This window comes from Choristoneura fumiferana, chromosome 14 (assembly GCF_025370935.1).
Source record: "Choristoneura fumiferana chromosome 14, NRCan_CFum_1, whole genome shotgun sequence".
NCBI lineage: Eukaryota > Metazoa > Arthropoda > Insecta > Lepidoptera > Tortricidae > Choristoneura > Choristoneura fumiferana.
The window spans coordinates 17,899,986-17,968,614 of record NC_133485.1 but is presented as its reverse complement, the minus strand read 5'-3'; the positions used below and the strand labels follow the sequence as shown (position 1 = coordinate 17,968,614).

Sequence of the window (68,629 nt, the reverse complement as noted above, 5' to 3'; positions counted from 1 at the left end):
ATATCCTGGCTGCAGCATCAGCTCGTCGTGTTGCCACCATTGCATTGTATGTAGAATCAATTACTGATCAAAACGAATCCAAACACGACATATCTGCTATTATTTTTTCAAGAGTATACTGGTGTGCTGGATATCCTGGCTGTAGCATCAAGCTCGTCGTGTTGCCACCACTGCATTGTATGTAGAATCAATTACTGATCAAAACGATTCCAAAACACGACATATGTGCTATTATTTTTTTATAGAGTGTACTAGTGTGCTGGATATCCTGGCTGCAGCATCAGCTCATCGTGTTGCCACCATTGCATTGTATGTAGAATCAAATACTGATCAAAAGGAATTAAACACGACATATCTGCTATTATTTTTTTCAAGAGTATACTGGTGTGCTGAATATCCTGGCTGCAGCATCAGCTCGTCGTGTTGCCACCATTGCATTGTATGTAGAATCAATTACTGATCAAAACGAATCCAAACACGACATATCTGCTATTATTTTTTCAAGAGTATACTGGTGTGCTGGATATCCTGGCTGCAGCATCAGCTCGTCGTGTTGCCACCACTGCATTGTATGTAGAATCAATGACTGAACAAAACGAATCCAAACACGACATATGTGCTATTTTTTTTTTAGAGTGTACTTTTGTGCTGGATATCCTGGCTGCAGCATCAGCTCATCCTGTTGCCACCATTGCATTGTTTGTAAAATCAAATACTGATCAAAACGAACCCAAACACGATATATCTGCTATAGTTTTATTAAGAGTGTACCTACTAGTGTTCTGGATATCCTGGCTGCAGCATCAGGCCGAGAACTCTATAATCTTGCATAGCTATATTGTATTCATGGGTGTTTCAAATTTTAGGTCCCAAATATGTTTGAAAGTAAAGTAAATATCCATTATGCGTCTAAGATTCCTACCGCAGCGAACAAAAGAGCTGATGATCTTGAAATGGCTGAACCGATTTTGATAAATCATGTCTAAGATCCATCGCTAGAAAACCAGCTTTCAAATAAAAAAAACCGCATTCAAATCGGTCCACCCGTTTAAGCGCTACGGTGCCACAGACAGACACACAGACACACAGACACACAGACACACAGACACACAGACACACAGACACACAGACACACACACATAGCGGTCAAACTTATAACACCCCTCTTTTTCGTCGGGGGTTAAAAAGAGACCAGCGCTGGGAATCGAACCTAGGTCCTCAGCAATCCGTACTGCGTACTATAACCCCTACACCACCGTTGGACAGGAGTCAAGATGCAAATTTCTCCTATGCACACATATCTCAGGTTGCCTTTTTCTACTACGCTACTTAAGCAGCAAAAATATCTAAATTAATCCATATTTTAACAGACCCTTTCAATTCTAAAATACTCCATCATAAACCTTGGGGAAAATATACGTCAAAAAATATAAGTGGATATACATGTTTCACCATTTTAAAAAATTCTACCTTAAAGGGGTATAAAGGGGAGTGTAAGTTTGTATGGAAAAAACGTTAGGTATATATATTTGAAGATATACCTAATTCTAAAACTTTGTGAAAATGCTATTAAAAATTTTAAGTTAAAAGGGACATTGAAACATTGTGAATGACTCTTGAACAGGACTAAGAGAATACGTGATTCGCCATTTTTAAAAATTAAACTTAGGGAAAACATTAAATAATGAAATATGAGTAAATTCAAAATAATTATTTACTGCTGATTGAAGTATCTTAAAGAGCTTTCACATCACTAGAGCCAACGTCAGTCAGTCAGTCAGCCAGTCGTCAGTCAAGTGTCAATGTCAGTCACCACATTTGTTTACACAATTGTTTTTTTCCATTGAATAGTACCATACTACCATCCTGATTTTTTTTCAAATTTTACCATTTTGTCGGCGTACTTTACATATAATATATTCGTGAAAATTACAGCTTTCTAGCATTAATAGTCTCTGAGCAAAGCCACGGACGGACAGACAGACAGACATGGCGAAACTATAACGTTCCGTTTTTGACATTTTGGCTACGGAACCCTAAAAACGGATGTAATAATCTCCATACAATGCAAGAAAATGCCATTAACACGTTGACTACCGTAATGCCCGGTTCACATTATTCCAGTACCTACCCTTAGTGCAAGTTTTCGGTTACAAAATACGTCTCGATCGCGTTCACGTTATAATCTCAATTTATATGGCAACACGAACAGCGCCCCTAGCGGATCGTTTGCGACGTTCGTATTTCCATTCAAATTGAGATTTCAACGCGATTATTTTGTAACCGAAAACTTACACTAAGGGCTCACCGTTCCAGTAGCATGACACTGCGGTGCTCGATCGATCTTGTGACCCGCAATGTATTGCTACTGGCACGATTTTACTGGAATAATGTGAACAACTCAATTTAGGGTTCCGGGGCCAAAATAGCAAAACGGAACCCTTATAGTTTCATCAAGTCCGTCTGTCTGTCTGTCCGTCCGTCCGTATGTTTGTATGTTTTGTATTGAAAAAAAAAATTGCCAAGTTCCTTGCGGCGCATTCTTCTCGACAATAGATGGTATTTCCACAAGTTGTTGGTAGAAAAAAGTGGTATGTAAAAAGAGCCCTATGCCCCCTATTTACAGAGTAAACATTTTGATTATTGAACTTCTGTTTTTATTGTTGTAGGTACTGCCTTTTTGGCGAAATATGTTTCGCCAAATTTCACTTAACAACCAATCTTTCGCCGATTTTTATGGGTTCCTGGCCCAAAATGGCATAAACGGAACTCTTATAGTTTCTTCAAGTCCGTCTGTCTGTCTGTCTTTCCGTCCTTCCGTATGTCACAGGCATTTTACTCGAAAACTACTAGATGGTATATCAATGAAATTTGGAGAACAAATGTCTTGTCAAAGCCGCTATTTAGTTTTGTAGTTAAATTACAAAAATAAATATGTATAGGGGGGAGGGGGCACTCCATACACGTAACAGAAATTGAAAAAAAAATATTCTTCACTCGCATCAACGTGTGGTACATAGTTTGACAGCTCTTTTGAAAAGATTCACAAAAACTTTTTTGATTAAGTGAAAATTTCCGGAAATAATCGCTCCCAAAGTAGCAAAAATTGTCCCCCCCGCCCTCTATCTTGTAAACTATTTGTCCAAACAATATGCAAAAACTATGGAAAGGTAACGCTTAATAAATACTTTCAACGAAAATTGGTTTCAACATGATCGGATATACCGTTTTTGAGTTATTGCCGAAAAACTGCGCATCTCAACAAAAGGACGTAAGTGCCGTGAAGATACGCTCTTTTTCTGGTAATATGTTTTAAGACTGTAGTAAGTGTTTTAATTGTGTTATAACGCACATAATATTCGCCCATCAGTCACCTCACCGGTAAAATCAAAAAAATTGTATGGGCATGCGAGCAACACTTGAAATAAAGAAAGAATGGATAAAGACAATAGGGAATATTACTGGAGTTTTCTCCTGTCAGAGGGCAACACTAGCACAAAACCGTAAACAGTTTTTTGAGTATCTTAAATGCCATAATTTTTATCGTAGTATTTCAATTAAATTTTTGGAAATAAATAAACAAATATCATGGGACACTTGACACCAATTGACCTAGTCCCAAACTAAGCAAAGCTTATAGTATGGATATTAGGCAACGGATAAACATACTTATATAGATAAATACATACTTAAATACATATTAAACATCCATGACCCGAGAACAAACAAAACATACCAAATTTTGAAAAATCCTGGTAAAATCGTAAAGCACGTAACGAAAAGTGGTAAAAACAACATAATACAGAGTTGCCAAGGTTGTTATTACGACATGTGCCAGGACGGTCTATACGAGTAATCAAAAACCAGTCAGACAGAGGTCACCAGTAAACTGCCTGCCTTAAACCAGCTTTTTCCTCGTTCTAGGGTTGCGTAGACAACAACCTAAGAAAAGCATCGCGAGGAAACCTGCTCTATTAAGTACCTAGCTGAGAAAAGGTTCAGATTCACAATGTTTAGCCATATTGGCATGCTAATATAGTACAAGCTTTGCTTAGATTGGGACTAGGTCAATTGGTGTCAAGTGTCCCATGATATTTATTTATTTTAATGTTTACTTAAAATCATCATCATCATCATCATCATCAGCCCGAAGACGTCCACTGCTGGACAAAGGCCTCCCCCTTAGAACGCCACAATGAACGACAACTTGCCACTTGCATCCACGCGGTTTCCCGCCACTTCACGATGTCGTCAGTCCACCTGGTGGGAGGCCTGCAACGCTTCGTCTTCCGGTTTCGTGGTCGCCACTCGAGGACTTTTCTCCCCCAACGGTTATCTGTTCTTCGAGCGATGTGGCCTGCCCATTGCCACTTCAATTTGCATATTTTTCCAGCTGTTACTTAAAATGTAATGTCCAATTACGACGACCGGATGGCCAAGTGGTTAGAGAACCTGACTACGAAGCTTGAGGTCCCAGGTTCGATTCCCAGCCGGGGCAGATACTTGTATGAATAATACGAATGTTTGTCCTCGGGTCTTGAATGTTTAGTATGTATTTAAGTATGTATTTATCTATATAAGTATGTTTACCCGTTGCCTAGTATCAGTAGTACAAGCTTTGCTTAGTTTGAGACTAGGTCAATTGGTGTCAAATGTCCCAGGATGTTTATTTTTTTATTTTTTATTAATTAATTACATATTGCGAACCAAAAATAAGGTTAGTTTATAATTATAAACTACATACGGTAACGATTATACAAATTAATTTTGGATTATTATTATTGCACATCAGTAGGTAATATAGAGCGATGCTTGAGCATCACCGTTAGGATACAAGTGATTGTATGGGGCGTGAGAGCAACATTATTTTGAATGAATTTATTATTATTATATTATTCATACATCCTAGAACACTGTTTGCAGAGCGGTACAACAACTCTCAAAGGGCCGGCAACGCACCTGTGATACCTACCCCTCGTGTTGACAGGTGTCCATGGGCGGTATATATATATAAGAGGGGCAAACGGCGGGTCACCTGATGGGAAGCAACCACCATCGCCCATGGACACCTTATATATATAAGGGAATATATCTTATTATGTGTCTAGTAGGTTTTGCCGTTGTACGGTAAAAATTCTAGAAAACGAAATATGAGATGTAATGGTGGATGAACGATGACAGCGCGAATTCTATTTCTGTTTTTATTATTATTATTCTTATCCATGTCACTTCACGTCATGTAATGTCACGAATAAATGTTTTCTTTCTTTCTTTCTTTCTTTATAATATATTTAGGATAAAAAATAGGAGGTTATTGTGGGCAGTCAACGTGTTAAGCGCTTGGTAATTCCGTCAACTATTGTTCCCCTATTGTTTTATTTTTATTTTTTTGACCTATAACCTTCTTTAGGCTGCGTTTCCACCTGAGATGAGAATGTGATGCGAGGATTGTGTTTTTCATGAACCTATAGAAACGCTTCATTTACCTATCTTCGCTTAGCACAGCTCTGGTGGAAACGGGTGAGTGGAACGAGGTGTATATATAATATACAAAACAAGAGAAGGATGTGTGCGAGGGATATGTTGCGAGCAATGTGTTGCGAGGAAAATATTGCGAAGAAAGTATTGCGAGGAATGTGTTGCGAGGAATGTGTTGCGAGGAAAGTATTGCGAAGAAAGTATTGCGAGGAATGTTTTGCGAAGAACTGCGAGGAATGTGTCGCATCTTGCTCGCTAATCCTGCCGTGAAGCAGCAGTGCTTGCACTGTTGTGTTTTGGCGTGGAGAGTAAGACAGCCGGTGAAATTACTGGCACTTGAGGTATCCCATCTTAGGCCTCTAGGTTGGCAACGCATCTGCAATACCCCTGGTGTTGCAGGTGTTTATGGGCGGTGTTGATCTCTTACCATCAGGAGATCCACTTGCTCGTTTGTCATCCAGTCGAATAAAAAAAAAGAGGAAAGTATTGCGAGGAATGTGTTGCGAGCAATGTGTTGCGAGAATCGTGTTGCGAGAAAAGTATTGCGAGGAATGTGTTGCGAAGAAAGTATTGCGAGGAATGTGTTGCGAACAATGTGTTGCGAGGAAAGTATTGCGAGGAATGTGTTGCGAGGGAAGTATTGCGAGGAATGTGTTGCGAGGGAAGTGTTGCGAGGAATGTGTTGCGAGGGATGTGTTGCGAGGAATGTGTTGCGAGGAATGTGTTGCGAGGAATGTGTTGCGAGGGATGTGTTGCGAGGAATGTGTTGCGAGGAATGTGTTGCGAGGAATGTGTTGCGAGGGATGTGTTGCGAGGAATGTGTTGCGAGGAATGTGTTGCGAGGAATGTGTTGCGAGGGATGTATTGCGAGGAATGTGTTGCGAGGGAAGTATTGCGAGGAATGTGTTGCGAGGAAAGTATTGCGAGGAATGTGTTGCGAGGAAAGTGTTGCGAGAAAAGTATTGCGAGCAATGTGTTGCGAGAATCGTGTTGCGAGAAAAGTATTGCGAGGAATGTGTTGCGAAGAAAGTATTGCGAGGAATGTGTTGCGAACAATGTGTTGCGAGGAAAGTATTGCGAGGAATGTGTTGCGAGGAAAGTATTGCGAGGAATGTGTTGCGAGGGAAGTGTTGCGAGGAATGTGTTGCGAGGAATGTGTTGCGAGGAAAGTATTGCGAGGAATGTGTTGCGAGGAAAGTATTGCGAGGAATGTGTTGCGAGGGAAGTATTGCGAGGAATGTGTTGCGAGGAATGTGTTGCGAGGAATGTGTTGCGAGGAAAGTATTGCGAGGAATGTGTTGCGAGGAATGTGTTGCGAGGGAAGTGTTGCGAGGAATGTGTTGCGAGGAATGTGTTGCGAGGAATGTGTTGCGAGGAAAGTATTGCGAGGAATGTGTTGCGAACAATGTGTTGCGAGGAAAGTATTGCGAGGAATGTGTTGCGAAGAAAGTATTGCGAGGAATGTGTTGCGAAGAAAGTATTGCGAGGAATGTGTTGCGAGGGAAGTATTGCGAGGAATGTGTTGCGAGCAATGTGTTGCTAAGTACTCAGTCACTAGTAGCGGCCAGTAACCCACGCGCTCCGCTCCCCCCTCACTGCAACCCGCTCGCTTACTTGAAAAGATCCTACACATCCTCGCACCGGTCGCACCTCGCAATCTCTGGTGGTAGCGCGGCCTTAACGTCGTCGTCAACTAATTTAAACTTCGTCGTCATCATCGTCGTGAACCTATACCCCTGGCAGAGTCATCGTGCCAGCTACAATACCCTGGTGATTGACCTTTTGACAGCTAACGACGTAAAGATAAACTTACGGTCGTTCTTTAAAATTGCTTTGCGTTTTGCTTTAACAGTTTAACTATCGGTAAAATATTGTTTTTTTTTGTTTGCATGCATTTGTTAGCTTCACCTTGGCAACGTAACTTTTCTATTTATGTAAAGTCCTACCCGTGTCGTGTAATGTCTGTACGCTGTGTAGAGGTGCAGGCTGAAAATCAGCGCGGCGACGCATAGTCCTCACCGCACATGCTGAGCCTGAACCTTTTGCCACATATGTAGCTGAGCATGTATGTACCTTCTCACAAATATGTATTTTCTATGGGCAATAAATGTTTATTATTATTATTATTATGTTCTTTATTTTTCTTTCATTCTTAGGTTTAGGTTTTTATAATAGCTCTAAAAAGTAAAATACAGAAAAGTACATACAAAATAAAAATATTATAAAAACCTATCCTAGTTTGCCGCCGGTAACGGGGTAGGGCCCAAGCTACCGGTGGTCAGGGCCGCAGAGTGAGGAACCTCCGGACGATGCGTGCCGTGTCCAGAAGTACCGCCTTCTGTATCTGGCCCTTGATCCAGCCATCTAGCGAGAGTCTCTTGAGATGTTGGTCGAGACTCTTCGCTATTAGACCGTTTGCAGAAACGACTATCGGGACAATGATCGTCGAGTCAACATCCCACATAGCAGTCACCTCGTGAGCCAAGTCAAGGTACTTGCTGAGTTTGTCCTTCTCGGCCTTCACGAGGTTCTCGTCATGTGGGATGGTGACGTCGACGTCGATTATTATTATTATTAAAATTGTTATGCATTGTTGGAGAGCTAAGAAAACGATTATGTTTTTAAAATAATCTGCCAAGCCAAGTTTCATAAAGTTTTTTTTTGTTTTTAAGGCATCAAAAAAAGCTCCGTCTGAGCAATGTAATAGTGCCTACTGGAAAGTTTAGAGCAATGTGCCGTTTGGATAACTTACCAAAAAATAAAAACCGGCCAAGAGCGTGTTGGACACGCCCAAAATAGGGTTCCGTAGCCATTACGAAATAATTAAGTAATATTTCGTATTTTGTACGGAATATTCCAAGTTTAGGTAAATTATATAGCTTAGGCTGCTATTTACTGTTAAATTACTAATAATGCCCAAGAAAACTTAACCGTTATAGTTTTCTTTGTAAGTTTGATATACTTACTACCATCCTAATTTTTTTTTTTATTTTTGCACCCACTGGTTTAGATTTTTTCTGGCTGATTTCGTTATTTCACTAAGATTTCACTAAACAGATCCAGGGCTTTGATCCAGTAACTTTTTTTCTAGGCTATTTTATTTAACAAATTTTGGTCATATCATAATCCCTTAGAGATTTTTCAAATCACTGTTTTGGCCATATTTCTGCATTCATTTATCTGTGGCCGGAAACCTCACATTCGATGAGCGACAGCTGCAACGCCTAATTAGCTATAGCCAACGCGAACAAAGTAGTGTAAATGCCACATTAATTGAAGTTTTTGAATGCATTTCTCTTTACGGCTATAGGTACAAATAATAAACATAGTATATAAAAGACCGTCAGATTTCAAATTGTTTATTTCCTCTTAAAAAAACCGCTTAAATATCTACTTAACTTACACTATCAATATTAACGTATATAAGCTGATATCCATCAGGTTCTAACTCCACCAGACAGCGGAGATGTGTTATCTAAGAGTCTTTCCTACATCTGTCGATGCGGAATCGCCAATAGACGATAAGAAAAAGCTTTTTCACCTCTCATGCTCGTAAAGTTCGTGTTGATGCTGTATCTAGGCGACATAAAATGACTTTTTATGCTCTAGTGCATAAAAGAAAATCTTCGTCTAAGACCAAGGTAATCAGGTGTCAACAGCCACAAACAAAAAAAAACTACATATTTTTTTTATAATTTTTTAATTAAACTCAATTAAAATAAAATTTTAAAAATTGATGGGTTGTTTTTTTTAGTATTAGGTATTGATTTATTTTAATTTGTACTGACTGTGTTATGTTGTATTTCTAAATAAAAAATGGACGTGGTCAACGAGTGGAAGTCGCGTAGTCCACGAATTTCTATTCTGTCCGTCTATTATATAATGAGACAATGTTCGAATGATCACGTGAGGCAAGCGTACATACGAGCAGCGAGCTATCACCGAGTAGTCTACTCACCGATCGCGCGTGGACAATGAAAGTCGGTACTGTGTTTGGACTTCTTATAATGAACTATTTTGCTCCTACTATACAATTCTCAAGCAACCAAAAATTAACATCAAATAAATACATTCTAAAGCGACCTAACGTTAGCATGTTTTAAATGAGTACAGCACCATCTACCGAGACAATAAAAAACTAAATTACTTTAAACTTAAATACGAATTATATCTGAAAATAAGTAAAATCAAGAGTCAATAAATTTTATCTTGAAAACGGTACAAATTAAATGTAAATATTTTTTTTAAACCAAAACTGTTGCGCTCTTGGATTCAATAATTATTTTTTAAAAAGAGAGTTAACATGCTTTTGTCTCAAATATTATATTGGTACATTTAAGAAATATACTTTGAAACATTTTATATCTTACTCCGAGTATTTTCTATTTTCCTTATATAGGAAACAGGAAATTTCTTGACTGAAGTAAGTTTACTTGACTAGATAACTTTTTGATTTCTGTGTAGTGCCATCAGACGCGTTATTTTGTCAAAATTAGCCATTAATGACATTGTAATAAGAACCACGTCACGCGTCATCGTGAATGACTACCTATAGACAGTGTGGGGTGTCAAGTCTGCCTAGCAGTGCGAGAATATTTTACTCGTGTGCGTTAGCATGATAAGTCCTTTGTGGTATTTTGACATCGTCGTATCGCACCTTCAAAATTAAACTGAAATAATTCGAAATGTTCTCATTTTAAAATTCAACCAGATTGTGTTTTATTTAAAGTTCATTTGGACAAACTAATCGGCGTCTCTGGCGACCAAAGAGCAGGCTTTTTCTTCGCCCAAAGACTGAGCCTCGCAGTGCAACGAGGCAACGCCGCCAGCGTCTTGGGTACAATGGCTAAGTGACTATGACGACCGGATGGCTAAGTGGTTAGAGAACCTGACTACGAAGTTTGAGGTCCTGGGTTCGAATCCCGGCCGGGGCAGATATTTGTGTGAATAACACGAATGTTTGTTCTCGGGTCTTGGATGTTTAATATGTATTTAAGTATGTATTTATCTATATATGTATGTTTATCCGTTGCCTAGTATCCATAGTACAAGCTTTGCTTAGTTTGGGACTAGGTCAATTGGTGTCAAATGTCCCATGATATTTATTTTTATTTATTATTTTAATGCCCCGCGCTGGGCTGCCTTTGGAAGAGGAAGCCCGTTTTAGTTAATTTTATGTGTTTTTATTTTTATTTTATGTAAAAATTCATTGTTTAAATAATAGTTCATTTCGTAAATGTGAATATTTTGAGTCGTTTCACTTTAATTTTAAAGGTGCGGTATATTGACAGTTGCAGTTATCTTCCCGCTGGAATGGAGTACTCCTATAATGGACCTAAGGATATATCGTTACTATACTATAGTTTTTATTACAATTGTTTGTACCATTACAATAATGTATGTTGTTCTTGAATATCAAGAAAGCAAGGAATCTAGCTAAAACCATACGGCTAGCAGTCTACGGGATAAAAATACTTAATACTCTGGTAACAGTGAAATAAAACGAATCACTCACGCTTTAAATCGAGTTTAGCTCGACAAGTTTTAGACTAGGACGCGCGTCTTGCAGCAGCTGCCGTGGCGTGTGCTCCTAGAGGAAGGACTACGAATTAGTCCGAAACATTTCGAGTTAAACTCGGGTGAAGACGTGAGTTAACCATTTTATTTCACTACGTCAGAACATATCAAATGTTTTTAGTACTTTGTAGAAATATACATTTTACTTGTGACTACGCAGGGCACGTATATTTATTTCGACACTTATATTAGTTATATTTGGATAGATAGGTGTACAAATTCATACAAAAACAAAACCGTTAACCTAGTACGTACGCACATAATTGAACATCTCTTAGTCTGCTAACTCCCTTCGTAAGTGCCTCTGTCGTCAAACTAACTCCCTTCTGGCCAGCGCAGGGCTACTACGAAACTCGAAACTCGAAGTTCGTGTCGTGCGGTCCCTCTGACACTTGTACTATTTAATACGAGAGCGAGAGGGACGGTACGATGCGAACTTCGAGTTTCGAGTTTCGTAGTAGCCCTGCAGGGCTTAAAACTGGTACCAAAAATACCGGTGTACACAGCTTAAGATCAGATTTTTACCGATTTTTTTTATTTCAGCGAGGCAGGTAAAGTATGTGGTAAAACTTGCAGTACGTTATATTTTAACATTATATTTCATTTTGCACACTATCCCGAAACCTATAACACTGTATAAGGTAGGTACAAATAAATTTTTCAAGAACTATAGTAATATTATTAATCTATCAAAATTAATTTTATTCCATATATCGCTTTTTATGATTCATTTTATGTAGGTTCTTTTGGGTCCTATACTTCAAACGATTTAGTTGAGCGAATTGTATGGGCGAAGCTAGCATTGGCATATGTTTGGGTGTTTCGTTCTAAAACCGGTATAATTTCGGTTTAGTTTCCAGCACAAAATTTCGATACTAAAGCGGTATACACTGGAAATTTTGGCATCGGTTTCTATCTCTCCTGCCAAAATTTTTTAGTGGGGTTGGCGTTTCATGGGCTTAAAGCTTCCTTGGCATACTGTGGGTCAATTCCAGGGATAGGCAGCTGCTAGTTTGCGCCTGTATCAGCGCGCCAGCACACCGCAGGGGGCAGCACTAGCGCTGTCTACCCTCAATGCAGGCCTCGTGGTGAGCCTATACTTTAGTAGTGACATCGTCTTGCTCAGGTTCCTTCTCCCTGGGTTTCCTCCTGGGAGGAGACAGGAGCACCTTGGTGACGCTGGCCAATGGTGACTCGATGGTCAGCCACATCAACGCCCCCAAACAGAAACTCAACATGACGGTGGCTGCCAGGATGATTAACTGTTGAAAATTCATTTTATTACAGGCTTTTATGTAACTTAACTTACCGTATTAATAGGCAAAGGATATTATATTGGTTAGTATAAGACAATTCCAGCGGTTGAGTTTACTTGAAATTTGGTATACGTTTGTTAGTTAAATGACAATGCAAGTCAGACAACAAATAGCAAACTAATTTGCTAAATTAGGCGTTACTTTGTGGAAGTCCTTGTCAATAAACTACAGGCCCTTTACTTATATATAAAAAATTACTTTGTTTATATAAGTAGTTCATTAAGTACAATAATACCTACTAAAGTATAATGGTACCTTAATCCTTATAATTACTACATACTTGTTAATGCTTCAAACAATTTGAATTTTTATCTTCATTTTAAGGTGTAGGTATGCTCTGATATTCAATCTAGATCATCAAATTTAAAATCAAACGACATTTTCTTAACAAAGTGCGATGATTGAAAAAAGGGCGAAATCAGTGCGAGCTGGGAGCGGTGATCTTGCCCGCTTATACTCAGGACACTGGGAATTATTTCCACTATTAAGATGCAATACTTACAATATAGAACTCAGACATTTGTGAGGGCTGTCGCTGGAAGCCAACCAGTCCTCGTTGGAAGGTAGAGTGTAGCAGGAAGGCACTGTACGAAACACGTCCGGACCAGGTAAACCCGCGCCACTCCACTATACCGCGGTACACGTCTGGAGAAAAAAACATGAGGAGCAAATATAATGACCGTCAAAAATACATTGTGATTCAGGAGACGTGAGCAGGACCAACTTTACAACCTCAGTAATTGATAACGGATCTTTGATCTTTCACAATCTAGACACGCGGCCGGCAGCTTGTCTAGTCAAGTTCGAAGAAAAATGAATTAGCGACGCAGCCGTGTGTAAACGTGAAATGAACGTGAAACGACGAAATACATAAAAGTATTACGTAAGTAGTTTATGTATTATTTTATATTAATGTATTATTATTTTAAAAAAATGAGGTCCCAAATCTTAATATGTAAAAATGAATCTCTATTTCCCTTGGTCACGGTATCGCGCGTGAACGGCTGGACCGCTTTCGCTAATTCTTTTTTTGTTGTGTTTGCTACTGTCTGGAAAAGGTTCTCATAAAATAATATTTAGAAAATTAAAAAAAAAACTAAGCCGCGGGCACCAGCTAGTGTCTTTATAAATTTTTGGTAAAAATTTCATTTTGAATACAAGACTTTTTACTCACTGTACTTTTAGTTGACTTTACTTGCATTGTCACGCAAATTACATTTTGCATACCAAATTTCAAGTCAATCCTATTAACCGTTGAAGAATTAAATTCCGTTCTGCGGAGAGAATCCTCACTGGACTACCAGGATGTCACTACCAGATTATTGTATTGTCACGCAATTTACATAAGTATGCCAAATTACAAGTCAATCCGACTGTCTACTGGAAGTTGGTCGAATTTAACTTGCAGGATTTGACTACAGACAGCCAGATAGATAAACAACGGAACAGGTGAAACTAAATAAAAGCTTATAAAATAGTAAAATTTTCGCGTTTTTTATATATTTTTGATATAACAGCAATTAATTACGTAACTACGAAGCTTGAGGTCCCGCGCTCGAGTCCTCATTGTATGAATAATACGAATGTTTGTTCGCGCGTCTTGGATGTTTAATATGTACCTATTTAAGTATGTATTTATCTATATAAGTATCTTTATCCATTGCCTAGTACCCATAGTACAAGCTTTGCTTAGTTTGGGAATAGGTCAATTGGTGTTAAGTGGCCCATGATATTTATTTATTATTAGTAATTTTACGTATAAACTAATATTCTATGTTCAGGCTCATGCCGAAGCCTTCTGTGCGCGTCCGAAATTACACACTATGTGGAAACATTGCTCGTGAACTTTAACAGGCGTTTGCTTGTGCCGTGAGCTTCTACGCCTACCGTGTCTCTTAAAAACAGACTTACAGTAACCTTCGCACGATTAGCACATACTCTGTTAAATATTAGTAATTTTTGAGTAAAGCATTATTTCGAGAATTACGAGCTTCACTGAGGCTCCTTTATGTCCGCGAAGACATTCTTTAACATAATATTTTCAAAAACATTCACTTTCACTAGAAAAAAAAGTAAATTTTGAAATGAAACTAACTTTCAACCCTGAAGATGCAGCTCATCATGATAACACACACGCACAGCTGGAAGATGGGCTTATGGATCATGGAGTACACCACTTTGACCAGCATAGAGGGCTCCCAGCCGTCCATGTAGAACAGCCCCCCTGTGAGTATCACTCCCACGCCAGCCGGGAAAGTAACCCAGACAATCCATTTGTATTTCTAGAAAAAAAGATGTCTTAAGGTTGCGTTTCCACCAGAGATGTGCGAAGTGTTTCTATTGGTTCATTCTCGCACATCTGTGGTAGAAACGCAGCTTAATGGTTGGGTGAATCGCCTACATCTAACAACTGTGAATCAGAAACACAACAACAACAACAAAAAGATTCTTTATAATTGGGTACCTATAGTTTTCTAGGGTTGTCCAGATTATATTTTTATCGATAGTAGAATGTAGAATGTAGCTCACTCCTGTAGATAGTTTTTTTCCACTCCTTTTTTTTGTAAAAATAAATTAAAACTTTATTGCGGCAAACCACACGTTTCGTCGGATTACTGTTTTATGCCATGGTCTGTTTGATTTAAAAAAAACCGGCCAAGAGCGTGTCGGACACGCCCAAAATAGGGTTCCGTAGCCATTACGAAAAAAATAAGTAATATTTTTTTAAGGATTTCGTATTTTATACGGAATCTTCCAAGTTTAGGTATATTTTTATACCTTAGTCTGCTATTTACTCTTAAACTACTGATAATTCGCAAGAAAACTTAACCGTTATAGTTTTCCTCGTAAGTTTGATATACTTACCTTGAATTTTTTCAAATTTTTCCACCATCCAGTTTAGCGCTCAATCAAATCACTGATTCGAAAAATCGTTTAAGCAACCCCCTAATGGTTTTGAAATACCTATCCAACGATACTCCACGAAATACAAAGGTTGGATGAGAAAAAAAAATCACCCCCACTTTACGTCTACAGAGGTACAAGAAAAATTTTTATATCTCAATTGGCCGCCCCTAATATCTGACCACCCTATGCCCGGTTCTACTGGGCCGTAGGACAAATCTGTCACTGCCCCTTAGAGTATACCCGGATAACCCGCGTCTGAAATCTTAGCTATCATAGCATGTAGATCTAAACTCGATTTAAGACGTTAGTTAACCGGGTATATTCCACTAAATTTCCAGATAAGGACATAGTTTCTATCAATGACCTGAGCCCTTTGTCGAAGTTATCGGAATCGGGAAAGAAAAACATGGTGTATAAAAAAATCTTGGTGTATAAATAAACAAGAATCTGGTGTATAAATCAAAAATGGTGTGTACCTGGAGCCGCTGTGACATGGCTTGCTCATCCTTCATCCAGTGGAAGGCGAGCAGACCGAAGGCGATGCCCAGCGCGTACGTCGACATGTTGGTGTGTCCGGCCACGAACACAATTCGGAAAGTTTCGTCGTACTTATACAGTGTCCGGTATGTCCTGGAGACAATAAAACACCATGAAGCGTCAAAGTTGGTTGTTAAATTTCATGGTGAAACGTTTCACAATGTTCTTTTTCGCACTGTAAATGGCGGGAATTAAAGAAAAAACTTAAACCATTCTCGAAAATACAAACTGAGACATGGATGCACAGAAAAACCAGAAAAAGAGACCAGCGCTGGGAATCGAACCCAGGTCCTCAGCAATCCGTGCTGCGTGCTATAACCCCTACACCACCGCTGGACAGGAATCTAGACACGAATTTTTCCTATGCATACATATCTCAGGTTGCTAGTCGTAGTTGGTAGTCGCGCGAGCAGATTGGCGGCGCGCAGTGCGCGTGTTGCAGCAGCCGCTGAGTCGCGTTGCTCCGAAGACGAAGGGCTACGGATTAGCCCGAAACATGTCGAGCTAAACTCGATTTAAGACGTGAGTTATCCGGGTCAATAAATTTAATATGAGTAATTTGTTACCTTTAAAATCGACAAATTCATTTATTTTCCGTTATGTAAGTATTAATTATTTATTAATTGTTTATATTTGAGCTCGTAGAAAAAGTAATGTATGCAATTATTCATAATCAGCCATTGAGACACTCATGCTCATGCGTATCTATTATGATATTCGGCTTCGCTTCATGTCATAAACTCGCACTCGTTTCTCAATGGCCCTTATTATGATACAGTTGCATAAAATACTATTATGTAAGTGGGTCTCCGTGCACGCTGCGAGGCCAGACACACAGAGGTTTGTAGCGCCGCAGGAAGAGAGAGAGAGAGAGAGAGAGAGAGAGAGAGAGAGAGAGAGATATATTAATAGTAGATTGTACAACAAGAGCATAAAATGAGCCATTTGATACAAGACGTTCATATAGCCACTTGAGCCGGTACGGCGAGGGTGGATAGACACGTCAAGGGGAAAATGGGTTTAATGCTCGAGTTTTACACACTGCTTTTCACCTCTATTGAGAAGACATTAAATAGCAACAGTGGAAAAGGTTGTTTACTTACTTACCTTTTATTTTTCATGCATTGCTATAATAATTATATTTTTTTAGTTTTATTGATTTATTTCGATTGATTTGATTGATTTTTAGTTTTATATAAATTAAAACTTATAAATAAAAAATAGAGAAACTTTTTTGTTTGTGGCTGTTGACACCTGATTGCCTTAGTCTTAGACGAAGATTTTACTGTATGCACTAGAGCATAAAAAGTCATTTTATGTCGCCTAGATCCAGCATGAATAGGAAGTTAACGAGCATGAGAAGTGAAAAAACTTACTCTGGTGACTGGTGCACCACAGCACTCAGATCTTGGAAGTAGGTGTACGACCCGGCGATGACGAAAGACACGAGCAGCATGAAGCTGAGCGTGATCAGCTGCGTCCTTGGACGGCGCGCGATTATGCAGATCAGCAGGCCGAGCCCGAAGAGTTGCGTGTCAGCTGCCAGGTACCTGCAGAGAAGAACGTTAAGAATAGAATACATACATACGAGTACATACATAAAATCACGCCTCTTTCCCAACGGGGTAGGCAGACACTACATCCTTCCACTTGCTACGATCCTGGCACAACACTCGCTTACTCTACATTCATCAATCTTTTCAAGCATGCACGGCTTAGAGTACTCCTGACCCGACCTTTCTTCAGAACGTCCCCGATTTGATCGTGGTACGTTCGTCTAGGCCTTCCTCTTCCAACGTTCCCATTCACGCTCGTCTTATAGATCTGCTTAGTCAATCTGTTTTCTTTTATTCTCTCAACATGCCCAAAACCATCCAAGCATCCCTTTCTCAATCCGTGTGACTAAATATACCTTTATTAACACCACTATTTCTAGTTCTGTCACTCAATTTCACACCTAACATACTTTTTAACACTCTAATTTCTACCGCATTTATTCTACTCTGATGTCTTTCCTGCCACACCCAACTTTCACTTCCGTACATGAGTGTTGTTACTAGCACCCCTATGCGCAGCCAGACGAGCTCTTTTGGAGATTTTCTGGCTATTCATAAAGGTGTGCAACGCTCCATTCACTATGTTACCAGCCTTTACTCTCCTTTCAATATCACTTTCACCCTTTCCATCCCTAGTAAACATCGATCCCAGGTACAAAAATTCATTCACTTGTTCCAAGTTTTCGTCACCAATCCGCACACACACTTCCGTTACGTTCTCTTCATTTTCAAATACCATAACTTTCGTCTTTTTTACGTTCACTTTCATTCCCTGTCACTCCAAAGCATCATTCATAATTCTTATAGTTACGCATCCCTTGCCAATCATCAGCCGACGATGCAAGTTATAAGTACTTGGTTATCGGCGTAAAGAAGGCAAAAACCCATCCATAATCGTATAAATTTGAAAAACTAAGAGCTAATTAAGGAAAAAAACGCGCTTTAAAAAGTATGAAACAAGAAAATGTTTAAGAACTATGTATAACAATTTGCTCCTCCGTGACCACAAATATGAACCTCCGCAAAGTAATGCCTGTTTCAATCAAGCAAGAAAATATTGTTGTGTGAAATTCGTATGTACACAGACTTCAGAAGAAAACCTTGGTTGCATGTCACCTTGCCCTAACGGTTGCTTACTTAACAATTCATTGTATGTTGGCCTGGTACTTTCATTTTGGCTTTGCCGTAGTCGAGTAAAAAGAAAAATAAAAATTCAAACTAGCCAAGTGAAATCTTAAAGTAGCATTACATTCCAAGCAAAATAACTTGATACCTATTCGAGTATATTTATATCTCAATTCTTTTGTCGGCGAAGTCAACAACAACACGCATATTCACATTTATGTTTTGATGGGATATCAAATAAACAAGGAAAACTATGACGGCTAAGTTTGCTTGAGAATTATTAGTAGGTAGTTGCGAAATTCCGTACAAAATACCAAATCCTTACAAAAATCTTACGTGATGGAACATGCTAAAATAAGATATGCACGGATTTTTTTTCGTAACGGCTACGGAATCCTATCCTGGGCATGCCCGAGACGCTCTTGGCCCGTTTTTAAACCAGTAGTTACCAAGTTTGCGGCAGGCAGTCGGTGTCTTGATAGAGATAGTTGTTGATGTACAGCAGATGCGACCACCAATATTGGTAGCAGGCGTCGGCCTCGGGGGTGACCACATGCTGCCACAGCGGCCCGTCACCCAGGTGACGCATCAACGTCATTATAAAGAACATTAGTAGTGCGTAGGCCGGGGTCAACCTGTGAAGAAACATTTGGTATAGCAGGCGAATCATCTATAGAATCAGTTTTGGGGGTATATGACAGTAGACGTAGCGGATCATTTGGATTTGGGGCATTTGCAGATAGTCACATCTTTAGAATTCGCTTTCGTATTTGCATTCGCAACAAATAAGTAGTGCGAGTATTTTGCGATTATTTTGGTAAGAAAAGGTAGAAATATTTTATAAAAGCGTAATATTAAGCTATTAAGTGGCTGCGACCACCCCGGTGGATGCAAGTAGGGAGTTGTCGTTCATTATGGCGTTCTAAGGGAAGCCTTTATTCAACAGTGGCCGTCTTCCGCTTCCGGCTGATGATGATTATAATGACAAAGTTTAAGGAAGAAAAAGTAACTTAGGGACTAGAGTAGAAACAAATGCTTAGTTAGAAATTGTCTCCCGTTGGATTGAAAACTTAACTCAAAACACTTTAAAGGGACGTCTTACCTGAGCCACCGCATAACCATCCCCTTGGGCCACTCCCAAAGGGTGATTTTGTGCTTCTCGGCATGCAGCTCGAAGTTGAAAGCGAGTAGGAAACCAGACATCACGAAGAAAGTGTACGTCACCAACGTTCCGTTGTACAAGATTTGTTTGGAAGGATCCTCGTATGTCTGGAAATCAATACAATAAGAAGTGGTTTATTTAAACATAGAGCTGGTGCAGCATTTTCATCACCATCCTGATCCATAATATGGTCCTAGTGGTTTGAGGTTTTTTAAAGTTGCAAAGAAGCTAGTTGATGTTATAATTAGGGAACCGAAAAGCTGGCAGCTTCCTCGGCTTAAGAATTAGCTCATCATCAGTTATTTAAAAAGTAACGCGAGATACTGTCTTCGAAACTATGTTTAAAGAGTCCCTCAATCCAAAAAAAAAGTGTTATAAGTTTGACACCAATATCTGTTTGTCCATCTGCCTATGGCATCGTAGCTCGCAAACGGATGGACCGATTTCAATGCTGTTTCTTTACAGCGAGTTTCCTTGCAGTGGTTTTAGCTATGTATCGTTAAAATTAGATCAGCCGTTTTTGAGATAATGAACTTCATATTTTTAGGTTTCATTATAGGCATAAAGTCAGTGCTATATAATAAGAATTTGTTCCGTCCACTTCACTGTCATATTAATTATCACCTTAAGTGTTGATAGTTAGCTTTAAAGAAGAACTTGAGCCTTGGTGACGCTTCTAAATGGAGATTTCTGAATAGAAACTTAGGGTATTTGCAACTTACGGACTCGATGAAGTGAGGGTTGTTGAGATACGAATATGACATAACCAACGCTGTGTGAGAGAAGATCACGCAAACCATCGTAATGGTCCTGAAAAGAACAAAACTATTGAAGAAACAACTAAAAGAAGCTTGTCCAATCTACAGGTGACCATTATGTCTAGTTTGAATCTGAAAGAAAAATAAAATTGCGCATGTTGCATTACATCGTGAGACCGTAAAGCAAGTTGGGGTGGTCAATCGAGCGCAGCAATGTAATACAACTTGTAAAATTTTTGTTGCATATGTAAACTGGACTGGGTTGGCTCTTTCCTCGGTGAACGTATTGGCAACCAAGAAACGAGGAAACGCAGCCAGACTTATGGCACCGTGCTCAATAGCAGCGATCTGGGCGATATTTTGTATATTATGGTTTTAAATATATCCATAATTATTCACTACATTTCTAAACAGCTGTGACTGAGACAGAGAATTAGGAGAAGCAGCGTGAAAATGGAGAGCACTGCCAATGTATACTGATTTAATCGATTGATGGTATATGTACCTAAACCCGTTGAACAGTTTCAGTCTGCCGAGCCTTGGCTCAGGACCCACGCCGGCTGGGGCTATCAGCTTCTTCCAATTGCGACGAATCGAGAACGCCATCAAATAAGAGTTTCCTGCAATAAGAAAATAATCCTGCTAAAATATAAATGGAATACTAGTGTCTTGAAGAACGTGCAAGTTAAAGTGTAGGTCTATGGGGGTAGGTTATATCAAACAGTCAACGTCCCAGGGCTGATATGGTGATATTGGTGATGATGATGATGATTATTTTTTAAAATAAGATAAATACTTTACTGACCTGGCCCTTCGCCGCGTATAAAGTCATAAGACGTTCCAAGGCCGTTAAGTATGATCAGGATCAGAACAATTAAAGCCATGACGTAATCCGCAGCGTCGAAGGGTATCTTATCTCCTGGCGTCCTGCAGTACAGAACATTGCTCAACGTAGCTTCCAGCTTGTAGTTGTTCCACATGGAGCTGTTCACGCAATCTTGGATGACGGAGTTCCGCTCTTTCGTGTCAGCCAGGGACCTATTCTGGATGAATGCTTGACAAGTCCTCTGGACACAGAGGGCGCGGTGGATTTGAGTGTGGTTGAAGTGTTTTATCTTGTACTCGGAGTATTCCTGGAAATAAAATTAGGTAAGGTTTTCTTCATCAATAATTCTTTTTTTCCCTATTCTTCCTCTCCCTACGTTTGCCATGTGCTTATATGATAGACACCACCGATGCTACAGCTACAAGCTACAACCAGGGTCGTCTCCTTTGAGGGAACAACTCAATGGGTGAGAGCACAAATACCTATACTTAACTTTAATGTACACTCGAACCAACTGAATTGTGACCCACTGAGGAGCCTTTTCGTAGAAAAAGTTATAGTACATCGCATTGCTTGACAAGGGAATTTATTATGACACTGTGAAAACGTTCTAGGGTAGGTCAGGAATCAAACTATGGTTCGACTATTCGTTCAGTTTTGATGATACATTTATGATGAAAGACTAAAATATATAACTAAAAAACCGGCTAAGAGCGTGTCGGACACGCCAAGATAGGGTTTAGTAGCCATTGCGAAATAATCAAGTAATATTTTTCTAAGGATTTCGTATTGAAAGAAAGAAAACAAAGAAAGAAAGAAAAACATTTATTCGTGACATTTTTTACAAATAAAAGAAAAAGAAAAAAGGAAATAAATTTTGTCACGAAATGGTCCCAACTCAGCATGACACATATACAGGGTATTGTGTACAGAATCTTTCAAATTTAGGTATATTATACCTTAGGCTGCTATTTACTCTTAAACTACTAATAAGCCTCAAGCAATATTAACCGTTATAATTTTCCTTGTAAATTTGATATACTTACTACCTATATTTATCCGTTGTTTAGTACCCATAACACAAGCTTTGCTAAGCTTACTTTGGCACTAGGTCTTAAGCTTACTTTGGCACTAGGTCAATTGGTGTGAATTGTCCCTCAACTTGATATTTATTATTTATTTATCCTGATTTTTTTTTAAATTTCCACCTAACAGTTTGATTTTAGAGGGGGGGGGGCGCTCGATTTTAATGAAATTTTTTACTTTAAAGTTGAATATTTCTCAAACAGATCACTGAGTCGAAAAATCGACAGACATGGCGAAACTATAAAAGGATTCCTAGTTGACTACGGAACCCTAAAAATAAGAAATTGTTTATAAAAATGTTTATTTACTTTTATTTTTGTAATTTGTTCACAGTTAAAATCCTCAGACTCGCATCGATTTTTACATGTTTCATATTTTTGTATTTTTTATTGATTTGTTCTACGTTCAAATCCCTAATCTCACAGCTTTTTGCATATTTCACTTTTTTGTATTCTTTACTAATTGTTCTGCAATCGAATCCCCGACGGGGAATCCTTTTTTTATCTCTTTCTTTTATATTGTTTAAAGATTTTGATTTCAACAATGAAAGAACAAAATTGTTACTTGACTTCGCAACTTCATCCAATAATAAGAAGTTGGTTATAAAAAATTCCGATAGATGCCGCTGTTTCGTCAGGCAATAATTCTAAATCGCGCTGTTGAGATTTTTCTTAGAACAATAACTCTCATTGAGCGTGGTTAGCAATTACAACATACGAGTACGTGTGAAGTGAACAACGTACAGTTCCACATCGCAATGTGTCACTAATGGTGATAGAGACGGTATACGTCACCTACACTATTGTTATCATCATTGAGATATTGTGAAACTGTACGTTGTTTTGACATTACACATCACTCAGGCTTGTGCCCTGCAGTGGGGATTATAGGCTGAGCTGATGATAATGCTGATCACGATAATCAGCATTATCAACATCACGACCTATAATATCCCACTAATATTATAAACTAGCTTTTGCACGCGACTTTGTCTGCGTAGATTTTTTTTAGATGCGTTGCTTAGTACCCATAACACAAGCTTTGCTAAGCTTACTTTGGGACTAGGTCAATTGGTGTGAATTGTCCCGTGATATTTATTTATTTTATTTATTTTTATATTTACACAATACTCCATAGGAATGAGGTTAATATCCCGCATTGCCCGTTTCCGTGGGATTTTCGAAAATCCCTTCAAGCTACGGCTAAATAATCAAATCACCAAGCTTGACATCTATTATGCTCAAGGTATAAGACTTTAAATCCTCCCTTACTATTTTATTAGATCGATGATCTCAAAGATTGCGTACGATGTCTTTGGGATCGCAACCCAGACTCGCGCTGGCTTACCGTTTCAGCCGAAAGCGAAGCGGCCTGCCTGGCTAAGAGCGCCACTGAGTCTCTCGCCGTGGTCTTCTTCAGACTCCTGAGCCTGAGACCGTGCCCCTTGTAGCCTCAATGCGATGTGAGACATCGCCAAAATTTCGTTTTTTTCGAGAAGGCATGGTTGTTGTTGTTTTTTTTAAATATGGCTCTGTCCATTGGAGGACAATTTTGCCAGTGTCTAGTAGGTTTTGCCGTAGTACGGTAAATAAAAATCTAGAAAACGAAATATGAGAGGTTTTTATTTTATTTATTTTTTATTCAACTGGATGGCAAACGAGCAAGTGGGTCTCCTGATGGTAAGAGATCACCACCGCCCATAAACATCTGCAACACCAGGGGTATTGCAGATGCGTTGCCAACCTGGAGGCCGAAGATGGCATACCTCAAGTGCCAGTAATTTCACCGGTATGGTGGATGAACGATGGCAGCGCGAAGGAAGGAAGGAAGACATGGTAACGCGTGTAAAATGCGAGTCTCAGTTAGTGTTGTTGCGATAGCGGTAGTATCGTGATATTATCGTGACCTTGAAAATCATTCATATTAAATGCTTAAAGGAGGCGATACACACGTATGAATATGGATACAGTCTGATTAATTCGAGTTAACACTTGACAGATGGGCGTGCCTTCAGTCAATTTTCAACTTTGACGTCATTTAAATAAAGCCATTTTTAGTATACCGCTACCCACGTTTACAGATTTGTAAAAACTATTTTATTTGTATGACCTCAAAGTTGAAAATTTACTGAAGGGACGCCCATCTGTCAAGTGTTAACTCCAAGTAATCGTACTGTACGATATAATTACGATTAGGAATTTATTCATGACAGAGTAAATTAATATATTTCTATTAAATCGTAGTATATTAAATAATTATCCAATTATACGCGTGTTGATGCGTGTCCATTTTACCATTATGTAACTATTTAAACTGCTTGATTGCATGCTTGCTTGCATGCTTGAATGCAACCTTGAATAAATACTTGCCTGCACTATTTTTGCATAATTATGCTTGAATGCAATTTGAAACTTGCTTGCACTATTTTTTGCATAATTACGTGCTTGCTTGCATGCTTGCTCGCATGCTTGAATGCAGCCTTAAATGCATGCTTGCTCGCACTATTTCTTGCATAATTACATGCTTGCTTGCATGTTTGAATGCATGCTTGCCTGCATGCTTCCTCGCATGCTTGCTTGATTGATTGCTTGCTTCTTTAAAATGTTTATGGTTCACGTGAGCGATGCCGCGGGTAAAAGCTAGTACTTATTATTAATAATAATCAGCATCATCAACATCTCGGCCTATATACGTCCCAAGGCAGGGCAGGACTTCGGCTGTAGTTCCTACGCGGGCCCAGTGTGGATCAGGAACTTCACACGCACCGTTCAATTTCTTCGCCGGTGTGTTCATTCACCGTAAAGCTCTTGAACGTAATTTCGCACATAAATTAGGAAAAACGAAGTCTTATTTTACTTAATGTACATCTTGTGAATTCGCACAGGTATTAGGTAGGTTTTGCAGGTGGTAGGACCTTGTGCAAGGTCCGCCCGGATTGCTACCACCATCTTGCTCGCTAATCCTGCCGTGAAGCAGCAGTGCTTGCACTGTTGTGTTTCGGCGTGGAGAGTAAGACAGCCGGTGAAATTACTGGCACGTGAGGTATCCCATCTTAGGCCTCTAGGTTGGCAACGCGTCTGCAGTACCCCTGGTGTTGCAGATGTTTATGGGCGGTGGTGATCTCTTACCATCAGGAGACCCATTTGCTCGTTTTCCATCCAGTCAAATAAAAAAAAAAAAAGGTATAAAGTGTTTTGTGAAATAAATAATTACTATTATATATTATTAACATACAGGCTACTTTTTGTCCCGAAATAATGTATGGTTGCTGTGGGATAAAAAACTACATACTAATTATTCGCGAGCGAAGCCAGCAAAAGCTAGTTTTACATAACACTGCAGGTTAATAGGCCTGTATATAAACAATGTTATCATACTTAATTACACTGCTGAACTACAGGTCAAATGTATATGCATGTCTAGGTCGTAACATAAAACCCAGTTGCCGTAACGAGGCATAATCTATCAACACATAATTGTCATAGCATGATGCAAGGATGGAAATCCCCAAATATATATTTTTTCGTTATTATTACTTGTAATTATTTTGTATTGTTATTTTCTTTTGTCAAAATACCACAAGACTTATCACGTTAAAACACACGAGTAATATTTACCTCGACGTTTCGACCACATTACAACAACAATAAACAATACAATAACAATACCACCACCAGACGACCAGATGGCCTAGGTTAGAGAACCTGACTACGAAGCTTGAGGTCCCGAGTTCGATTCCCGTGTCGGGGCAGATATTTGTATGAAAAATACGAATGTTTGCTCTCGGGTCTTGGGTGTTTAACATGTATGTATGTATCTATATAGTTATATTTATCCGTTGCTTAGTATCCATAACACTAGCTTTGCTAAGCTTACTTTGAGACTAGGTCAATTGGTTGTCCCGTGATATTTTTTAGGGTCAAGGAACATATTGCAGCTGTTAAAAATCGCCAAGTGAACAAGTCAGCCATAGCCGAAAATTTATTAGAGTCAGAACCAAACCACTGGATTGAGCTTCACAATCCCAAAATTCTCTCCATGGAACGTCATTTCTACTCAAGAAGGTGCGTGAAGCGGTTGAAATAAAAAACCCCCGACACACAAAAAAAAACGCCGACAAAAAACGCCATCAAAAAAGACAACTAAAAAGTAAAAAATAATTATGCACTACCTAGCTGTTGCCCGCGTCTTCATCTGCGAAGAATTCGTTTATCCCTATCCCACGGGGACTATGCTGATTTCCTGCAAAATTAGCCTAAGTTAATTTAGTATAAGTACCTAGAAATATTTTTTTATCTAAGCGTCGTCGGTGTCGGGGAACCGCTAAGGTTAATACTTTAAAAAATACATACTTTAGTTTCCTGTTAACCTTAGCGTAGCAACTGTAATATTGTAAATCTTCCTTGGTTTATAAATAAACTAGATTTTGCCCGCGTCTTCGCTCGCGTTAAATTTGGGGTAACACAGATTTACTTTCCACGATGTTTATTTTCGTGTTTAATTGATTTTTCATTTACATTTTGCAAATTTTCGAATTTAAAAATCAAATTTGAAGCCCTGTTTCACATATTCAGGTCAGGGGTGTAATTTTAAGAAAACCTACTTGTTTTTTTTCCCCGCAACTTCGTACCTACGCGACATAGGATCCCGTGGGATAGGAATAAGCGAGTTCAATAGAAAAACACACTGTCCGCGATTGAATTAAAACAGGCTTCTATTATTAAGGTATCGATTTTTTACAAAATCTTTCGTTTTTTTTTAAATCAGCTCAGTTGTTTCAAAGATTACCCCAATAAACAATGAAACAGACCAAGTTTAAAAAGACAAAAAATCCTTACTCAGTGCACTTCTATGATAATTTATCCACTTACTTACATGTGTGCCAAATTCAGGTCTGTAAAATCTGTAGTTTAAGCTACGCGTTGTCTGTCAGTCAGTCAGCCAGTCACGATATTTCGTAGCACGGTATACTGTTTTATAGGTCTGTATAAATTTTGTTACGTAATGAGTTGATTGGTTTGGCGTAGGTACTTAATGTGTCCTAACCGTTAAGGAGTTATACCTTTCAGCATCAGCTAACCTGAATAACCAGAAAGAATACAACTAAAGGTCTACGTGCATATTATGATACTAAAAGAAACTTCCTCTAACTCCTAACCGTTAAGGAGTTTAACCTTCCGTCATCAGCTCGCCTGGATAACCTGAACAAAAAAAAACTATCGGTCTATATATATTACTTGTTTTTTTTTCGTAATAGCTACGGAACCCTATCTTGGGCGTGTCCGACACGCTCTTGGCTGGTTTTTTCCTTTTCCCGTGGGAATTTCATGAAACCCTGAAATTAATGTTTTAATTAATAAAATACCTACTTGTGTATCAAATTTGAAGAGTCTATTTAATAAAGTTACTGAGATAGGGTTACTCGGGATCGAATATATAAATAAATTTAATTTCGGGAAATCCTTTTATAGTGAGTCCTCCACCTCCACACTGTAAGAACACACACAAATCACACAAACCCATCTATCAACCACCACCACACTACACTGACGCGTTCGAACTCAACCATGAGCTCATCTTCAGAGTGACACACCGTACGGACCATGCCATGAGCACGGTTGATGCTCCAATGCATGGGTTACGGTTGGTGTCACTCTGAAGATTAGCTCTGGTTGAGTTCGAAACGCCGTCAGTTGTAGTGTGGTGGTGGTGATAGATGGGTTTGTGTGATTTGTGTGTGTTCTTACAGTGTGGAGGTGGAGGAACTGATGAACACGCCATATTTTTGCATAAGCTTAGCTATCGTAAGTCGCGGGTGAGCAAGGAAATATTAGTTCATTGAATGGACCTCCGCAAAGTAACGCCTGATTCAATAAATTACCTACTGTGTATCAAATTTGAAGAGTCTATTTATTAAAGTTACTGAGATAGGGTTACTCGGGATCGAATATATAAATTAAATTTAATTTCGGGAAATCCTTTTATAGTGCTCCCCTACACTCTCCAAGTAACCTAAATGCCAAATGTCAGCTTTCTTTTAATATATTTTTTTCGACTGGATGGCAAACGAGCAAGTGGGTATCCTGATGGTAGGAGATCACCACCGCCCATAGACACATGAACACCAGGGGGATTGCAGATGCGTTGCCAACCTAGAGGCCTAAGATGGGATACCTCAAGTGCCAGTAATTTCACCGGCTGTCTTACTCTCCAGGCCGAAACACAACAGTGCAAGCACTGCTATTTCACGGCAGGATTAGCGAGCAAGATGGTGGTAGCAATCTGGGCGGAACTTGTACAAGATCCTACCACCTGCAAAAATCCTCCTACATCTAAGTTATAAAACTAGTTTATTTTATTGGCATACGAAACTTGTATATCTACATAAAATCGGAATGGGAGATTATTAGTTCGTGACTAAATAGAAGTTTAAAAAATTATTGAAGCTGAATTAATTGCATTTTAATACGACGCTTTTTTTTATAAAAATACTTGAGTGAAACAAATTTTATATTCAGACTATCTTTTTCCCGCGACTTCGGCTGCCAAGAATTTGTTTATTACCGCAGGAACTATGCAATTTTCCGAGAAAAATTTATCCCATCTCTTTTCCAGAGTCTTAAACTATATTATCATTGTGTATTATCCATACCCAATGTCATCTATATTATTTGTTATTTAGGTTGAGCGGTTTATGCATGAAGAACGAAGAAGACACACTTTCGCGTTTAAACACTATGATATGTATGCGAAAGTAACATTGTCTGTTTGACTAACTGTCTTCAGTTACCCTCTTCACGCTTAAACCGCTGAACCGAATTAGATGAAATTTGATATGAAGATAGTTTAAAACCCTGGAAAGGACATGATAATTTTTATCCCAGAAAATTGCAATTTCCGCGGGATAGCGCTAATTCAATTATTTGCAGACAAAGTCACTAACAACAACTAGTATTCATCGTTTAAATACATCTAATTTCGTGTAAACTACGTGTGGACGGCTGGACGCTTGAAGAATCGGCTGATCCTTTGGAGGAAGTACTGCCCTTGCTGTATCTTAGTACTGCTGGTTAACGGTAACCTTGTCGGAGGTAAGTTCGGACCTGCCAAAGATTGAGGGAGCCTGCGCCAGCTACTACGGCTAAAATCTGCACCACCATCTGCAGACGTCTCGGTGAGGGTTATCTATTGTTTGCCCGAAAGTTATATGCTATAATTTCATTTGTTCGAAGTTCATATGCCCGCTTTGCTCCCACCTTAGCCTTCTGAACCTAACTTATCCGCGTCGCTTCCGCTCCGAACCGTCTTGCTCGCTCGCCTCGCTCGCTCGCACAAATCAAATGTCGCAATTCTAACATAACCTAACCTGTGTGGGTAAAATTTACCTAATTCAAAGGTTTGTTTGACGTGACGTCGAATAATCACCATTTACATGGATGCCAAATGACATTATGGCATGTGATACTTATGGATTACAATGATTATGAAAAATGAAATTATATAAATTAATGTTATGGAAAACAAAGATTCTGTCATTTGATTAATATGGTAAACAATGAGTAGTGCAAATGAATTTATAAGAAACAATATTATGGCGGTTGAATATTATAGCATATGAAATTCGGGCAAGTAAAGGTATACCCTCGGTGAGTGCTTCAACTGCAGGTCTCGCCTTTTGTCCAGTTATTTGCCACACTGTAGTTCGTAGGTATTTCTCGTCCTACAGTCCACTTAATTAAACCCCAAACATTTTGGTAGGTTGGTATTAAGTATGGTCTTACTTGTATCATCCTCATCAGATCGGAATTGTCGCTGGAAGAGAGGTCCGCGTCGATGACGCAGTAAGTCCCCCCGGGCTCGCTGAGACACGAGTCGTAATCGTCCATCTTGTACAGCTCCGGCATTTTGTTGTATTCCGTCACTGAAATAAATGGGATATTAACTTACTATATTATGATCGCACGTTAATGCTACTTATGCCTATTACTATTATAAAGTAGCTTCTACACGCAGTTTCGCCCGCACGGAAAATTAAAATATATTGTATGTTTGTTCATTTTTTAACACAAACATGAATACACAAGCAGACCTTACACTGAACTAAAAGAATTTCCTTGCTCACCCGCGACCTTACGATAGCTAAGCTTATGCAAAATATGCGTGTTCATGCAGTTCTTCCACCTCCACACTGTAAGAACACACACAAATCACACAAACCCATCTATCACCACCACCAAACTACACTGACGCGTTTCGAACTCAACCACAGCTCATCTTCAGAGTGACACAACCGTACACCATGCTACCAGTTGTTAGACTAACGAACCACAACCACCGTTTTAACTTGTCACTGTAACTCCTCAAGTACCCACATACGTTTTATGAAACAAAACAAAACTACCCACAAATTATTAATAAATTTTTTAACCATCCTTCAAAACTACCTGGATTTTTATTTATTTACTGTCAAGGCCTGTTTTATTAACTACCATTGCTGAAAGTATGGTACTATTCAATGGAAAAAATCAATTGTGTAAACAAATGTGGTGACTGACATTGACACTTGACTGACGACTGGCTGACTGACTGACTGACGTTGGCTCTAGTGATGTGAAAGCTCTTTAAGATACTTCAATCAGCAGTAAATAATTATTTTGAATTTACTCATATTTCATTATTTAATGTTTTCCCTAAGTTTAATTTTTAAAAATGGCGAATCACGTATTCTCTTAGTCCTGTTCAAGAGTCATTCACAATGTTTCCATGTCCCTTTTAACTTAAAATGTTTAATAGCATTTTCACGAAGTTTTAGAATTAGGTATATCTTCAAATATATATACCTAACGTTTTTTCCATACAAACTTACACTCCCCTTTAAGGGTAGAATTTTTAAAATGGTGAAACATGTATATCCACATATTTTTTGACGTATATTTTCCCCAAGGTTTATGATGGAGTATTTTAGAATTGAAAGGGTCAGTTAAAATATGGATTAATTTAGATTTTTTTGCTGCTTAAGTAGCGTAGTAGAAAAAGGCAACCTGAGATATGTGTGCATAGGAGAAATTTGTATCTTGACTCCTGTCCAACGGTGGTGTAGGGGTACGCAGTACGGATTGCTGAGGACCTAGGTTCGATTCACAGCGCTGGTCTCTTTTTCTGGTTTTTCTGTGCATCCATGTCTCAGTTTGTATTTTCGATATAATTTAGAAGAGGCATTTTTAAATTTACATAAGACAGGAAAATGAGAGTAGACACAGGGAAGTGATTCAAAATGATTTTTTGGTCCAACAATGGACTCCACAGTAAATATGATACTAGTAAATAGAAATCTACATAATTTCTACTATAATACTCTTTTATCGTCCAACTAGTGTTTACCCACGAGTTCGCACACTTAAATCATTAGGTCCAGCAGCTGAAATACCGGGATTTTTAAAAATTGCCGTGGGAATTCCCGAAAATTAAATCGTTGTTTTAAAAAACAATCATGGTCAAATTTCATGACTCTAAGCCCAGCGGTTATTAGTTCGAAATTTTATCCCTATCTCGTGGAATATCGAAATAAAAAGTAGGCTGTTTTATTCCAGATGTCAAACTATCTACATACCAATTTTCATGACTAAGCTCAGCGGTTTTATTTCAAGATTTTATCCCTATCCCATGGGAATATCGGGATAAAAAGTATCCTATGTTGTAATCCAGGTTATCTAACTTTTCGCCAAATTTCATCCAAATCCGTCCAGCCGTTTCAGCGTGAAGAAGTAACAAACATATTCACTCACTCACTCACAAACTTTCACATTTATAATATTAGTAGGATTAGTAGGATAGTAGGATAGGATTAGAAACCTTCATTAAATAGTGTAACTTAACACAAATAATTTAATATCTACGAATAAATTAATTTGCAGAGCCAGCCATAATTATCGGTAGGAAAGGTTGGTTCAGTCAAATAATTAATTTTGTTGATACAGCACTAAATTTCCAGAGACTAGACCGACCATAGACCAACTTCGGTGAGGAAAAAATTATCATGTAAATTTGACAAATATAACGGATTTTCGTCTTCCAAATAATTCTATAAAATAAACATATTATTATTATTTAATGATAAAATGATTGTTAAAAACAGTGGTGAGCTCATTGAGATGTGAATATGATCGGGATTTGCGTTCAAATGTAAGTAACTACGGAGTAATCGTGAAAAAATGCTTTGTTTACACAATTGATTTTTTCCATTGAATAGTACTTTAGATCCAAGCCGTAGCAAGGGAGATGAAACCAAATTTACCTGCTCATTAATAATAGACCCCATACTGTTGTATCTAATTATCTCCATGTATTCTAAAACATCGAGACGAAACCCCTTGCCACAATAATGTAACACTTCATACGAATCTGAGTCCGATAAAGAATGATTTAGTTCCAACAAATATGTTTGGCAAAATTCGATTTGGTTTTTCATTGATATGGACCTCCGCAAAGTAACGCCTGATTCAATACATTAGACCTTACACATTTCACGGATAGCGTTTGTTTGCGTGCTTAAATCGTCTCTCTCATTCTGCTGCCAGCCATAAACGTGACCATTTTCAAAGGTCCGCCATGTTGATAAGCTAAATTATGGCGTTGCCAAATAGGGGATGTTTTTGCAATTTTATGTAAAAATATCCAGCTTTAAGAAACCACAAAAAAGTTTGAGTTACTACGGGGCCTTGAAACTGATTTTCTCAAAAGCTAACATAAGAAGTTTTTGTTTTTTTTAAGTATTTCTATACGTACCTACTAAGATTAGATTTTACCAATCTTTTTTTTCTTTTCACGATCGGTATCCAGTTCACGAAAGTTGGGCGAAAAAAAAAATTGTGCCTGGCAACTCTGAGCGAGTGACATTACAATACGACAAATACGACGTTCTGTTTTGAATTTGTTTGTAGTGTTTTCTTGGCTTTTAAAGCATTTAAACGGGATAAAAACTATCAATCCCATATCATGGTTCCGTAAACCATGGGAAAATGCGGTGTATTTAGGCGTGACAGTGCATCTTACAGAAATATACCCGAAACTTCTTTTCATCAGTGAGTAGTACACTGTTTACGTTTTTATTGGCAAATATTTTTTTCTTTACTGAAATAGTAAACCAGTTCATTCATCCCAGCCTATATACGTCCCACTGCTGGGCACAGGCCTCCTCTGAGAACAAGAGGGCTTGGGCCATAGTTCCCACGCGGGCCCAGTGCGGATTGGGAACTTCGCACGCACCATTGAATCGCTTCGCAGGTTTGTACAGGTTTCCTCACGATGTTTTCCTTCACCGCAAAGCTCTTGGTAAATTTCAAATGTAATTCCGCACATGAATTTCGAAAAACTCAGAGGTGCGAGCCGGGGTTCGAACCCACGAACCTCTGCTTGAGAGGCGATAGGTCAAACCACTAGGCCACCACGGCTTACTGGTTGGTGGGTGGCTGTTACTGGGTGGTTTACTGGTTTATTTCTCTATGAACTCGCACAAAACTGTTGTGCCGTTTATTTGCTGTTCGTATGTTTGTTAGGTACTCCCTCACGCTGAAACGGATCGACGGATTTGGATTAAATTTTAATATATAGATAGATCTCGACATTCCTACAGGGTCGGGATGAAATCATAAAATCCTAACAGTTACGTTTAGAGACATGAAATTTTGGCACGGCTGTTTTTGATGCAACGTTAGTGAACACCACGATATAATTTTTGGAAACTTCCGCGGGAATTTTGCAAGTTCCCGGAATTTCAAACGCCAGAAGCCAAATCCTAGTGTATTATAATTAGATATTAATTTCGTGACAAATTTTTGAAAATTAATTAAATGAAAATATTAGGTACGAGTATCTTGCTTATAGAGTTCTTAATGTAATTTGTCCATCCAAAACAAGGGCGAGATTTTAGGACAATTTCAATCAATTAATACGCGATAGTTTGTGTGAATTAATGTTTAGATGTTTGTTATTCTTTCACTCTAAGCCGGCAGAACGGAATGCTTTATAATACCTAATCTAAATTAACATATACGTTTTTTTTATCCCGGAAAATTGCAAAATTCCCGCGGGATAGCGATTCTCCACTGCCGAATTCGCGGGTAACTAGTCTACTTAAACTGCGATCCAATGTTATCAAATCACTATTTTTACAAAGCAATTAAATTATTTTATTTACTTACCATTTAATTTGTAAATAATCCCCGATGATTGATGAACCAGGAACAACAAAAGCACCAATTTCTCCATCTTATCACTTGTCACTTAACACCTAAATAACTAAAAAAAACACGGCAGCCCTTCGCCGACGCTAACTAAGAAATAATCGAGACGAAAAATGCACCAGGTATATTAAGAAACCGCGCCGTCAAGCGCGAGTCGACCGCCAGCTACTAGGTTTAAATTCAATCCTTGTAAGCTACTGTCTCACTCAAAGATCATGGGGACTTTAAATGGAAGGTTCGATTCTACTCGCACTGAGCTAGTTTTTTAAAACATGTCCGGTGTTAAATTAATTTTTGACTTACATATTAAAATATACTTTTCAATGTATGTAATACAATACTAAAATACAAACAGCGCTGTGATAAATATTAATAGAGAAGTCGAATGTCAAATTATTTAAAAGTCCCCCGTTCCAAGGAAATTTTACTCGTACCTACCATGACCGCCATGTCCAATACAAAGAAAGAAAGAAAGAAAGAAAGAAAGAGAAAGAAAGAAGATATTTATTCACTAACACAGAAGACACACATGTACAGCAAAATTAACACAAATAAAAAAATTATAATAATAAATTACAGAAAAACACATGAAAATAGTAAATACATATACACAATTTTGTGTGTCCCCGCGAAAGTGAAACGGCCGCTGACACAGTATTTACACAATACACTGATTTAACGATTAAACTTTAAGGAATAATAAATTATCTCAATTCAAGTTATTTGAAAATGTTACCAAACAAAAAAAAAAGGAACCTTGCACTTAAAGCCCGGCTCAGAGGCACCCTGCATAACCATTGCGCAAGCTTCGCGAGTGGCAACTACGAACCGGAAGACACTGCGTTAGCCTTCTTGGTGGAAATCACGAGAGTTGCGGGCAACTGGTGGATGCAACTAACGAGTTGTCCATTGTGGCTTTCTAAGGTGGAGGCATTTGCTTAACAGTGAACATCTTCCAGCTGATAAAGATGATGAATATGATGATGATTATATCGGTTGACATTAGCGCCATCTCTTGACTTGGCAAAACAACGTGTTGCAAAAAATCTTCATCAATGCTATAAATTTATTACCATATTTAATCCAATCAAACAACAAAAGTAATTAAATTAGATACGACATTTTTTTATACAATTATCTTTAATTTAATCTATGGGTACGTGAAAAAAAACTTTTTTTTAGATACCTTGGGCATGATTCCGAAGATGCTGGCAGCGTTCCCTCTCTGAATAGCTAAGCTACTAGCTTGTCAGCAAGCGTACATTTTGATTATTACATAAACTAATTAATTTTGATTATATAAATTAATTAATAGAATAAAAAGTTGATTATGTTTAATATAAATAATCAATGATAATTATTATTTATTTTTTAATTTAATTTAATTAGTACAGATAGATTTATGGTAAAATATTAAAATTTAAGTTTGGAGCCTACGGTACCCAAAAAAAACTGCTGCTAAACAACACTTACTTACATATTCTGTGCTTAACGCAACACGTTTTGAGTTCATGTTCATGTATAGGATATTCGCAGGTGGTAGGACCTTGTGCAAGGTCCGCCCGGATTGCTACCACCATCTTGCTCGCTAATCCTGCCGTGAAGCAGCAGTGCTTGCACTGTTGTGTTTCGGCGTGGAGAGTAAGACAGCCGGTGAAATTACTGGCACTTGAGGTATCCCATCTTAGGCCTCTAGGTTGGCAACGCATCTGCAATACCCCTGGTGTTGCAGATGTTTATGGGCGGTGGTGATCTCTTACCATCAGGAGACCCACTTGCTCGTTTGCCATCCAGTCAAATAAATAAATAAAAATATCGAAAATACAAACTGAGACATGGATGCGCAGAAAAACCAGAAAAAGAGACCAGCGCTGGGAATCGAACCCAGGCCCAGGATATGGTTTTACGGGATGACCGTAAAAGTAACAAATTTGGAGTTGAAATAAAAAATACAAAAAAGACTCCAAATAACCAATCATAATTAGTTGTTTAATTTCTGCTAAGGGCCATTTCACACTGCGTTTTTTAAACACACCGTTGACGCGCGTTTATCGATACAAGCGCGATACGCACGCGTTAACGCGCGTTTCTAAAAAGTGCCGACAGAACGTTTCAAAAACGCGGTGTGTAAAGGTTCTAAGAGAAAAAATATTGATTTGTATTTTGTTCACTGAATTGAATTCTATCATTTAATCTACGTATTTGAGTTATTCAACAGCTGGAAGTGGGCAAGATTAGACTAACAGGATTTGACCTAAACTATTAAGGTATGTCTACGGTTAGTACTTACTATAATCATCTGTGCCTGAATCAACCATACAAAGAATTAAAATAAAAACTTTTAAATATACTTAGCCATCATACTTAATAAAATTAATCATAATAAGTTTTCCTTGTTGACACGTATTGTTAGTAAGAATTTATCGCCTAAGTAACCTATTAGTTATAAATTTTCATTTATTTTACTTCTAAAAATGATGAAAATTGTTTATTTAATCTTATCATTACTTTTTTATTTTAATTTTATAATTTCGTCGCACTTTTGTTTTGAAAAAGGCTAAACAAAAACGGTTCAAATTTCAATACTTACTACCACAACCAGTCCCAAAAATACACAGTTACAAAACATGATAAAGTAAAGCCCATAATTGTTGACAGTGCTCCAACGATGCCTGAACTAAAGTAAAAGGCCCATCATAATAATTTATTTTTTTATATGAACAGCCTCACTTAACTTAAAGTTATGACACTTGGATAATGTCCTACATTCACATTCTTAAATAACCAAATAATTGGAAAAAGAGCGAAGCCGTTTTTTTTCAAACCTGACTCATTTCATAATTTTAAAGTAATCTTAATGAAGTCCGCTGCGCATACCCAAGTGACAGGTAATAAAAACAATAAAGAATGCACTTTAAACAAACATTATGTAATGTTTTGAACCGAGTTTAGCTCGACATGTTTCGGGCTATTTCGTAGCCCTTCTTCTCAGGAGCACGCGACTCGGCGGCTACCCTACATTAGACATTGACAATAAAAATGACGATAAAAATGCGGGTAGTTGTGCGCCGGTGTTAGTTTCGTCGGGCAGTCGCGCGAGCGGAGCGGTGGCGCGTAGTGTGCGTGTTGCGGCAGCCGCCGAGTCGCGTGCTCCTGAGAAGAAGGGCTACGAAATAGCCAGAAACATGTCGAGCTAAACTCGGTTTAAGACGTGAGTTATCCGTTACAATATCATTTAATATTTTGTAATGTGATTAACTTGCGATGTTTGTTTGCCCGGGCCAAATGTTACAACTAAATTGATTTAATTTCATTGAGTACCGTAAACTGCTTCAACTTTGCCCTCTGGTCCCAACATTGCCTAATTTGATTTAGAGTCCATAACTTAGCACCCGTAATAGGTATCTTAACTTTTATCCCCGTAACAATAATTCCCGTATAGATAAAAGTTTAAAAACCTTTACGGGTGCTAGATAAGTTATCGACTCTAAATCAAATCAGGCAATGTTGGGGCCAGAGGGCAAAGTTGAAGCACTTTACGGTACAAATGGAAAATCGACAGCTAAATAAGCTGATATCATATTGGTTGTGTCTGTGTTAGTGTTCTACTGATGTGCGAAAGGAAGCTTTCCAAAGGAAAATTTCGAGAACTTTTCCAACTTTTCAGAAACTTTCCGCAACTTGCATGTATTTCTATGGACACCACATTGCAGAAGAAGGAATGCAAAAAGATTTGGTCAAATTATAAAACAAAACCAATTAAACTTGATAAAATGGAACATGGCCAAGTAATAAGATTTTTAACTAAGTAAGTACTTAAGAAATATATGTACTTAACTGAAAATACAAACTGAGACATGGTTGCACCGAAAAACTAGAAAAAGAGACCAGCACTGGGAATAGAACCCAGGTCCTCAGCAATCCATGCATCCATGTCTCAGTTTGTATTTTCGACATGGCTTCACGGGATACCCGTAAAAGTAACAAATTTGGAGTTGAAATGAAAAATACAAAAAGACTCCAAAAAACCAATCATAAACGTTTTAGTTTTTTTAATTATTTGTTATAAAAGTTGATTTGACTTTTTTTTACTTTGAGTTGGTTGATTTTTGATTTTTTGTCAAATGATGAGAGGTGAAATTTTTTGTTTAATGACGGTTTGATTTTCAAGATCCGTAATAAGTATCACATCCGCTATTTCACTCTAATGAGTGAAAAAATGACACAGAAGTATTTTAACACCTAGTTTAATTTTGCGAGCTCGCAAGTTATGGTTTGATTCTCAAGGTGCGATTAGTCCTAATCCTGTATTTTGTCGTTATAAACAAAAATCTAGAAAACAAATATAATAAAGGCAATGGTAAATGAAAGATGACAACCTACAAGAATACTTGGAATAATCCAAAGACAAAACAACTGAGAACTCATAAAATTCGACCTCGCCTTCGCACGCAACGTAATGATGATGTGTTTAGCCATAATTCCATCAAAACATTAAATAACAACAAATTTACGCAGCTGACACCTTGCAACCTTTGAAGGAGTCGAGACATCGTGTTTTAAAATTTAAGCATGAAATTGGTGGGTGCTCAAATAATGCACGGCCTGATAATCCGTGCTTATGTTCACGGATTATCATGCCGTACATTATCACCCCGTACCGAACTAGCACGAGTGTAGTTAATGTACGACTTGTTAATGCACGCTCAAATAATGCACGGCATGATAATCCGTCCTTATGTACATTTGTTTTTCGTGTACACCGAATATTAATAATTTTAGTAGAAAATAGTGCAAGTTTTACATTACAATAAAACTTGTATTATTGAGCAGAGACGATGCATAGCATCTTGTGAGAGTGCGTTGTACTTCCGGTTTACCGTTTAGCCAATCACAAGCTACTTCCGTCGAGACGCCGTCCAATCACAGGCTTCCGTCGGTGGCGCCATCTAGTGTGGTCACTTCAGGAGTTCTGCGAGCTGCGAATCTTACCTCATAGGGTCTCTCACCAGGAGAACTTATTAGGATGCTATGCATCGTCTCTGCTCAATAATACAAGTTTTATTGTAATGTAAAACTTGCACTATTATCGGCATGTGACGATGCATAGCATCTTGTGAGAGATGTGTTTGTTGGCTCCTGGTGACCACGAAACGACGCTATGTGAGATCAGATTGGTGTTAGTGATCTGTACTGTAAGAATAGAATAATAAAGTGAAATTTCAGTTTTAGATTTTTATTCAACATGCAATCAAAATTTCTTGATCAAACATTTTGGCATTTATAATCAATCGCTAACCAGATTAAAATTAACTCTAAGCTCTAAATAGGTTGAAATGTTGAAGGCAAGGGATTACCAGACTGGATGGACAAAGTTCTACCTAAAATCTGTTTGCAATAGAACTTTGCGAAAGTGTTTTCTTTACGCCAGTTACCCCGAGCCATTATTTCTTCGATTGGAATATTCTCATACCAACTAAGTGATGCCACCGCCGATCGCACACTACCTGATGACGCTTGGATGCCAGCGTCTTTTAGCATTGATTCGACCCAGTTACCGATCATAGTGCGCGATGCGGCTTTGGCGTCACCGTTAATCGTAATAAATAGAGCATCCTTACATTCTGGTCCCCGTCTCCGCTTACTCAAGTCTAATAGCTTTCGTGTCCAGAAAACTGGACAAATATTTACATCGTTATGGGCCGATAATTTCCAACCTGATTGCCTGTATAGTGCAGTATCAGTTTTTGAACCAAAAATAGGTATTAGAATTATGCTGTGACCGCAGTCGATAAGATGTTCAGGCGTTACATTCAGTAGCGTTAGGTCATGGACTCTTCTCCCAGAAGCTAGAAGAAGAATGCAAGCTAATCTACGAGAAGCTTCAAATAAAGTTACATTAATTGGGTTGTTAGACTGCAGCCAGGCAACCAGGTCGCTCGGGTCCCAAACGGAAGATCTTAAGTTTTTTGGGTTGCGAAGAGAAATAGCTTTTAGGACATGTTTTACTAAAAAATTTCGAATTTAGATCTTCTTTGCAATACATTTGACAAAACGAAACGATTACAGATTTGTGCACCAAGATTGTAGAATAAGCTAATTTCTCTTCCAAAAATAAAAAAGCAAGGTATTTCGCCACAATACCCCCTGTTAAAGATCTGAAGTTTATACCGTTTGCGGTACACCACTTTAGCCAACGAGACCAAGCGGGCTTATATGTCTTTAGGGTGGAGTCTCTCCAACTAGATTTAAACAATGATTTTTCTGCTTCCGACCAGTCTGTCGTCATCTGACCCCAACCCCAAACTTCCACACTAGTAGTGTCATGTCTCGGACTCGTGGGGGAGGGAGTCCGGTGCTCTGATCGATGAGGTGCGTTTCCAAGTTCCTGACCTTCATCGGTTCGCATAGAGCCCGTCTGCGCAGATCTGATAGCCAGTAAGCCTTCTTCCACAATGGCGCTACTACCAAGTATGTTCCGTGGCATGCGTTCAAGTGGTGTAACACTCGTGGAATCAGACTCTGTCGAGGGAATATCCATGCTAGTTGATATCGCCATACCTGACTGAAAGCGTTGGTGAATTGAGCTGTTGTGTCCCGTGGATCCCTGGACACGTACTGGCTGACCACCTTTGATCTTTCGGATGCGAAGAGATCTATCTGTGGGGTCCCATATTTGTGGAATACCTCTTTCAGGGCTGGCGGCTGTAAATGCCATTCCGACATCTGTTTGCCCCTCGATAAATGATCGGCAATATCGTTGTACCTGCCCGGCAAGTATACCGCCTCGAGCGATATTTTGAGTCGATCCAACAGGTTCATTAGTTGATATGTCAGATAGAGCAATGCTAATGATCGAGTCCCTCCTTCGTTTCGTATATACGCCACCACTGTCCGGTTGTCCGTCTGCAGAACTACATGCCGGTTGCGTAGCCGAAAACCGAAGCGCTTTATCGCGGCGATAATGGCCTACATCTCCTTGCAGTTGCAGTGCCACGCCAGCTGGCTTCGATTCCACCTTCCTGCCATCACCTGATCGTCCATCTGGGCTCCGAACCCGTGGTCTGCTGCGTCGGTGGTGAGGAAGTGATGAGGCTGGGTCTGGTGGAGAGCGCTCTTCGTGAGGCCCCTTTTCATTGAAGCTAACCATCACATAAGGTCCTGTTTCGCCTGGAACGGGATCACAGCCCGACGGCGTGATGGGTATCTGTCCAATGTCCTCGAGAATCGCTGAATTTGGCGACAGTGGAGTCTTCCTCTCGGGGTTACGAAGTTCACAAAATTGAAAGTCCCCAATAGTATTTGTGTCTCTTTCTTCGTCATTTTCCCCCTCGATAGTGAATTCTGCGAAATTTGGACGATTGCTTTTATTTTTCTCTGTGGAATTTTGTTAGAAAACGGCGATGACTTTTCGCTATACTCACATGAAAGTAGGCCGAGGACAGGTCTAATTTTATCATCCAATCGCCCCCTTGAAGGAAATGCGGGATCTGATGGTGAGAAATCAACTTGAATTTCTTTGGAATAATGTGATCGTTTAGTCTTTTCAGGTTGAAAATTGGCCGGTTCGACCCGTCGCTTTTCTTTGCCAGAAACATTGTTGAGAAAAAGCTGGGGCCCAAATTTGTTTGATTTACAAGTTCTAGAACTCTCTGTTTTACTAATGAATTTATTTCTAGAGTCATTTCTGGGGTCTCCTTCGTCTCGAAGCGTTGAAGAATTTGACGGGTAGGCCAGATTAGGATAGGTTTGGAGGTAAATGGCAGATGCATTCCCATGATCATTTTGAGAAGAGCCTTCGGAGCTCGCAGCCTCTGCCACTGCCTGCAATACGCTCGCAGGCAGCCCCCTTTGAAACGGTGTGGTTTGACGGGTAGGCCAGATTAGGATAGGTTTGGAGGTAAATGGCAGATGCATTCCCATGATCATTTTGAGAAGAGCCTTCGGAGCTCGCAGCCTCTGCCACTGCCTGCAATACGCTCGCAGGCAGCCCCCTTTGAAACGGTGTGGTTGTGAGTCATCTATCGTATGCCTTCTTTCCTCGCCCCCCCTCCTTTCTGAAAGGCTTCTTGTCTTTTTGGGAATTTCCGTATTTAGAGGAAGGGGCACCCGACTTAGATCCCTTGTTTTTGGGTTCGTAGTTTTTTGATCGAAAAAATCTACTAGAGTTATCGGTAGACTCGTTTGACGGACCTGGGTTAGCCACAGGCTTTGGCACAAACTTTTTCTTATCTTTGTCCTGATTATACCATGGCCTAACCCATTTGTCAATACCTCCGGTATTTTTAATAAACTCTTGTAGCTGAGGTTTATTGAACATAGATTCGAAACTCGGGGGTATTTTGCGCGAACCCTCCCGAAGAACTTTGTTAGGAATTTCCGCCATGATACGCTCACGGTGGTTTTCTATACACTCAGCTCGTTTTCCGCAAACGAGCTGCATAATCTATTCGTTAGTTTTATGGAATTTCGAGTTAGAATTAAACAATTCCGACGTTTTATCGAACACACTAGATGCAGTCAAGACGGTCTCTGGGGCAGCTGCCCAGTCTACAAGTTGCTGAAGATGCTGATTCAAAGACTCTCGCTGTGTCAAGAGCGCATTGCATATCGCGGCTAAGCACCGCTCCGTGCTCGCCATGTAGTCTTTCCCTTTAATGAACTGACGTAGCTCGTCGTTGACGTCATGTTCTACAAAGCCGGGCGAAGCACAGTGTACCTTTAACGCCTCCGTATATCTAACATCCTTCCAATCCCGATCGTGAAACTTTTGTAGTGATTCGAGCCGTTTTAAACGATCTGGATTAGCACGAGGAACTTTGGGATCCTTAACCGACGTGTTCACGGGATCGAGTTCAAGTTTACGCGTTAGTGCATCGGTAGTGGGCGGCCGAGTTAAGAAATTATCACTAACTGGGGGTATCTGTACATTTGAATTTGAATTAACTACAGGCGTGGGCCCTGGCAACAGCGATGTAGCATTCGCGTTTGATTGTAGATTATACATATTTTGCATCATTAAATTCGTTAACATTCCCATATGATGTAACAAAATGTTAAAGTTAGGATTGTGCGACTCACTGCGTTTTCTCCTTTTTGCTGTCTTGCTGCTGTCATCCTCTGAAGACGAGGACGATGACGAGCTCGCCTCGCCGTCCGTTGCGGGGCCCCGCCGCTTCCTCGACCCTCCGCTGGCAGCAGAAGGGTCTCCCTCGGTCTCGTTTTCTGAAACGTGATTTAAATCCCACGCAGTATCACTTGGTTCGCGATCGCTCATTTTTAACGGTTTTTCGGGGGTAAACCGACCCTAGTCTAGAAAAACGGCTAGAACCTTATAGAAAGTAATTTAATATCTATAGATGTTATCGCTGCGACGCGAACGGGATTTCGATAATTGTCTTTAGTGTAATTACTGGTAATTACAAGTGACTAAATGAGTTACCGGAGTAACTGCAGAGTTAGTTTCTAAATAATTAAAGGCGTGTTGTCTTACCGAGAAGTAACGACGCTATGAGGTAAGATTCGCAGCTCGCAACGGAAGCCTGTGATTGGACGGCGTCTCGACGGAAGTAGCTTGTGATTGGCTAAACGGTAAACCGGAAGTACAACGCACTCTCACAAGATGCTATGCATCGTCACATGCCGATAATAACTTAATTTGGTCCTGGCGCTTCGCCGGCCGCTGTCGCGGCACGCTCGCTGCGCTCGCTCGGCTCACGCATTGTGGTCACAATTGTACCTAACATAACACAAATCTATGGTCATTCGAATAAATTGGATTCAGGTTATCACGTCGTACATTATCACTACGTATACCTAATTACAGCGCGCGCAATATTTTTTACGCCCTGATATTGCGCGACCATGATAATCAAAAGCAATAAGTTTTAGTTTCAGTTATTTTAATTTAATAGTTCTTAATATTTCTTAATAAATTACCATCTTTTTCTTAATAAAAAAAAACAATAATGCTTCAAATTATCAGTCCGTACATTATTGCGCGTACATTAAGAGTTGTACATTATTGTGTCCCAAATCGGTAAGTTCGTTATTCCTGTCTTAAATTTTAAAACTGCAGAGTGCTGAGGTGTACGAGTATAACAATAAATTACACCTGCCATACCTTATCTTTACCTTACTTTTATTTTACCTTTACCTGTTTACCTTGCTACTCCAAAACTACCCCTCCTCCCTACCTCCTTTTTTAACGGGTGTTCTTTATGCAACGTAAATGAAGATTAATTTTATACAATTCTCATAGATTAATAGTATGTACAATCTCGTAAATGTAATTAATGGTTAATACGGGTAAAAGGTAGTAACTAGATAATGTCAAAGTCAAAGTCAAAATATCCTTATTAAATTTAGGCTATAACAAGCACTTATGAATGTCAAATAAATCTACCACCGGTTCGGAAAAACCTCTGTTGAGAAGAATCCGGCAAGAAACTCAACGAGGTATGATAGATATAAACTTAGAATTTGTTTTGTTGGTATGTAGGATATAGGGACATTTTTGAAACGCTTGAATCGATTCTATGGTTTTTTTTTCTTATTATTGGTGTCTTTTAACAAATTAAACAAGAAGGTTACCAATTTGACCCGTGGCGTTGTACTATCGTCTGAGTTTTTGGACATATTTAGCAGCGTTTCCACAAGAGCTGATGTGCGAGGGTGTGTCGCGAGGAAAGGTTTTTCATCAACAAATAGAATCGCTTCATTTACAGATCCTCGCACATTACTGGTGAAACCGCTGCTTGTACATTTGCTTACGAAATCTAAAGCTTTTGTAAACAAAATGATTTCTATAAAATCTTCAGACTTAATTAGGTCATGACTCACGAGAGGGGCACGGAGGTTAGTATTTTATAAATAGAACCTTAGTTCATCATCCCATCATCCCAGCCTATAGACGTCCCACTGCTGGGCACAGGCCTCCTCTCAGAACAAGAGGGCTTGGGCCATAGTTCCCACGCGGGCCCAGTGTGGATTGGGAACTTCACACGCACCATTGAATTTCTTCGCAGGTTTTTGCAGGTTTCCTCACGATGTTTTCCTTCACCGCAAAGCTCGTGGTAAATTTCAAATGTAATTCCGCACATGAATTTCGAAAAACTCAGAGGTGCGAGCCGGGGATTGAACCCACGACCCTCTGTTTGAGAGGCGATAGGTCAAACCACTAGGCCACCACGGCTTCCCTAACCTAAGTTACCTATAGGTAAATACTTAACCCTTACCATGTTAAGGTCACCAATAAATCGTTTAACCTTCAATACTAAACGCTCAAATAAAACTATAAACATGTTATGATGCAGGTTAAATAGAAACCTTAATTAATATTTGTTTTAATTACTTAAACAAAGAAACAAATGCATTAAAGTCTGCAATTATTTATTTAAATTGCAGACATAATGTATTTAATAAAACTTGACAACAAAAGGTTGGCGCTTTGTCCTAGTGGTACAGTCACCAGCATTAATATCTGCCGCAGCGGAGCGTGCAAGAATATCTGACACGTCCTTCCGGCCCTAGATATAGAGTCGTATCAGATGTTTATGCACGCTTGTTGTGTCAGATATCGGTGCTGGTGACTGTACCATCAGCCAAATAAGTGGTCTATCAATTTATAAACAAGATCCTATCAAATAAATATGTCGCTAAAGTAGAACTTTCAAGTTGACAGATACGTATATTGGCATTATTGTTTTATGACATGCAAACGATTACCAAGGGTGGTAGACCACATTTTTGGCTGATGGTACATATTTTAGTTATAAATAAAACAAGCATTCCCAGTAAAAACATTTATTATCATTTTGATCTCGTCTATACACATTTTGAGACCCAGCTACTTTTTGATCGCAATATCTCACACATTAATAAAAGCTATATACTTAATTAAAAAGTTACAGTAAGACATGTACGTCACCATCGCCAATATCTGACACAACAAGCGTGCATAAATATCTGATACGGCTCTATTTCTAGGGCCGGAAGGACGTGTCAGATATTTTTGCACGCTCCGCTGTGGCAGATATTAATGCTGGTGACTGTAACTACGTTGAAATAAATGGATCAATTAATCATTGCGCGTACGGCATAGTCCGAACAGCTTCCTCGATACTATTCTAGGCAGGGTGGACTGCCCTAATGTACGACGCTGGAATTTTCAGCATAAATATTCTAGACCGGTGTTATTTAATAATAAGTAATATGATTGTGACATATAATAATAATATGTAATACTGTTTAATTTCATTTTTTTTTAATGATCGAAATTGTATTCTTTTTGTCTTTTATGTACAATAAAGTATTTTCATACCTACATACATACATACATAATGTTATGGAATTATTTATAAATCTACTAACATAGTTGTAAGTTTTAATATTAGGTACTAACCATCTATGGACATATTGTGTTTAAATAAATTGATTATTATTATTATTATTAAAATGTCAAGTTGTAAATATCATTATTATAAGGATAACTGGAAGAAATCGCTCTGAATCGATAAGGTCGCCTATATTGTTTACGTTGGAAAATTTCTATATCTCTGTATTTTCTGTGCTGCACTATGTTTTGATGTTCAATAAGGAGTCAGTGTAGTGTAGTATTGTATCATTATCATTAAAGATTCCCACGGCTGGACATATCAGTCCCAACTCGTGACTATGAAAATGACAGCTAAAACTTAATTAAGAAAGTGTAGTGACGGTAAGTGACCCATTTATTTCAATAAATATAAAAATCCCTAAATCTTCATTCCCGAGTATTCACACTGCGGTCCCGACTAATCTCTTTTTGATCCCAACCAATCACGCACAATCAAGCACGAGCTCTGTAATATCCCGTTTCTTGAGCAATCAGCTCTAGTGGTGCTTCGTTACAGACTGAGCAAGAAAATAACTACATATTATGGCTTTTTAGTCATATGGGCGCCTATAACACTTTAGTCCAAAGACACACTTTGATCCCAACTAATCACACTTTGGTCCCGAATAATTCAATTGAGTCTCAGTTAATTACACTTTGGTCCCAATTAATTCCACTTAGTCTCAGTTAATCACACTTTGGTCCCAAACTGCCAATTGATTCCATTTAGTCTTAGTTAATCACACTTTGGTCCCAATTGATTCCATTTAGTCGTAGATAATCACACTTTGGTCCCGAATAATTGAATTTAGTCTTAGTTGATCACACTTTGGTCCCAACTAATTCCATTTAGTCTCAATTAATCACACTTTGGTCTCGTCACGTGGTCGCGGCGCAAGCGCAGCTTTGGTGAGCGCCGCGACGGGGGCTTCCACGCACACCCACATGACAGCCGCAAACAGGAACGTGAGGAAAATACTGCCGCCCAGCAGCATCAGCTGGGAAAGAAAGACTTTGTTAATACTGATGAAGAGCTAAGTTGAAGAAAATTTGGTATACGTTCTCGAACTTCTTCAAAACTTTACCTTGTCATGTTTTTTTTATCTAATTTTAATTATTTGATCTGGGTTATCTATTGTTTGCTCGAAAGTTATATGCCATAATTTCATTATCCCGAACTTCTTATGCCCGAAACTTAATCTGCCCGAATGTTTTGTTTACTAGAAAATTTATTTGATATATTCTTATTTTCCCGAAAATTAGATGCCATAATGATACGAATGCAATACGTATTGTTTTCCATATTATTAAGTGTAATAATATTATTTAATAGAATATTCAAACGCCATACTACATAGTGTTTATTTTGATTATGATTGATTAAAATTGCTTTTTTCTATTACTAATCTATCTATTATCTTTATTATTCGGGCTACTATAAAAAAAAAACCTAACCTATCCGAGTCGCTTCTGCTCCGAACCGTCTTGCTCGCTCGCTTCGCTCGCTCGCACAAATCAAATGTCGCAATTCTTACCAAACGTAATCTTTGTGATTAAAATTTACCTAATTCAAAGGCTTGTTTGACGTATGGGATTTATTAGTATATAGTGTCGATACTCACCATTTATATGGATGGCAAATGATATTATTGCATGTGATACTTATGGCTTACAATGATTATGAAAAATGAAATTATTGAAATTAATATTATGGGAAACAAAGATTCTGTCATTTGATTAATATGGTAAACAATGAGTAGTGAAAATGAATTTATAAGAAACAATATTAGGACGGTTGAATATTATAGCACATGAAATTCGGGCAAGTAAAGGTATACCTTTGATCTGTGACTTAAAAGAAATCAATAACCCGACTGCTTTCAAAAAACTTAAAAAGGAGAAAACAGTTTTTTTACTTTCTAGCATTCTAGAACTCCGTTACGTAACTAAAAGTCCAACAGTCGGGATCCATCGAAATCGTGAACAGCTCAAAAATTCGTAGGAATGGGTCCAGACTGTTAAGGTTTTAATTTACATAAACAAAGACTGTACAAATCAACGCACGTTAAAAGAGCTCGGTGATATACCTGCGCAGTGAGCTAAATACGGACCAAATTAGCGGCGGAGCAGTGGGGGACGCGGGAGGGGGCAGAGGAGCGCGCGTGGCCGTCACGCCATTGGCTTGTTAGTTGAGATGCGCAAACGTATCCCCTCCACTAGCCACCCAGAGCTCTTTTTACGTGCGTTGACTTGTACTACTTGTTTTTCTCCTTTTTTTTATTATTTAGTATTTTTTTGGTTTATACTTTTTGATTTTCCAGTGAAAATGTAGCTTTAATGTGTTATACATACAAGTAGACCCTCAAATGTGGCCCGGCGGAAGACCAGTGCTGGTTTCCAACCAACGATATGCTGAGGCAACACTTCTTATTTATTTTTTTCTAACCTGTGTAATGTGTCACTGCTGTTATAAATAATTTATTTTCTTTCTTTCTTTCAAATGGACGAATTATTAGCTTTCATTTGATACCCATGTTTATTATTAACGCAACGCTCTACGAAAACAGCTGTGTTCAGAGTTTTCTTGCGTGATAGAATTCGGAATACGAAAAATCGCTCAAGAACTAAAGTCACCGACATAGCTCTAAAAATATGCAAGTTAAAGTCGCCATGGGCGGACCACATTGTTCAAAGAACAGATAACCGTTGAGGGAGGAAAGTCCTCGAGTGATCACGAACCGAAAGCGAAGCGAAGCGTTGTCAGGCTTCGCACTGATGGACTGACGAGTTGACATAGTGAGAGTTGTAGGCAACCAGTGGATGCAAGTGTGTTGTCGTTCTTTGTGGCATTCTAAAGGGAGGTCTTTGTTCAACAGTGGACGTCTTCCGGCTGAGAATGATGAATTAAGGGTTACCTTCTAACCTTCGTGCCACGAACGAATCGGCCGCAAAATGAACGGATCAAATACGCTCCGCATCGCTAGAACACGATGGTCTACAAAGTGTTGCGAAAAAACTTTTTCGTATTAATATTGACTGCAACGTGGACAGCACCGACCTCCGCAAAACCAGTTGAGACCACATACACACAAGTATTCCTCGAAAAATATACATCGGTCAAATAATTTAAGTCAAGGTTGTATATCTAATCGTATCACCTTTAGATTATAACTATTTAATTAAGCATTCGCAAAACTATTTGGCAGCAACAAAATGACACGCACAAGAAGAGTTAAGAAAACCTACCTACAGTTAAATATCCATCCAGATACCAACCTATTTAGGTACATACATACGTCACACTGCCAGAATGAGCCAGTGCGGATTGGGAACTTTACACAGCATTGAATTGCTTCACAAGTTTGATTCTCCGTCCGTCTCCGTCCGTTATGCTGATCCAGTGTCCGATTCACAACCGCAATGACTTATACTATCTTATTACCTATCTATACTATCGTACTTAATAATATTGTTGTCTTGTGTAGTGTTGTCTATTGTTGTGTTGTGAATAAATGTATTTCTTTCTTTTCTTTCTTTAAATTTCAAATACAACTTCGCATGTAAATTTCTAAAAACTGAAGTCGGGATTCTAACCCACGATCCTCTGCTTAAAAGGCCATAGGTCAAACCACTAGGCAACCACGGCTCGAGCAAATAATATTTTTAATTTTTCAGCAAATTCATCGTGTCTTAAAACAAGTCTTCCTAAATTTTATTCAAACGTCACAAACTTGGTATTGAATTTTCGCTCACAACATCTATGGCTCTAATATTATATGATAATTTTGGGAGTCTCGGTGACATTCAGTCTATGACCTCGCCCCTGACGCCTTGCGTACGCGCATGTCACGTCACAGGGGGCACTACGTAATTCGAAAATCTAAGTTCGTATCGTACCGTCCCTTTCGGTCTCGTATTAAATAATACAAGCGTCCGTGGGACGGCAAGATACGAAATTCAAATTTTGCACATCGTAGCGTAGTACAGGGCCATCTCGATGATTGGTGCTCTTCCACTGTGCGGTTTAAACGTGCCTTTCTACCTCGCACATGTAAAATACAGAATGGACTTGCTGCTGGGGTTTTTCCACCTAGCTATGATTTGGGTACCTTCAAATGGCGAGTGTATCGTCTATTGCAAGGCCAGCAACGCAAAAAAAATAAACCTTACAGAGCTCTGTTAAGGTCTCTCCACATCTGTCGACGCAGAATCGGTTTAAGCCGACCAAACAACGCTTTATGTCCATGCAATAGATCGAAAAATAAATCGAGCGGCTTGGCCGACGCGAAACGAGATTTGCCGTCGGGAAGACGTCTTTTTCACTCTTATTGCGTGGAGATAAAGAGTTTTTTGAACGGCTAAAGCCGATTCCCCGTCGAAAAGTTTGGGGAGACCCTTACGTTGAACTACCTACAAACACTGCAAAGGTTCAAGCGTTACTTTAAGGAGGTCCATGTTAAAATAAATGGAATATCTGTCTTGCTCCTCCGCTAAGTAGTGAGGCCAAGTCGTGCGAAACAGCTACGTTTGGGTTGGAAAAAATGTTTTTTCATGCAATTTAACCCGCACTCCCTCCACATAAAAAACCGGCCAAGAGCGTGTCGGACACGCCCGAAATAGGGTTCCGTAACCATTACGAAAAAATTAAGTTATATTTTTCTAAGGATTTCGTATTTTGTACGGAATATTCCAAGTTTAGGTATATTTTACACCTTAGGCTGCTATTTACTCTTAAACTACTAATAATTCTCAAGAGAACTTAACCGTTATAGTTTTCCTTGTAAGTTCGATATACTTACTACCATCTTGTTTTTTTTTTTTAATTTCCACCCACCGGTTTAGATTTTAGAGGGGGGGACGCTCGATTTTAATGAAAATTTGCACTTTAAAGTTGAATAACTTGCAAACTAATCACTGAATCGAAAAATCGTTTTAGCAACCCCCTAATGGTTTTAAGAGATCTATACAACGTGGGTGGATTTTTTTTTTAAAAATCAGGATGGTAGTAAGTATAGGTACTAAACTTACAAGGAAAACTATAAGGGTAAAGTTTTCTGGAGAATTAGTATTTTAAGAGTAAATAGCAGCCTAATGTATAAAATATGCCTAAACTTGGAATATTCCGTACCAAAATACGAAACCCTTAGAAAAATCTTAGGTACTTAATTTTTTCGTAATGGCTACGGAATCCTATTTCGGGCGTGTCCGACACGCCCTTGGCTGGTTTTTTATTTTTTTATTGATTGTGTTATTGATTGCCTATTTTCACACAAATGTATTGAAAAACGTCGTATGTTACATGGTTGGCAAGGTTTTACAAACTCGTGACGATGAAAACCCTCGCCTTGCGGCTCGGGTTCTACTCATTTTTAAAACCTTACTTACCAACCTCGTATCACAAATATCTATAGTCTTTGTATGGCAAAGGCATATATACGTCAAGACTTACAGTGTGTTACCGGCATCCAAGCTGTTAAGGGAGGTTAAAGTAACGTATTTTTCAATCAAAGTATCTGTCGGCTGGCAATTATAATTTTGTTAGAAAGTAAATAAAGTCTGAATTTTTGTCTATTAAATAAACTAATGTAATGGTTCATCATCATCCCAGCCTATATACGTCCCACTGCTGGGCACAGGCCTCCTCTCAGAACAAGAGGGCTTGGGCCATAGTTCCCACGCGGGCCCAGTGCGGATTGGGAACTTCACATGCACCATAGAATTGCTTCGCAGGTTTGTGCTGGTTTCCTCACGATGTCTGACGATGTCATGGTTAAGTTACAAAAATACGTTACTTTAACCTCCCTTAACAGCTTGGCTGCCGGTAACACACTGTATAAGAAACAAACGAGTGTTAAGCTAAAAAAAAAACTAAATATCCGAATCTTAGAAAATATTTTTGCAAAACCTCTATTAATACACAGGAAGAGTTGACCTTGAATATTACGCTCAAATAACCTAATCTTAACCAGCAGCCATTTAACGCGCAATCGCAATCACAATTTCTATCTCTCAATAGTTATAAGACGGTAGAACGACAGCAAATGCGATTGTGACTACGACACGAAGGCGACATAACCTCTGGTTTAGTGGAACTGGTCCCATTAACGCATTTTATTACAACTGGTAAGTATTTATGAACGTTACTTATAAAGCTCTAATCCTGTTTAAAACTACTTGTTTACGTAAAGAACACAATTTGGTTTTGCCCTAATACATGTATTGTCGAACAGGTCGTCGATCTCAAGCTCAATAGTAGATTGATAACCAAGGGTGGAAAGTAACCCATTTCACCTGAGATATTTCTGGTGCTCGAACGAAGTGAGAGCGCCAATAGCTCGAGGGGAAATGGGTAATTTCACCCGAGTTAGACACTACTTTTCATTTCGACTGGTAGGAAAGTAAAATAGTACAAAAAAATGAGAATAACATTAAATTGAATTTCAGTATTCAATAAATTGAATTTACTTATATCCAATCTCCAACGGTATCTTTTCGACCTGGCCACTTGCCACGGCGGAGTATATAAAAAAATCGAGTTGGTCACGACCAAGGAGTTTATATACAAAACTGGAGGTTGAACGCCGAACGAAGAAGTTTGACCTTTATTACTTATTTATATATTCCATCTCTTTCTTTCACATTTCACGAATGAAATCCATCTCTTTCTTAACCTAACTAAAGTAAGAGATGGAATATGTTCGTGACGTCATAAAGATCAAATTTCTTGTTTCAAACGGATGTTCGGCGTTCAACCTCCAGTGTTGTATATAAGCTCCTTGGTCACGACGTGCATCTAGATGGCCATGCCGAAACGTGAAAAAAAAGTGTCATTGACGTAACTCAATTATCTTCGACTCCGTGGCTAATCGAAAAATTAAAAAAAAAAAACTTTCCACCCTAGAGATGAAAACGCAATTTTCCACCCGGCTATCTACCCATGAAAATTAAACTTTCCGAACAGGAGAGATGAAAAAGAAATTGCTAAGCTAATGAGGGTTTTTCGCTATTTCGCTATATCGCTATTTCGCTAGATCGCGTTGAGGTTGTTGGTCGTGAGGTCCGTTTGACGTTTGACGTTTGCTTGCTATTGGCTCATTTAGTTATTTAACCAATCACGAGCAAACGTCAAACGTCAAACGGACCTCACGATAGTAACGCCATCTTGGGGATTCGATTTATAGCATTCGAACATGGCGGATGTAGACAATATCTAATTTTGCTATTTCTGTTTCTTTGGCTAGTTGAAGTATAATTTTGATAGTGTTTTATGCGGCGATTAACCTTAACAGTGAACAGTGATCACAAAATTCTATATTGCTCTCGTGTCTGACATTTTTTAATGCGCAAGTTGTCTCCACGTGGTTTCTGGAATTTTACTATCAAGTTGCAAAAGCTACAATCACCGTACAACGTCCCTCTCAAAGAGTTTACTTTGGCTCTGGCGAAATTGTCCTATTAATTAGTACAGAAAAGCCAGCCATATTTTAAAAGAGTAGAAGAAGATACTAACGCCATCTAGCGATATTTCGTCTCTGTGAAAACCCTCATTCTTGCCAGCTCTTCGGTCCCGAGTGACGTCTACTCTCTTCTTCTTCGTCGTGTTCTTCATTTCTGAAGATCCGTCTTGATAAGCCTTTACGGAGACGATGACGAACTGCTTCCACAAAACTGTCCTCAGCTTGTTTCAGAGCAGGCAAAGTGAGCCTCGTTATCGCCTTAATTTGATGCGACCATCGGGTTGGCGACGGTCCTCTTGGTCTACTAACCTCTTAAATATTTCTTTATAAATGTTGTTAGCGCTATTCAAAGAGGGAACGCTGCCAGCATCTTCGGAACCTTGCCCAAGGGGTCTAGCTTTAATAATTTGTTTTGACGACCGGATGGCCAAGTGGTTAGAGAAGCTGACTACTAAGCTTGAGGTCCCAGGTTCGATTCCTGGCCGGGGCAGATACGAGTAATAATAATGTCTTGTTGATTTTCAACCTCTTCGTCAAATTCATGTTTCGGTTCGTTTAAAAATTCAATTCAAAATTTCAATTTTCGAATATCCACTGTACCTATTCAGCACTTTGTTCTTATGTCAAAATTCATTCTTAGCTCAGCAGCCGTTTTATCAAGACGTATTTTTAAGTCTCACATTATCTTATACTTTTGACCCCCTATCTTTACCTTCTACTTTCCTCATCATCTGTCGCTCTCATCGTGACAGCCTTGTCTAGTATCCATAATACAAGCTTTGCTTTAGTTTGAGTGTCCCATGATATTTCTTTTTATTTAAATTGAAAATAAGAACTGAAATATAGATGCACAGAAAAACCAGAAAAATAAGACCATCACTGGGAATCGAACCCAGGTCCTCGGTATTCCGTACCGCGTGCTATACCGCTACACCACTGATGGTCATGGTCTTATTTTTCTGGTTTTTCTGTGCATCTATATTTCAGTTTGTATTTTTAATTTAGGTTTTACGGGATGACCGTAAAAGTAAAAATTTGGAATTGAAATAAAAAAATACAAAAAGATTCCAAAAAACCAATCTTCTTTTTATTTATTTTTTTGGTTTCAGATCTTTTTTGTTGTTGTATATAAGTTTGTTAGTTTAGGATAGTTTTCCTTTAATTAATTTTTTTTGCTGTTTTCTGTTGTATGTAATAATAAACTTGTTCAGCTCAAAAAAGTATAATTATTATCATCATCATACAAGTACTTTTACGTGAACGCTTTCTTGGTAGTTTATCGACAAAGGCGTCACTTTGCGGACATTCATTAATGAACTAAGCTATACCTAATCAATTGTGCAAGGTCTGCCCAGATTGCTACTACCATCTTGCTCGCTAATCCTGCCGTGAAGCAGCAGTGCTTGCACTGTTGTGTTTCGGCGTGGAGAGTACCTAAGACAGCCGGTGAAATGACTGGCTGGCACTTCAGGTATTCCATCTTAGGCCTCTTGGTTGGCAACGCATCTGCAATACCCCTGGTGTTGCAGATGTTTATGGGCGATGGTGATCTCTTACCATCAGGAGACCCACTTGCTCGTTTGCCATTCAGTCGAATATAAAAATATATATTTTGCTCGCCCGCGACCTTACGATACTCCGCCTCCTCAATTAAAATACATATCACAGAAACCCAACTATCACCACACTGTAGTAGTTTCGAACTCAACCAGAGTTCATCATCAGAGCTTCACAGCCGTTCACCATGCTTCCAGATTTGAGCGCCAAAGTTAGTATACTCTTCGCTAGTAACACCCACACCGTCATTATAGTCCGAATCATCGTTTGTCATAATTTTGTCCCCACTAAAACCTTAAATTAAGAGTACCGATAACGGTTTCATTATTTCATATTCAGGGAATATAATTACCCTTTTAAGAAGAACTTATGAACCTTAAATCTTTCAGAATATTTTTAAACGGTCAATAATGGTTAGGTTTGTTTTATAATTCTGAGCAATCATTGGTCAGAAAGAAAAGAGTTATGAAAAACAATCATTCTGATAAACATTACATTTGGACCTTCAACAAGTATGCGAGCGGAAACGGACCCCACACAGACGAAGTTTAGAACAACAGCTAGTAATACAATATCGAATAACAATTAGAAATAAGGAAAACTTTGTAGAATTAAAGACGTCTACGCGTCTTTAAAAAAGTTATTAATGAGGGCTATCGCGTATGAATTCGCCACTAGAGGCGCTAGTGTAGCGTGAGGTCTCTGAAATGTCAAATCTCATAGTTTTTGGGTGAGCTACGCGTGTTTATTTATAATTAGAATAATTTTGTGAATATTTTGCAATATCTGAAATTAATTATGGCAAATATGCGTTCCGGGGCAATGAATGTTTGTGTTTTGAGACAGTTTTGTCTTTCGGAAACCTTTGTCCTCCCTTTTTTCCGAACAAAACGGGGACTATGCAACACTGTGGCATGCTCGATATTTTTATGGTAAGGTTTTAAGGTGTATTAAATATTATTTTAATCTAAAATTTGTTTTCACGCCCGTAATAACAGACTTTGAAAGCCATACTTAAAAACCTCACGCAACAGTGCGCCATCTAGTGAGACAAAAAACGATAGCCCTCATTAAGAAAGCTTACTATACTGTGAACGATTTTTTAGGAGATAAAATTTAGTGATTTATACAGTAAAATGTTGTGGACATTAATGGTAAGTAGATAGAATAGTGGTAATTAAGTAAAAATGTACATTGATTTAATTATTGTTATGTTTCGTGTTTCATGCGATTAATTATATTTATTATTGTTCTTTATTTTTCTTTCATTCTTAGGTTTAGGTTTTTATAATAGTTCTAAAAAGTAAAATACAGAAAAGTACATACAAAATAAAAATATTATAAAAACCTAACCTAGTTTGCCGCCGGTAACGGGGTAGGGCCCAAGCTACTATTATTATTATTATTCTATGTTGACGTACTTGGATAGTGCAAGGATTTTAATTTAATAATGTATAAGAATGAATGTTATTACTTTAGATCCTACATAATATAGTCGTTAAGATAAATTGTATGTCGTATTGACATGTTACAGAGAAACGTGTATATAAGTCATAACACCTGTGTAATGTATTACCTGTAACATACAATAAACACTTTGACTTTGACTTTGAAAGGAAAATTAATTGTCAGAAAATCAGATGTGTTGTCTTGTGACAGACTACAGACGTCATTTACGTTGTGACGTTAACCCGAAGACTTAGTCCCAAGTCTAAACAATGGGAGTCCTTGATCTGGAAGCGTAACTTTTGACCCCGTGTTACAACACTACAGGTGCTCACGTAAACAAAACACGGATGTATCTTATAACGCGACTAAACGTCATGGTGAGACGAAAATTTGTCATTCAATAAAAACTGGCCTTCTGATGTTTGTGAACTACAGGCTGACTCCTAAGTGGTGAACAGAAATATTTTTCTTACTCTGTACGATTAGCTTAATCATTTGTATGTAAAAATATGCAAAAATCTGTTAAATATTTTTGTTAAAGTCAATAAATTAGTAGGTACCTAATTAATTTTATAAATAGGCTCAGAGTTGCTCAGCGAGCTATGAAGAGAGTTATGCTTGGGGTTTCTTACGGGAGAAATGAGGAGATACGTAGAAGAACAAGGGTCACCGACATAGCTCGTTGAAGTGGCAATGGGCAGGCCATATAGCACGGAGAACAGATGGCCGTTGGGGCCGAAAAGTTCTCGAGTGGAGACCGCGGATTGGCAAGCGCAGCGTAGGACGTCCACCAACGAGATGGACGGACGGATGACCTGATTAAAGCCGCGGGTTCACGGTGGATGCAAGCCGCTGCCAACCGAAGCGACTGGAGGTCTATGGGGGAGGCCTATGACTAACAGTGGACGTCCTACGGCTGAGATGATGATGATGATAGACACAGCATGTTTTTAGTCAACCTCATTGTATTTATTTGCTGGCTGGAAACGAAATGATGTCAAATCTGAGTAATTCAGTCTACAGGACTTGTCGTCCAGAATAGTATGACCATAAGATTTGTAATTTTTACCAAGTTATGAACTAACATTAATTAATTTAAGCTTAAGAGGTAATGCACTGAATTTAGCCTAGAAATGCTGCGTCCGAAACTATAATTTATTTTCACCAGTAAGGAGTCAACCTGTATTCGCCTGCTAAAAATTCTTTTTTCGCGATCCCGCGGGAACTATGCAAGTTTCCGGGATAAAAACTATCCTATATGCTATCAAGAGTCGTAAACTATCTACTATCTCAATACCTAACAAATTTCATCCTTACCGCGTCAGGGGTTTACTCGTAAGAGTGAAAAGGTAACCGATAGACAGAAGACAGGCAGTTACTTTCGCATTTATCATATTAGTAATCCTTATAGTTTCGCCATCTGTCTGTCTGTCTGTGTCTGTCCGTCCATCCGTCCGGCCGCGGCTTTGCTCAGCGACTATCAATGCTAGAAAGCTGTAATTTTGCACGTATATATAAGTAAACTATGCCGACAAAATGGTACTTTAATTGTACCTACCAAAAAAAAATTATTTTTTATGGTACCTCCCATAGACTTAAAGTGGGAGTGGTTTTTTTTTTCTCATCCATCCCTTTAGTGTGGGGTATCGTTGGATAGGTCTAATAATAGTAATAGTAATTATATCAAACTTTCAAGTTTGTTTGAGAATTATTAGTAGTTTATTAGTAAATAGCAGCCTAAGGTATAAAATATACCTAAACTATGGAAGATTCCGTATAAAATACGAAATCCTTAGAAAAATATTACTTGATTTTTTCGTAATGGCTACGGAACCTTATTTTGGGCGTGTCCGACACGCTCTTGGCCGGTTTTTTGCTTGATATTAATAACGGCAACTGGTAGACGCTTGAAATATTCACAGAATCTTTAGTTGTATAATCACTTTAAAAATAAGTAATTAAATTAAAATAAAATAAATATTTAAGGGGGGCTCCCATACAACAAACTTGTTTTTTTAATTTATTGAATCAGGCGTTACTTTGCGGAGGTCCATATCAATGAACTAAAAGAATTTCCTTGCTCACCCACGACCTTACGATAGCTAAGCTTATGCAAAATATGCGTGTTCATGCAGTTCCTCCACCTCCACACTGTAAGAACACACACAAATCACACAAACCCATCTATCACCACCACCACACTACACTGACGCGTTTCGAACTCAACCAGAGCTCATCTTCAGAGTGACACAACCGTACACCATGCAACCAGTTATCAGACTAACGAACCACAACCACCGTTTTAACTTGTCACTGTAACTCCCCAAGTACCCACATACGTTTTATGCAACAAAACAAAACTACCCACAAATTATTAATATTTTTTGTTTTTTTGCTATTGTCGATAATGGTACGGAACCCTTCGTGCGCGAGACCGACTCGCACTTGGTCGGTTCATTTTTATTATTTTACGAGGGCGACGTGCTTAGAAACGATTCTGAATATTGGCAGACTTTGAAAAAGTAGGTACATTAACAAATTTTTGTGAACAATATTTAAACCAGTTATTGCTACACGAATGTTGCAAACTAACTCGATCGACGCTTGCGTCACGCCACGCCTCATGTGCGATTATAATTTAAGGGACCTTGGTATCAGTTGAAAGCAAATTCAAATTCAAATTCAAAATTCAAAATTATTTATTTGTTAAACATAGGTCAATAGATGTTAACATTAGGTGATTAATTGTATCACTATGTCTCGCCATATGGCATACAAATATAGCTATAACGACAGCTTTACATGCATCATAACTCTAAATCATAATTCTAAATGCAGTCTAACAGATATTCTTGAACGGAATAATATGCTTTCTATTTATTTATGTAGTTTTATGTAGTTAATGGTGTGTAGTATGTCTTTATAACGGCCCGAGGGTTGCCGACGGTGCTGGCTGAAAATCAGCGCTGGGGTGTTTTTAACGCTTCAGCATTATGCTGAGCCAGTGTCCGATTCACAACCGCAATGACACATACCTTTGTGTTGTTTTTTTTTTGTACATAATAATTTTGTTGTCTTGTGTTGTGAATAAATGTATTTTCTTTCTTTCTTTCTTTCTTTCTTTCCCAGCCAGAAAATTATAGAGCGCTACTTTAAATTGTGTAATGTCGCCCAGTTGCAGTATTTTATTCGGTAACTTGTTGTAGACTTTTGGTGCCATTCCATATATGCTTTTGCTGAGGAGCGCTGTTTTACATAGTCTATGGTTAATTTTGTCATGGTGGCGATGGCTATTTAACTTAGAATAGTAATGCGGGTTTTGTTTTACAAATATGGATACTTCATATATATAAAGACACGGAAAGCTCAGCATGTTTAGGAGTGGCGTGGCCTAACAATTCGATTCCCACCTAATTGCCTGTTACTTTTGCCATACTCTAAGTTCAATAACTGTTAGTGGCGTGGGAAGAAAATTTTCGCTAGGCTTAGGCGGGTGGGAAGACGACTGTTATTTACTATTAATTATATTATGTATTCAATATACATTTTTCTAAATAAAATGTACACGATAGAAGTTGTAATGAAATTCTACATTCCTCACAGCGTGAGGCAGTTGTTTATTCTGCGGTGTGTGATAATTCCTCACGATATTGTCACAGGTTTGCCAGATTATGACAAACGGCTAAATAAACGTGTATTCATGGTTCCATTGCCGAAAACGTGTGTGAAGTGCCCTTGATGACTAGACAGTTGAAACTTTCACAGATGATGTATTTCTATCGCCGCTATAACAACAAATACTAAAAACAGAACAAAATAAATGTTTAAGGGGGGCTCCCATACAGCAAACGTGATTTTTTTTGCTCGATATTAATTTCGGCAACCGGTTCCTATTTATTTACATAAATGTACTTTAAAAATAAATAATTAAATTAAAATAAAATAAATATTTAAGGTGGGCTCCCATACAGCGAACGTGTTTCTTTTGCCGTTTTATGCTAATGTCTAATGTTGTATAGGTACGAGAGTCCGACTCGCACTTTTTTTTTACTTTGCCCGTGCGAAGCCGGGGCGGGTCGCTAGTTTTGTCTGAAGATATACCAAAGGCAACACCAATTTGGGAGCGCCAAAGTTGGCATACTCTTCGCAAGTCATACCTTATTTTTTTTTGAATTTTTAGAATGGTCATCCTATATAATACTTTAGGTTAGGTTAGGTTTGTTTTATAACAATTCTGAACAATTATTGGATTCTGAGAAAAAAGAGTTATGACAAACGATCATTCTGACAAACATTACATTCTGACTTTCGATAAGCCGATATGGACCCCACACAGACACTAGTGTTCTAACCCTTACTTATTTTTCAATGCTAGAAAGCTGTAATTTTGCACGGATATATAAACTATGCCGACAAAATAGTATAACAAAAAATTGTAAAAAAATTTTTTTTTTAGGGTACCTCCCATAGACGTAAAGCGGGGGTGATTTTTTTTTCTCATCCAAACCTATAGTGCGGGGTATCGTTGGATTAGTCTTTTAATACCATTAAGGGTTTGCTAAACCGGTTTTTCGATTCAGTGATTTGTTTGCGAAATATTCAACTTTAAAGTGCAAATTTTCATGAAAATCGAGCGATGCGATTCAGGATGGTAGTAAGTATATCAAACTTTCAAGGAGAAAACTATAACGGCTAAGTTTTCTTGAGAATTATTAGTAGTTTAAAAGTAGCAGCCTAAGGTATAAAATATACCTAAACTTGGAACATTCCGTATAAAATGCGAAATCCTTAGATAAATATTACTGAATTTTTTCGTCATGGCTACGGAACCCTATTTTGGGCGTGTTCGGCACCAGAAGGCGAAGTGCATAGTATATTATTATGGTCAGCGACACACACGAAAACAGGGTAAAAAAAAGGTTCCTAATTTATAGCGCTTTTTAAAATGTCATCATCCCGGGCTATATGCGTCCCACTGCGGGGCGCAGGCCTCCTCGCAGAATGAGAGGGCTTGAGCCGTAGTTCCCACGCGGGCCCAGTGCGGATTGGGAACTTCACACACACCATTGAATTGCTTCGCTGGTTGTGCAGGTTTCTTCGCGATGTTTTCCTTGACCGTAAAGCTCGTGGTAAATTTCAAATGTAATTTCGCAAATTAATTGAGAGTTGCGAGGGTTTGAACCCACGTCCTCTGCTTCAGAGGCGATAGGCAAACCACTAGGCCACAACGGCTTAACTAATGTGTTTGTATTTATTTACATATTTTGTATAATAAGGTTAAAGAAGTGAGTTATTTTGATGTCGCACGCCATGTTTTTAATTTTTACGATTTGACTTTTACTTATAATAGGCTATGAGGGTGACCCCTTTCCCGGCCCGGATAATACCGACATGGAAATACAGACCCCGTTTTTCGTGTACACGCCCATAGAAGCTCATGTCAGTTTCTACGGGCGTGTAAGTACACAAAAAACAGGGTCGGTATCTCCATGTCGGTATTATCCGGGCCGGGTTGGTGTTACCCAATAAAAAATGAAAAAATATTTTTTTTCTATTAAGTATTAAAAAATACTAGGCCAGTGGCATTACGTCATACTGGCCATTTAGATATATATTTCGCTATAGGTTAAGCAATTAAAAAAAACCGGATATCTAAATGCTAGTTGAGCCGGACTTTAACACGACAGGTTCCATACCATCGTTATTTTTTTCATAGTATTAAACACCAGAAAACCCTTTAAAAACCTGTTTCATGTATATTTTTTTTATTTTATTGTATTTTTATAATTTGCATGCATAGTTCAAAAGTAGCCTTTTGTTAGGCAGATAGCGAAGCCTTAATTATTGCCTCGTTGTGATTTGGCCATGGAACCCTAAACGAAACACTGAATCCGTAAGTTCATAAGCAATAAATAAAGTTTTATGTTTAATTAGGGTTTTTTTTACTTTTATTATTGAAGATTCTATATAATTAATCAGCAGGTTTATCCTTTTCAAATGGCTGACTCGTTTTTAAATCGATATTTTGACTTTGACTTTTACATTGTTAGGATTTCGTGTTTTAGGGTTCTGGACGAGGCCCTATTGTCGTGAGTGACTGTCTGTCTATCTATAGTCTGTTACACAGATTTTTTAGCCAACTGTTTTAAAAAATAATGTAAAACATAAAGAAACGAAGTCACCAAAATCTGATATTTTACATAAAAACTGAAGTTTTTAGGGTTCCGGAGCCTAAATGGTAAAAACGGAACCCTTATAGTTTCGCCATGTCTGTCTGTCTGTCTGTCCGTCCGTCCGCGGCTTTGCTCAGGGACTATCAATGCTAGAAAGCTGTTGTTTTGCACGGATATAATATATGTAAACTATGCCAACAAAATGGTACAATAAAAAATAAATAAAAACTTTTTTAGGGTCCCATAGACGTAAAGTGGAGGTGATTTTTTTTTCTCATCGAACCCTATAGTGTGGGGTATCGTTGGATTGGTCTTTTAATACCATTAGGGGATTGCTACGAAGATTTTTCGATTCAGTGCTTAGTTTGTGAAATATTCAACTTTAAAGTGCAAATTTCAGTAAATAAAATCGATCGTCCCCCTCCCCCCCTCTAAAATCTAAACCAGTGGGTGGAAAGATTCAAAAAAATTCAGGATGGTAGTAAGTATATTAAACTTTTAAGGAAAACTATAACGGCTAAGTTTGCTTGAGAATTATTAGTAGTTTAGGAGTAAATAGCAGCCTAAGGTATAAAATATACCTAAACTTGGAAGATTCCGTATAAAATTATTTTTTTCGTAATGGCTTCCTGTTGACCGTGAACTTAAAATTTGGTGGAAATGTTTATTGTTACATATTATTTTATTTATAAATAACAATATATGTATTGATAAATCATATTTTTGAGATTTAGTAGTGTTTCTACTTGAAAGCGGAAGTCCGGTTTTTTGCAAAAAAAAAATGTTTAATGTTTATTTGGGCAAAAAACGGTACAATATAGAAAAAAACTTAAGAAAATAAGACTTAAACGGAACATAGACCAGCAAATATGCCACTATTAAAATCAATAATAATCCGAAGAATTTATTAACTTCCTATGAACTATGGCCATAATATATTGATTAAACTATATTTTTGAGATTTTATGGTGTAAGTATATACACATAATTTTTACCCTCGACTGCGCAAGTCCCAATCGCATTTGACCGGTTTTTTATTATTCAAAAAATTTACTAAAACATAATTTGATTTTAAGACGCCTCTTAGACCTTGTGTGTTAAAAATCGACCCTTTTACGACATGTTTAAACATGTCCTAATTGTTTGTTGTTGGTTGATTGTTCTCTCAACTCACGTCAACAAACCAGTTTTGGTTTGTTTTGAACTTGACTTCATGTAAATTAAATAAAATGTTTATTGCTAAATGCAACATTCATTTACATTTAGCAACTCATTACTATCATCATCATCATCGGCCTATCTTAGTCCACTGCTGGACATAGGCCTCTCCAGTTGCACGCCACTGAGCACGATCCTCGGCCAGTCTCATCCAGTTTTTGCCAGCTAACCTGCGAAGATCATCGCTCCACCTAGTCTGAGGGCGTCCCACGCCACGCTTGCCGATTCGCGGTCTCCACTCAAGAACTCGTTTGCCCCAGCGGTTATCGGTTCTTCGACTGATATGGCCGGCCCACTGCCACTTCAGTTTGCTTATCCGGTGAGCTATGTCCATGACTTTAGTTCTGTGTCGGATCTCCTCGTTTCGAATTCGATCCTTACACTCATTACTATTCATCAGCAATTTTTCTATTCATCGCGTCTGTCGCATGGCGATCACTAAGGGCCTACGCCAGCTGACGTGGTTCGCACGGAGCGGATGGACGCCTCCCGAAAGAAACATACTATAAGCAGCGCTAAAAGTACGGACTGTACCGGAGCTGCCATGGAACCTATTCAATGAAAAAGTCATTGGGCCAATCAACTATTTTACCGACATTTTGGGCGTCTCCTGCGCGTTACCAATTTTGTCTCTGGCGTTACCAAAAATCGTACTTCCAACAAGATTTTTCTACGGTTTAATAGGTTGAACTCACGTAGGATGGCATGTACCTATTCATGTACACCATATATTAAATTACAGAAAAAACATGTTTACTTTCAAAAATCTGCAATTGTTTGAAAAATGTCGCGGACGGATTAGTGTCGGTAAAAAAGTTGATTTGCCCCATTACGATTTTCCTTGTTAATTAATGCGATGTCACTATGGCGTTTACTGTGAAATGGTTCCATAGTGGCTCCTAAATTAAAGTCCTTGACCGTACGATCAGCCATATAAGTGGTCTATCAATTTTTTAACAACTTCCTATGAAATTAATATGTTGCTACAGTCGGACGCTCAATTTGAGAGACACGGCTATCGGCATTATTGGTTATGCAAACGATTAACAACTTTAAGGTAGAACACATATTTGGCTGATGGTACCTGCACCCCCGTAACGTGCACGCGTCAGCTAGCGTAGGCCCAGGCCCAGGCCCAGGCCCTAAGCGACAAGCGCCTAGACCGCGCAACGAATAGAAAACACTCGCCGCGCACCTCCGCGCGTGTTTGGCAGGACCAACGAATGAGGGCTATCGCGTATGAATTCGCCACTAGAGGCGCTAGTGTAGCGTGAGGTCGCCGAAATGTCAAATCTCATAGTTTTTGGGTGAGCTACGCGGGTTTATTTATAATACGGTATTTGACAACTCCTGATTTTGCCATATCTTAATAATATTATGAAAATATAGATATACAGATAGTGTTTAGCGAAGAGAAAATTTAAATCGGTTGAAAATTGGATTTATAGTGTTTTTTGAAAAATCTATATACCTGTCTCTTTCTCAAACGCTTTTCTCTATGCAGCAACTGTGGCAGCAAGTATGGCGGTACTGGCGTGTGACGTCACATGCCAGTATGTCTTTCTCTGTCTAATCTTGAATTTTATTTAAAACCTTTATAACTTTGCCATTTGTAAAGGTAACTTAATTTTTTTTTTCTATTCGATAACAGGCATTGTGTAGTTTTAATTTATAAAACATATACAAAATAGTCAAATACCGTATTGGAATAAATTTGTGAATATTTTGCAATATCTGAAATTAATTATATCAAATATGCGTTCCGGGGCAATGAATGTCTGTGTTTTGAGACAGTTTTGTCTTTCGGAAACCTTTGTCCTCCCTTTTTTCCGAACAAAACGGGGACTATGCAACACTGTGGCATGGACGATATTTTTATGGTACGGTGTATTAAATATGATTTTAATCTAAACTTTGTTTTCACGCCCGTAATAACAGACTTTGAAAGCCATACTTAAAAACCTCACGCTACAGTGCGCCATCTAGTGAGACAAAAAACGATAGCCCTCATTATGCAATAATTTTCATGTGTTCTTGTACAAAAGAGATGCAAAAGTCAACATCATCTAACACACGTTTATATACGCTTGAAAGCGGTAATTGGCTAGTCGCTTTATTTGCCAAAAATAGAATTAGACATGTTTTTCTTGATTTCCGTTAATTTTGAACGGCTCAGTTCATTGATGATGAAAAAAATTACTAGTCTCAAAACATAATAAGGTCAATATGTAGATATTATTTAGATTTTTGTAGTAGAGTTTTTTTCATGTTTTTTTTAACTTCATGAGATCTCAAAATATACATAAATAATCCTGGTGACAACAATAAGAAATTAGAAGTATTTTTGATGCGGATGGATTTCGCTCCTGTGGGAGGATGTTTCCTGATTAGACGCCCCCATCTCCTATAAAGCACCATATATGACATTAAAAACAATTGAAGAGCTAGGGCTTAGTGTATCTGGCCCTTAAGGCGACTCAGCTCCGAACAAAAACCCTAAAGCTTGAAACACAGAGCGGTGGCGGGGCGGTGCGGTGCGGCGCGGGGGCGGTACCGGTTGTAATATTCGAGCTAACATGAAAGAGGGCACACAGAATTTAATACCGCGCGGGAAATAAACGTGGCGCGGTATTCTGTGTGCCCTCTTTCATGTTAGCTCGAATATTACAAACGGTACCGCCTCCGCGCCGCACCGCTGCCTCCGACGTCAGTGTGTTTCTAGCTTGAAATAAGTATAGTTGTATGATATACATCGTACATACCACAGTAAAGTCGTTCATACGGAGCGGCGCGGCGGCGGCGGCGACGTATCCGCGCTGCAACAGCGTATGCAGTAGAAAAGCGCCGTACGACACTCTGCCCGTCCACGCAAAGCCGCGCCATTCAATTATGCCGCGATACACTCCTGCGCATACAATACTCTGTAAGCCTTTAAGGTGATCTCCACCACCAACACAGAGTACATATATATCGGTCAGTATGGGAAAGTCTGAAACTATACAACATACGAAAATGTCTTCTTAGGAACCATGACATCGGTTTTAATAACAAGAAAAACTGCATTCATGCATTTAAAAAAAACCTGTACTCAGGTCGGGAATCGAACCAGGTTGTTTTGAAAAAAAAAAACTTTCACTATTTCTATTTAGATATCGATTGTGTACGTCTTAAGAAGTAAATGTGTCCATGAAACATTATGTCTAAAATGAATAAAATGCATCGTTTTCACATACTTTAATTTATTTTAGTAGGTGTTCGAAGTGGCCACCGTTTTTTTCAACACGGTTAGGTAACGATCTTATTATTGCATTTTGTATCTTGACATAGTGAATGTCTGCTTTAAGGTCTTCAACGGTATCATAGCTTGTTTTGTATACTTACTTCATTTTTCACGTAACCCCACAAGAAATAATCAAGAGGCATGCATCAAGAGGCAACCCCACGTTCCGGCCGAGATTCGTATAATGCTTTTCTCAAACATGACATGAAAAAAAAAAAACAAGAAATGAACCTGGGGGGACGCTAGTCTCGTCGCCGTGTTGTGTGGCTGCTGGCGCGGCGGCTGCGGGCGCGCGCCGTGCCGCAGTGAGCGTTGAAACAAAAAACGGACCTATTGCCGGCCGTGGGCGGGAAATTTGTATGAAATCTCTTTGCAGGCCCCTAGAGTGACCGCGCGCCGGCAGCCGAGCCGCAGCGCCTGCAGCGCGATACTTCCCGGCCTATTATTTGTAACACAACGTCAATATTTCATGTCATGTTTGAGAAAAGTCCATTATTGGTTCTTGTCCTGACTGGTGCTATCACCCTATACTTCTAAAGCCGCGTTCAC

General features: G+C 38.7%; 2 protein-coding genes across 2 annotated transcripts in view; both read right to left on the bottom strand.

The window, feature by feature from the left end:
- Positions 1–8,824: 8,824 nt before the first annotated feature.
- LOC141435343 (nose resistant to fluoxetine protein 6-like) lies at positions 8,825–34,694 on the bottom strand. Its single transcript, XM_074098053.1, has 12 exons — positions 34,529–34,694; positions 30,110–30,249; positions 21,222–21,549; positions 20,922–21,036; positions 20,381–20,468; positions 19,599–19,765; positions 18,946–19,131; positions 17,192–17,365; positions 15,755–15,908; positions 14,467–14,653; positions 12,874–13,016; positions 8,825–12,317 (listed from the first exon to the last, which is right to left on the bottom strand). The coding sequence occupies exons 1-12, from the start codon at positions 34,593–34,595 to the stop codon at positions 12,150–12,152; spliced, it is 1,917 nt and encodes a 638-aa protein (XP_073954154.1). The 5' UTR covers positions 34,596–34,694; the 3' UTR covers positions 8,825–12,149.
- An 11,650-nt stretch (positions 34,695–46,344) lies between these two features.
- LOC141435348 (nose resistant to fluoxetine protein 6-like) overlaps positions 46,345–68,629 on the bottom strand; it is a 69,665-nt gene continuing 47,380 nt past the window's right edge. Inside the window, exons 11-12 of the mRNA XM_074098059.1 lie at positions 67,563–67,705; positions 46,345–47,944 (exon numbers count right to left, since the gene is read on the bottom strand). Of these exons, the coding sequence (XP_073954160.1) occupies positions 47,810–47,944; positions 67,563–67,705 (278 nt within the window). The 3' untranslated portion in view covers positions 46,345–47,809. The remainder of the gene's footprint in view (positions 47,945–67,562; positions 67,706–68,629) is intronic.

What these genes read in the sequence shown, in the direction of transcription:
- LOC141435343 (XM_074098053.1), bottom strand. Translation starts at nt 34,595, where the DNA reads ATGGAGAAATTGGTGCTTTTGTTGTTCCTGGTTCATCAATCATCGGGG. An exon ending in ATCTGATGAGGATGATACAA is followed by an intron (nt 21,550 to 30,109) that starts GTAAGACCATAC and finishes TTTTATTTCCAG; the next exon opens with GAATACTCCGAGTACAAGAT. An exon ending in GTGGTGCACCAGTCACCAGA is followed by an intron (nt 15,909 to 17,191) that starts GTAAGTTTTTTC and finishes TATTGTCTCCAG; the next exon opens with GACATACCGGACACTGTATA.